This window comes from Lichenostomus cassidix, chromosome Z (assembly GCF_008360975.1).
Source record: "Lichenostomus cassidix isolate B80296 chromosome Z, HeHo_3.0, whole genome shotgun sequence".
Classification (NCBI taxonomy): Eukaryota; Metazoa; Chordata; class Aves; order Passeriformes; family Meliphagidae; genus Lichenostomus; species Lichenostomus cassidix.
The window spans coordinates 39943950-40016038 of NC_139511.1; positions in this window are offsets into that span (position 1 = coordinate 39943950).

Below are 72089 nucleotides of genomic sequence, written 5' to 3' on the forward strand. Positions count from 1 at the left end.
TTAGCTAGCAAGATTTAACAAGATTACAGCCCAAGGAAGTGTGGCTATGGGCTGTTGTCACATTCACTCTAACTCATATTCATAATGTCTTCTGATCTATCTCTAGACTCATGATATGCAAAGGGAAAAAACCCCACCATATGGATTTTACTTTTCTGCCAGCTTTATAGCTAAAGAAGAAGAAACAGGATCTTAGGAATTTATGCCACTGCTTCAGCAGTCTGGGGAGGGAAAAGGGGGAGAAAGAAGCTATGTGTAATCCATATCATATATAGGTTGTATGAATCAGGTGCTTATCTTAAGAGGAATTTGAGCATCTTCAGCAAACCATCCCAGTCCCATTCTCTAGGGTAGCAATGTGTTATCAATGAGCAGACTTCTAAGTAAGCTAACTACGAGCATGAGCATGGCTTCCTTCTGTCAAGTCCTTTTACTTTTACTTCTCTTTGAAAGAGGCACATGAAATTGGAACAAGCTGGTTGAATGATGCTGTTTAAACACACATTTTCTCAGAGGGAAGTCACAAACAATTTCATAATATGGTCATATAATATTTCCCACATCTGAAAACATGTTAACTGGAATTATTAAAATAGGTAAGCCACAATCTGAAGAACTGAAACCTCACAAGTTTTGGAGACAAGGGTCAGTCAAAACAGCAGTAGTTTACAGGAAGCTACTTGTATTATCCATTTCTCTCTGAACTTTAATTGTCACCAAAGTATGTGCAGCTATATGCATATTTATATATTTGTGTGATATTCTGTATTCAAATACAGGAACGAGGGAGGAAGGGAGAGAGCACAGGGTTGTTATGCTTAAATTTTTTCCTGATGGTCCTCAGCTAAATCACCTGTGAAGCAATAAATACAGGGAGATAGACTGACAAGATGACAAATACACTCATTGTCTATATTTCAGAGTACTTAAATTTTATCTACATGAGTTTCTAACCTCATAAAGGAGAGTAAACCCAGAATGCTTTGTTATTGCTGCCTACTGTGAAGTTACACACAGGCATGAAGTTTCAAATCTTCAGAAATAAGTTGGACTTGGAAATTCTAGGTGAGACAGTTCCATTGATAAAACTGAAATTACTTACTACTCACTTACTTAGTCACCTGAGCCCTATGTGATTACTCAGGAATCTAACAGATTTTGAAAGCTGTAGCCCACATGTATGATTTGACTGCAGGATATGTTTCCTCTTAGGAAGGTAAAAAGAGCAGGCACACACGGTAGGATGTATAAATATCTCTTAAACCAACACACACTCCAGGTCATTATTTCTGTGACCCCAGAGAGCCACACAAAACCTCTGCTGGGAAAGTGAAGAGTGGCCATTACAACCATAGAAATTGGCTGAAGCAGAAAGGAAACAGATTTAAGTATTGATTCAGAAACTTTACTTGGCAGCATCTGATGGCAGGCATTCCTGTGAAACCCAAATAGATTCTGAAAGCATCCACAGTTGAATGTTGATGTTTCCTCCAGTGTGGCAACTCTTGTCAACGCAAAAAGGTGCCAACTTGACCTTTTTTTTTTAAGGAAAAAAAAATTGCATTTGGTGTGCAAATCTCCATGACTCTGGTGCAAAGGGTAACATTGAGGCCACACCTGGAAACACTCTTCATATGTCTGATTTCAAGACCAGACAGCATTTTCCCTAATTTTTGGAAGATATCTATCTGTCCTAGACACAGGTGAAATTACCAGTCAAAAGAATATGCCCTTTCAGTGAATTAGAGGGAAAAAAATCCCAATGTAATTATTTTCCCAGTTACCTGAGGAAAAGTGGCACATATTGTTCTATATTTGGCCTGCCTTTGGGCTTGTCTTTCCTTGAATAAGCTTTTAAAAGTACTAAGCAGTTCTTCAGAAGAGGTTTTCCATCTGAGACAAAATATCACATATTGATATGCCCTGAGAGCTCGGAAAGTGAATGTCTGTTACATAAAGTACTGCATAGATGAAGAAAATTATTTTCTACAAATTTATTAGGTGTATGAGTGGCTCAGTGTGGAAGTTTTGTGGTCAAGCCTTGAGTAATTTAGGTTCTCTTCTTTCATGCAATGCAATACTCTTGATTCCTTTCAAGATTTAGATTGCTACTGAGGGCAAAATGTGATAGTGATAGGGAAAGAGGGCTTTGCTGCTGCATGTGGGAGGAGGATTCCTGCCTTTGTCAAGCTGGCAGCCTTACCTTTCAGTACACGCTCTGCACCACTGACATTCAGCGGCTGCAGGAAGAGATAGATCATCTGAAGAAGCTGAGACAAATATTTGATTTGGATGATTATCCTGCAGGTGTCTCATCATCACCATGATGCTTGGAATTACTAATTATTTTCCTTCCATTTATGTGTATCTTGCTGTGAATACATATATTATGTCATAGGTAATTCAGTTTATTCTCCTCAATGTGACTCCTTGACCACTCTTTCAAGGAGAACCCACTAATGGGGAGTACCCTGTGCTGGAGGAGAGAAGGAATGCCAGGGGTGATCCTAACAGAAGGATTAGCTCATCTCCTCTCCTATCGGTCCTTTCCCTCTAATGGAATACTGCTTCAGTAATCATATCTCAGGTTTCCTCAGCCCATTTCAGTGAGCCTCACACCCACATATGTCTAGCCTTATCAGCTCCTGAAGCTGTGCACAAACAAGCATAAATAAATCAGATGCTAGCACAGGTATTATTTTTTTTTTAAAGCTGTTAATAATATGAAGTATTGTTTAATTGTCTGTATTCCTTGCCTGGACTGGATAGTACCATTCAGATCTAGCCTGACTCTTCATAAAGGTCAAAGAGCATGCAATTTTGTGTACAAATAATGAAGATAGTTTTTCCTCACTATAATCCCCACCAGAACCTGCATTTCTTCTAGGTGACACTTGGAGGAGGGATAGGTACCTTAAAAAAATAATACTTTAATGGTATTCAAACAGCTTACCATGTATGATTTATTGGACTGGTTTCTGCAAAAATAAGAAGTGAGTTTTGTTTATTTATGGAATGTCTGAGTGCAAATGGAGATAGAAAACTGTTAACATCTCAGCTCATTGCAAAATCAAGTTAAATTTCAAATGACAGAAACAAATTGTGCCGAATCAGTCTTTTTTCCAGTAGAAAACATACACTATTCGATTGAACAGTAATGAAAGAGACAAGGTTTCACACTGATGGAAATTAAAATATCTTCTTACAATAATTCTTGGTATTTCCTAGGTAATATTCTGTTCTAGAAAGATTCTTTCTCTTCTGCTTCTCAGCTCAGAACAAAATCAGTTTCAAGACCAGGATAGTTCCCACAGGAAGGAAGCTGTGTTTTTTCAGTCACTTCTGAAAATTATGTTTGTGGGAATGCAATACTGTTCATATTTCTGTGGGTGTCTCTGCACAAGTTTCACAGGCAGAAATTTTTTAACAGAGTAGTGACACATTATGTGATTGTGCCTATGTGTATAATTAAGTGGTTACAGTATAGACATATTACTGGTTTTCTGATGTCAGCAGCAGAAGCTTCTTTGCCAGGAATTGAAAGTGCTTCACTTTAGCAATTAGAAAAAGTGCCATACCTGACTCTGTGTTCCAACTTTCTATGTGCTCCAACCAGGTTATTTGAGAGACATGAGAGTTGCAAGATAAGCTGTGGCTTCCCAGCAGCCTATATAATATCCAAAATTATATGCTTAGATAGTCAGCACACAAGTTTGTGTTCAATATGTCATGAATATGGGCATGATACAGGCACGAACATACATCCTTTGTAGGCCCCAGCAGAGGGAAAGCAGGCAACTTCTTTTTTCTGAGCAGGCACCAAACATGAAGCAAGAGGCAAGGGCGCTTGGGGCATGCCCTCCCCTGTTTACAGGCTGCACTTGGTGTTCCCAGCTGTTGCTCCCAGTGCTGTGGACCTGCGGCACTTCACTTTCTGTCACTGTCACCCTGTCAGAGTGACCCCTGAAACACTGCCTCTTCTGCTACCCTTGTGTAGTGATCTTGCCAGCACATGGCCAGTGAAGGAGGCAGAGCAGCAGCAAGTCTGAACTGAAGAGTTGGGACTGTGTATGTGTTAGAAAAGGGATATTTCTTTCTGCAACAGAGGACAAGGAAAAGACTAGTTAGCTACCCAAAACTTCCTGAGGAAGCAGGACCAAGAACACATGTTATCATACCTCCCTGGGACTCAGCCTACAGCCTCCATTTCTCAGGCTGGATCTTTGATCAAAGATACAGGGGCCTGCAGGGAAGTGGCAACATCATAGCTGCGAAATACAGTCTAAATGAGATAACTTGAAGGCACTCAACTGTACCAAAAAAAAAAAAAGAGAAAGAGAAATCGAGCAGTGGTTTACCTTTCCATCTAAACTAGAGTAGGATGTGTAGCTGCTTCTGAAGCCTTGCAAATTTTGCAGCAGCTGCTGGAAACAGTTCAATTTGATGCTGAACAGGAATAATAAAGCTAGCATAGTTAAAAGGCAATTAATTCCTCCCTTAAGGTTATATTTAGATGTAACTTAGACCCTCCAAATCTGGCATGAAGGGACACCCAGGATTAAAGCATATTTGTTGACTAAGTCATGAAAGGCAATCAATAATAGAAGTCAGTAGTAAGAAAGAAATAGCATATTGCCATTTGGAATGATTTAAGGTGGACATGGATCAGACTGAATTCCATCATTTTAGGCATGGAAATGTCCATTTGGCTGGGGAACTCCTCCTCATAGACAACAAAGTAGTAGACACTAGAATGCAGATGTGTCCTGGATCAGTAGTGCAAAGTGACCACTGTTAATTAATCAATTATATTGTATTTGATAGGTTTTAAACTGCCCAAATACTTATGTCCCAATACTCAGAAATATCTTCTTGCACACTGTTTAAGCAGCAGAAAGATCAGGAGCACAGTAGGGGGTAGACATACAAGTCCTCACTATTAGCAGGAGTAGGTTTCGGGCAGCTTGACCCCTTTCCTATCCCCTGCCAGGTCCTGGACAGGCAGGGCTAAGTAATGCTGCAAACAGCAAAAATACCGGAGGCACAGTCACTCCTGAGCGGCCGGAACTTCCCTACCAAGAAAGGCAAACCAGCATTTATCATCTATTGAGGGGAATAAATAACCTACAGCTTCTTCTGTCTGCCTCTGCCTCAGCCACAGCTGCTTATTTTCCTTGGACATACACCTGGGTGGCCCCAGCTGTCTGGGTGTTGTCCAGACACAGCAAGCAGATCTTGCCCAAATGGGAATCTCCATAAGGATCAGCTCATGTATAAAGAGGATGAGGGGAAGGAATTCCAGACCATGGCTAGTGAGTGTTTAGAGCAATTTCAGTACCCTTCGATGCTGTCATTCTAGGAAGGTTGCTTTCTTTTCTCCAGTACATCCTAAGGGATTTTCCTTCTGCTTAACTTTCTTCAGCCTAGCCACAAAATCTCTTGGAACCTCTTTTTTTGAAGCCTCCAACTAAAAAGGTGGTCATATGTTTATGTGTAACTTCCCCACCCTATTTTCTATGTATGTATTACATGTATTCCCCACAGCAACAAGTGAAATATTGGTAGAAAGATATTGAAGTTACTGGTGCTCTAGTGTGGCTGTTTAAAGACAGCTGTTGGATGCACACCAGTCCAGTTATAAGAGCTGTAATTCTTCACTCTCTAAGAAGTGCAAGAAAACCTGTATGTTATGTATAAAATAATTAATTTTCTTTCTAGTTCAGAGTCCCCAGCTTGAAATGTCATTTTACTCCATATAAAACTCAACATGAACTGGACTTAAGAAAGAAGGGCGAGATATACTAAAATTAGACAAGTGGAGCTAAAACAACAACATTGGCATCACCCCAAATAAATAATTTAGAATTCATAGCTTTTCACAAACCTAATGACTATGCACACAGAGATAGAAGTAGTTAAAAATTAGGGCTTGTTGAAAGGTGACAATTAATTTGAGAAAGAGGAAAAAAAAAAGAAATTTCAAGTGGTTTTAATTTTCGTTTCTCAATACATGATTATTTTTACTAAATTACATGTTAAGAATTTTATGGAAGTTTAGAAGTATAGAAGTTTTGCTAGTGGAAGATTTTTATAAGTAATTTGTTAGTACAATGTTTATAAAGAAGGAGAACTCATATTTGATAATAATTTCAAAATTTCATGCAATAACAGAAACTGATTCAAAAGCATTTTCAGAGTCTGCAAATTTGGCCTAACACATTTGCTTGTGAGAGAAGTAAATTTAAAATAGAAGAGACCAAAGAACCAAATAAAATCAGGGAGAGACCTGATATGTATATATAAAGGCAGAATGAGATTATTTAATTAATGGAGGATGAAGTCAGAGGCACATAGAACAATTTAGAGAAAGTAAATTTAAGATTTATTCTTTCAAATAGCATGAGAGCAGGAGAAAACAGCAACCAAATTTCAGAAAGGCCTTTGGTCTATAATAAATTTGTGGAATACGTCACAACCATAGATCATCAAGGTCTGAAGTGTGGCTACTTAAAGGGTTAATAAGCCAGAAGTTGTATGGAGTATAACCATTTTCTCACAAAGACATAAATTTTGTGTCAGCTACATATTTTTCACTTTTTATGGGTTATTGCCGAAGAGTATACAGGTTTTCTTGCAAATAGGGGAAATAACAATGTACTGAACTTCAATGAAAATGCTTTTTTTTTCCTTTTATATATTTGGTTTGTTGAGATCTAAATAAAATTATCTTCTGACCTGAAGCAAGACATTTCACATGCTTTTTTCATCTATTTTTAATAAAGCAATGCAATGTAAATGAAAAGAAAGAGACAGTCACTGTTTCAGTGAAACTGTGAAGAGAAAATGATAATTGTAGCAGGTTTTGATGTAGAAGTTATGCTGGCTGCCATCGAAGGAGAAAGAAGGTGAGAAGGACCCACCAGTTAAGCTCCATGGGGTAATTCGGTCTGCCTGCATCCCACAACATACTGCCCTCCCAGTGGGGATGTAATTAAGAGCTACCGGTGCCTCCAACCTCCTGCAAATTTGGTATTTTTGGACCTGCATGCATCCCTCATATCCAAGTCCCAATTAATTTTACTGTTACAGCCTCATCTCTTCCCATACAGCCAAATGGCAGTTTAGTCAAAAGTCATGCCGGGACTAAAAGGGCCAGCACCCCCATGGATAATGGGGACAGGCAGAGTTATCAGTTGCCCTTCCTTCCCTGTATTAGGGTCTAGGGTCAATGTGTGGTCTCAAACCCTCAGCACAGGACTTGTGAGTGGCCAAAGTTGGTAGGAGAGGGTGAACATCCTTACCCAGAAGACTTGGAAAGAAGAAATTTACCTTCAAGGTTTTCCAGTTTCTTTAGTGTGAATTTGAGAACCCCAAACATTTGAGGTTTAATTTTTCAATTTCATCCTCAAAATGAGACTGGCAGGTCTGTCCAGCTTTGTCTCTCTTTTCTGGGAGCATTTGGAGAGACAGCAGACATATCCAGAGTGTCACCACCTGTCACAGCTAGGAATTGCTTGGCTGGCAGAAGGCAACTCACCATCTCCAGCCCAGGTCTTTCCCCTCTGTGCCACACGTGCTGGATGCAACAGTGCTGTGGTGGCAAGGAACAGCTACCAGTGAGATTTCAGAATCCATGGTGGTCACCTTCCCCCCCAGCTGCTAGACAGTGCTTTGTTTGACCTCCAGATGCCAAGAAAAGGTTTGTGCTTGCAGAGCAGATGTAATCCTGGATGGAAGAATAGGGTGGCCGCAATGAGCATACCAACGGGGAGAGTCTAGCACTGCCCAAAATGAAGCCCAGGAGCACACTGCTGGAGGGAAGTGCCCTGTCTCAGCATCCAGAACCCATGGCAAAACAGACACCTGGGGTCCAGGTTTCCTTTCCTCAGAGCTGCAGCCAAAGGAGGGGGAGAGAGAAGGGCAATCGAGGTCCCTGTGAAACAGCAGTGGGCAGACAGAGCCACCTGGAAGCGTGTCCAATAGCATGCCGTTGTGGAAGCAGGCCAGCTGCCAGTGCAGCACTTACCCAAGAGCTGAAATCAAAGGAAAAAGAGCCCACACAAACACACAAGCAGAGGACCTAATTATAGTTTTCTAATATAAAAGCAGCAGTAAGGGTCAGGTCACACAGAGCTTGGAGACCCATTGCTCATGTGCTCAGTGGCAGGCACCCCTGTTTTCCTGTGTGCTCTCTATGCCTATTGTTTTAACAGCAGATGGCAAAGGCAGTGCAAGAAAGTCGATCTTCTCTCCCTCTCATCACCTCCATTACTCTCTGTCTGATGTAAGGGAAACAGCAAGAGTTAACGAAGCGTGGGGAGGGAGGGGGGAGTGTAGGGAGGGTGGAATTTAAATGAAATGTGAAAATAGAGGGGGACTGGCATAGCACACAATTCAAAAGCAACTTGTTTCACCAGAGGACTGTTTGCAAGGTCCAGCCATGCTAACAATACCCTTCCTTCAAGTTCACCTTTTAGTGGGGAGAAAAGCGGCCACCTGCTGCCCTCAGGGAGGGTGGGTGATGGAGGGATAAGAGATGACGATGGGGGCTGAGTAAAGAGAAGCAGAGAGGCAGGCAAGGGAAGGAGGGAGAGAGGAGGCAGGCGAGGGAAGGAGGGAGAGCAAAGGGGGAGGAAAAAAGAGAGTGCAAATCCAAATGTCGATTTGTAGACACAGTAAGGAGAGCCTGCTGGCTGACAGGCTGATTTATTGGATTCTTCCAGTTAATCACTGCCGGCCTGTGGCCAAACGGATCTCCAGCAAAGCTGAAAGGCAGCTGAGGGAAACAGGCTTATAAGCATAAAGCCGCATAATGGTGTTCAATGAAGTGTGAGACTTTTAGTTCAGTCTCAGTGAGCCGGCCGCATTGCCGGAATGTCAAAGAGGGATTGTGGGTGGAAAAATTATGGATTTAAACTGCTAGCTGTAAATGAGGTCAATATGTCTGGTTCATAAACAGTCCGAGGCTATTCCAAGAATGCAGTGAGGGGGAAAATTAGCGTGAAGCCAACACTGTAGACAAACCTCATTGAGATATAATTGCAGCTATAAATACAAGTGAAAAGCTTACTGAGTGCAATAAAATATAGACACGGTTTTTTATCTCACTCCCCCCCCATATTTCCTTCTTTCAATCTATGCATTTGTTAAGTGTTGTGCATCTATAATATACCCCCTCCTCCCTCTCCCTTTCCCTCTGACACCCAGTGTTGAAATTAATTGAGTGTTCTTGATCTCCCATTCCATTTTATTCAGGCAAGATTGGAAAAAATCAAAAGAGCACATCTAAAGCATTTTCTTCCCTTTTGCTTTTCTATTTGAATCAGGTTGAAATGTGTTAAAAAAAAAAGACATTGCAACTTTTTCATATCTTAAAAAAATGCAGTAAAATGTCTTTTTAAACTAATACATCTGTTAGATCATTTGAATCTCAATTTAATGAGGTGACATCAAAGGCAAGTATTGGATCCTATGGAGAGTCTCTTTCATGAGATACCTGGTCTTTGCTCATGAAACATTGACTTTAAATTAATGTGATGTTTCAGATTTTCTTTTTTTTTTTTTGCCCTGTAGGTCTTTTATTACTCTGTGGTGGGGGAGGAAGCAGCACCAAAGGACAGGAGGACAGACACTGAGCAATATGCCTTACCCAGTTTAAAACTGATACAGTAATAAATTGAAGGCTAATGGCTATGGTCAGGCTGTTTTTTCCCCTAAGCCAATTGATTTAAATGGCAGTAATTTGGCTAGCAAGGCTAGTCCTGTTTAAATTAAACCCATTAATATAATAGCACCAGTCTTGAATTAAATCCATCTGTAGCAGAGCCTCCACCGGTCAGTGGTTTAATAACTGTCCAGGGATGTCCTGAAAACACCCACATTCATACAAACATGAATAAGAGATTAAAAGCAGGATCCAGAAAACCTCCTGTTCCACTAGGATGTAAGAAGCAGACATGTGTCATAGTAAGGGAGAGGAAAACAACAAACCTTTACTCTTCTTCTAGAAGCACAATCTGCAACCTTTTTATTTATGGTTTCATGAACTGCCCCTCCACTCCTTTTCCTCACCTTGGCAATTACATTTAAATTTGTTTGCCGGACGATCTCTACACACATTGAACAATGTAAAAAGTTTCAAAAAACACTATGTGGAGCAACAAGCTCTAAAAGGACATTGAAATGTATCTAAGGATTAGCATCTGATATATAAAGCTTATTCTTGGCAGAGGCCTTCACAATGTGATTAGGATTGATCTTTTGACTTCCTCCCCTATTGTTCTTGATTCCCATTGTGGCAGGCTGCTATGTATTATGAGACGATTTCTTTCCTTACTTGAAGGACTATGCAGGATTTTCTTTGCACGTACTTAATGTCAGGCCTTGCCTGTGGGAACTAAAGGATGCAAGTCTTCCATTTTAAAGAAAGCATCTTTGTGCTTCAGTCTCACCTTTGTGAGATCAATAGCACCTTCAAAGTAGTTCTTCTTTTGAAAACCACCTTATAGTTTCCTTCTTTAATGGGCAACTCCACTGGATGAGAAAGACCAAGTGTGTTCTATATTTTGCTTGGTTGTGTCACACTGACTTACTTATGGCTGTTTTAAGTCATGATTCATCATGTTAGACATCTGTCAGCTTTAGGTGAAGTTGTTTGCTTCACTGGCCAGGAGATTAGTGTTGAGACTTGCATGTAATAAATATTATGTTTTTGTATGGGTTTAGGTTTGCACGTTGCGGTGGAGGGAATTAATGCTGTTTAGGATTAAATGGCATTAGATATATTCTGTATCCTTTTGTGTCTATAGCTGAAGAATCCAGATCTTGTAAGGCACATCGAGTTTTTAATAATTTTTCACAATTCCCTGCCTCAGCATCTCTGTACAGATAGCAAAAAAAGAAGACTGTTTCATGATGGTCTGTGCCAAAAGATCATCCAGTAGTTCTGCCCCATAACCACATGCTTCTCTGAACTAAAAAGAATGAACAGCACATCCTCAGCTTTTTCCTGGACAGTACTCATAAAGTTGCCTCAATATGAGGTTGCCTGACATTTTCCATTACAAGTCCCTGCTTTCAGTTGCTTGCTTTATTTAACTGAACAGAATATTTCTGTGTGTCTATGGACACTTTTGGACAGTAAAAGATGGTGAGACCTAGAGGTTTTGTCATTCAGACTTTGCTGTATTTTTTGGGAGCATAAAGCCTTTTATTCTGTCCAAGCTACAAAAAGCTATGGGAATATCACTAGTCATATGCTTAGGTCAGACAAGTTTTGCATATGTAAAGTGTTCAAAGATATAGCACATAAAAAACATGGTGAGGGAGAGGGACAAATTTTTAAATGTTTAACAAGCTTGGTCTGTCCTTGCTCTCCTCGACCATAGCAATGTGAATGCAAAGCCTGATAGTACTTCCACATTGCAAACAGCCCAGTTTAATATGCACAAATCAGAGCAGAATTTATTAGCTTGAGTTCAGTCTTGAGCTAACCCATGCACAAAATTTCCAGTCAATTCAGAGTTTGTGCAGAGCAAACCTATATCTTTGAGAAACAGACCATGAGGACATAGCCTTAGACTGTTACCTTAAATAAGAAAAGACAATTAAATAAATTGAGCAAAAAATAATTGAATTTAACATATCATCTTTTCCCAGAATGATCACAGAAATAAATGCTTCCATGGAACTTTATGACTCATCCATCAGTCTACAATGCAGGAATCTCCAGTCAGCTCAGAAGTCTTTCTATGTCACAGCAAAGCAGTTCTTAAAGAAATTACCTTGGTCAACATCTGGGCATATATTTCCAGACCCATTTCCTTTGGAAAAGTGACTTTTCAAGTCCTTAGAAAAAGGAATTGTATATAAGTGTGAATTTAGAATCAAGAGCAGCCACAACTGGCCGTAGCTCATATGCTTTTGCTGATACCTTTTATGTCATCTTCTCTTAAGCTTCAGTAGCTAAAGCAAGACTAAGAAACTGAGGGTTTAATAAACCCTTTGAACACTGTCAGCAAGTCATATACACATATATGTACATATACACCACAGGTATGTATCCCAGTAATAATTTAGGACAAAAAAGGCAGACGGCTTCTAGATGGAGCCAGGAAATACATCTGGCCCATGCCCATATGTTCTTGCTATGCTCCTCAGTTTCATTTAATTTAACGTAGAAATGCTGAAAATTATCAAATGATGACATTTTGCAGGAATTGATGATCATTCCACGATCTGTCATTACCAAAGACAGATATCAGAGCATGTAAAATTCATTGGAATTTGTGACTTGTTTCTGTTAAAACTATGTAATCTTGCATTATAAAGAAAAATGTGTGATTTTACTACTTACTGAGCTATAATTTGTCTCTTGTTTTAAAGCCTTCTGGATGTTACACTTTTGGAGAATAAATAATACAATATTAGCTGTAGGACATGTGAATTATCCTACAGCAGCATAAGGCAAGACATTTTGTGGTAGATCTTTTCTGTAAAATTTGATTTTTAGTTTTTGAGTCTGTTTTGAAAGTGAGGGAGGAGCAGTGATTTTCAGTGTTAGTAACCCCTTGAATAAAAAGAAAACAAAAATTTCATCCAGTCAATTTTCTTTTTACAGACATATTGAAAATTTTCTTTTTTTCCCTCAACTTTAGTGGATTTTGGGTTGAAAGCCTGATGATGGAGACCATGGTGGTTTGAGAGAGCTGTTATAAAAACACAAATACATGCAATTCAAAAAGATTTCAACCAAGCCAATGAAAAAGGGGAAATTACTAAGCACTACACAAAACCATCCAGGGCAAGAAGATATAAATCAAACTCTTTTATTTGAGCCCTTTCCTCTTCTTGACTTTCCCAAATCTGAGACCAAAGAGAATAATTACACTGCTTAGAGAAATCTTTTGTAAACAAAGGTACAGTAATATTTCTGTGGTTGAAAAAGTCACCCTTTCTTTGCTATTTGCCTGAAATCTGAAGTCCCAGTGCCTGCACCCTGTTATCATTGTAAGCCGAGCAGTCAACACAACATTCCCACTTTCCATCCCATTTTACAAGACATCAGTGAATGCTAATCAAAATGCTGTAAGTGACCCCAGTGATGTATTTTTGGGCCCACTTACTACCTACATAGCCTATCACAAGCTTCCCAAGCACAAGACCTCATAATATGCTCAGCTTTTCACTGTTGGTTTAAAATGTCATTGAAAACGAATACCTTTCTTTCTTTCAAGTGCAAGTGGTGGTGAATTTGCTAAGAGTATTCACTCTTTCATTTTTTGCTACTGCAATCTTCCTTAGCTGATGCATGGTTTTGTAGTTTATGGCAGCCCATGAAAAGCTTTAGAATAAAATTTTGACCAAAAATATCCAGGACTTGCTAAACTATATGTAGAACACTGACACATTTACAGAAAACTATATTACAGCATTTGGAAGACTATCCTATCAAATATCTGTTGTATTCATGTGTCAATGAGCTCAATATTTTATAGAGAAATTAAAAACAAGACAGCAACCCACCTCAAGAATTCATTTGTAATTCCCATGGACATTTCTCTTTAAAGTGATTTTAGTGCACAAGAAATTGACAGGATTGACAGGAAATGAGAACAGAGAGCAGCTTTATTTCTATGAAATGAGTATGGTTTTGGCATTAGAAAGTCCCCTGTCACAGAATTTTAACTCACAAGAAATAACCAAATGAGGAAATGATGAATTCTTTCTAATGCTAGCCAGGATTCTAGTTACCAAAAAAAAAATTAGAAACAGGAAAAAAAGAGAGATTCACGATGCTATTGTCATTTTACTTTCAATTTATCAGTGATTGTGTCATGAAATGATGCAATATAAATGATAATAATGTGTTGTTATGACTCTGCATGTCATTTGCATTATGTGACATTTCCAAATTTTTCAATTTGAGTGTTTAGAACAGAAATTGTTGCCTCTGTTCATGTATTGACAAGTACCTGCTGGCTGAGTTCTCTGTAAAAACACATCTTCTGGCCTATCTTCAGTTGAAATTATTAATTCATTTCCCATAAATGGTGCCCTCAAACCTATATAATTATGGGTATATATCCACACATTAAAATCTATACATAAACATATTGTGTTGTCCATGTATACTTGAAGGTCCACAGATGAGCTAGTACTATACACATTAATATATTCTGCATTGTATGTGTTCATAAATAGGGGGTTTCTGATGGCAGAAAGGACAGCATACTTCATTTTCATGAGTTAGGAATGACTGCATAACTCAGAGGTGGCAGAGCAAAGCAAAGCCACTAATGGATTCTGTATAGTCATCCCTACTGGATGAAAATAAAATTCCATTACACTGTCCACCATCACATATTATATTTATACCATATCAGAGACTTATGTCTACAGAGTTACTAAACTTTTTGTTACCCTTTGCTGAAGAAATTAATATCATTGAAGAAATATAAAGACATATTGCTGAGTTTTATTTCCCTCTGGCAGCATCTAAATATGTATTTCCTACAAGTAAACATACACATACAACCCCATTAATAATGTGGTGTTTTTCCTAGTCCGTTTCTGAGAGCTACTGCAATGAGTTCATCTGTCCCCTGGATATGATGGAGTTTCTGCTCCTTAGATTTATATATCTGGGGTTTTACATCTTTTCAGTCTCTGAATGTGATTCTGGATTTGCTGTGGTGTAAGAATAATTCCCTAAAAAACAACACATGCAATCAGCTGACAGTGAAACAGAATTAGGCCTTTGTCCCTGATTTAGCTGTGGAGGCATAGTTACCACCTTTCCTGCTAAAGGACAGCAATAGGTAACAGCAACAATTAAGCCAAGTCTGAGACACCTACATCATCTGGGAATAGGTCTGTGTGTTATTACTGGATATAAATGAATTTGTCATGAATACAGCTACAATCAAAGCAAATAAAAAAAACCATCTCTAGGTGATGTTCTTGAACAACTGTATGCAATAAATTTCATATAGGAAATAGTCACATATACAAGAAAAAATTGAACTTCATCATGATAAAGCTCTACCCTCAGTGCTCTTCTGCTGTTGTCCTTCCAAACTGACTGTGCTACTACCCACATCAGCAACAAAGCAAAAGCAGAACCTCTGTTTCCATTTCCAAACCTACATGCCTATCTCACTTTATTCTGACAACCTAAATTTTCTTCCTGTAAAAAAAATGCTTAGCTTCCTTTAGACACTAGTAAGCCTTCCAAAAGTGTCATTAGCCTGGCTAAGTAGATTTTAGAGAATCTGGTTAGTTTCTTTTCTGACTTTTTACATTAGAAAAGGAACTTAATGGTAGTTAACAAGTGGGACAAAAGCTCCTGTTCTGTTCAAAGAAGTCAAACAGCAGTTTTTACAAGGTAATTTTTTCTTTTTCTTTTTTTTTTTTTTTTAAACATGAGCAGAAAAGTAAAGAAGCCAGCTTTCTGAAACATCATTTTCCATACTGTCTTAAAAAATTTTTTTCAAGTTAATGGTTTATATTAAATTTGGAGCTCTAAGTGTTTATAGCCAAAAAGAGCATACACAGTCTTAAAAGTCACAGGACTGGACAGCATTGTATAGTAGGGTGCATACCAGGCTTTTAAACCCTTACTAGGAAAGGGCATCTCACAGTAACTAACATGTTGTCACTTTCAAATCAGATGATTACTCTGATGAAACAACTATTAAATTGCTGCCTGTTTTTATTGAAAGGATGTTCTCCAGCTGTCTGAAACACTGCCTAGACAGCTCTTTTACTTGGTCACTGTATTTATCTTCTGCTCATACATTAAGGTGCCCACAACTATATTGACCTCTGTGGGTTGCTCAGTGTTTATTTACATCAACATATAAGAGAACAAAACATGTTCTTCTCTACAAATAATTTTTGGACAATATGGAGAAGAACATTTTGGCTTGCACAGGGGAACTAGACAGCATTTAACCTGGATAATAATTGGCTCACCAGCATGGGAAGTAGAATACTACTGTGAATATTTCTCCTTTTTTGGATCAATGAGTCAATATAAATAAATCTATATTCCCTCAGGAAAGAATTGTTCTTTGCAATCTGTCACCTCTTTTGTACTAAAAAACCCCAATCAAACAAACAAAAGCATGCTGCACAGAGTTTGTATGAGATATTATCTCCTGCTGAACAATCCTCTAAGATCCGATGCACATTTATGTCAAGATCTTCTGAGGCAATATTGAAATAATGTTGGAACTACAGAAGTTATAGTAGCAACATTTGCCTCTATCCTGCAGAGGTTCAGTGACGACATAGACAGGTTGGTTTTCTGGGTTCTTGTCTAAAAGAGATGAAAAGTAACTTTCAGGATTCCAGAATATTCATGTGGGGGAATGAGGTTTGGCGTAAAAAATTTATCCTTTATCCCTCTCCTACTTGACCTTACTTTTTTCTCTGTTTTTTCGCAAAGAAATGATTTGGTTTGCAGAAATATACTGGTTTAATAAAATTGGTCTTCTTCCTTCTACTAAAAGTTTACCTGCGAGAGCCCCGAACATAATAAAATCAGATTATGAAGGCAATCATATTTACTTGTAATAAATCAAATCTTGCAGACATCAGTTAAGTCTCCCTTACTGCCCTGGGACAATATCGTGCATGCATACATCAATACCTGAGGTGTCAGAGATATATTTCATAAGTTCAGAAAAATTGCATACACACTTGCAGTGCCATTATAAGCAGTGAATTTGTAATGTGAACATTATGATATATAAAGTAGCTTTGTTCCTACCATTTAATAAGCACCACATGTCAAGCCCATAAACATAATGGAATTTGCTGGTGATTTACCATTAGATGAAGTATATTGTTTTCAGGAAGAGAAGTTTTCCAGGCTTTATCAGCAGTATCCAATTTTAAGAAGCCATCTTCTTTCTCTCCTCTGAATGCAGAAGATTCTTTAGTTTAGTGAAATAAAACAAAATTCTAGCCAGTGGTATACTCTGTTAAGTTGAATAAAGTCATGGTAAAACATTTCCAGTTGTAGACAAAATATTTCCTTCAGACTATCCCTGCAGAATCCATATCTTTATTATTCTTATTTTGGTATAGGTTAGGATGCTGGAGAAGGTCTTACCTAAGGTATGCTCTGCCAGCCCACAATAAGAGCTGTGGTATGAAACTAATGCTGAGGTACTTTCAGGTGTTTTCTGACCTCACAAAGTTCATTGACACATCACAGATACTTTCAGTCTAAATAATAGAGAAGCAGAGCACTTTTTTCCCTTTTTTATCTTTTAGAAATTGATAAAATGAAAATAATTGGACCCTAAGATTCTGTTGATGTATATTTAGAGAAGGAGTATCTTCTTACTGTGCACTTCAGTACTGCCCATTACAAAAATTTTACTAGGTGTCCTGGTTATGGCTAGGACAGGGACAGAGTTAATTTTTGCAGTAGCCAGGAGCAGCCATGGCTAGGACCTGCAGCTTATTCTATACCATCTTACGTCATTTTCCAGGAATGTGGCAAGGTGTCTCTTCCAGCTGAGTAAGTGCTGCAGAGGGAGCAGTCAGATAGCACCGATTCCCTCCATTATTGATATTATAATTTTTACTGTTAATTTTCTTATTCCTTTGCTGTTTTCCAGTAATTTCCTCTAATCTCAGCTTTTGATCTTTACCCTTTGTGCCTCCTATTCTCCTCTCCATCCTGCCACAGGGGTATGTAGATGGGGGAGTGAGTGAACGGATCACGATATGGACTATTTCAGTGGGAACAATAAAATGGGGCATATCATTCCTAAACCATGACAGAAGGCAAATTGCAATATTTGAATATCTAGCTGATATCTTGAATATCAAACCTTGGAAACAACTTCCCTTGAACTGTGAGGTAAAAGGTCTTTAACACATAAACATAAAAAAAATCTCTGTAGACCTTAATCCTACCAGATGACCCCAGCCTTAATATTTACTAAGACAAAAGGAGACTGGAAACAGTTGAAACCTAAAGTTTTGCTGGGTTTATAATGGGAATAAAGAAGTAGTGTGCTATTTTCCTCCTTGGAAGTGCTGTTTTGCCTTTTTTTAAATAAGACCATTCATAGTTTTGTAAACTTTATTCAGTGTTGTGACTTAAGCAAGTTTACTCTGTAGTGTTTGTGTGTTTCCCAGCAGAGCTCATAAGATCAAATTTAATCAGTGGAGGTTCATATTGCCAATGACTTCTCATTGTGGTTTTTTTCCCTTCTCCATATGAAACTGCCTGAGGGTACTTACAGCTCTGTTCTCTAACTTTATATATAGATATATGTATATTTTTTTTCACTGCACAACATTAAAGCAATCCATTATTTAAAATAATTGCTAAACTTTGTTCCTAGAAAGACACTATCTCTAAACCTCACTTGCTCTAGTTTAAGCCAAGTCTAGATTTCACAAGTATTTGTTTACGGCAACATTTGGCAATCTACATCCCTTGTCCACTGCTCAACTGCTTTTCAAAGCCACCATTCCTTCTCCAGTACCCCCTCATTTCTCTTCTCCCCTCAGTGGCCCCAACAGTCTGGTATAAGGGAAGAAAACATGATTTCAGATGATCTTAAGAAATTTATGGTATTTTGCTGATCATTTTCTCAGCTAGATGCACCATTCTGGCACAAATGAGACAGGGAGGAGAAGGGGAGCTACCTGAGTTGTATTTGTCACTGACAGGAGTTCCCAGTAAACCTCTCACCACATATAAACTTCACTACATGAAGCAGGCAAATGTGAAAGAGCATGCAACTGTGGCACCTACCTGTGGTTCTCATTTATATGGTTCAGCTACAATGGGTACTATCCAAGAAGAGACAAAACACATGAAAATATCTCAGCTTCTCTTTAGAGGCACACAGCAAATCACATCCTTAGCACTTAAAAAAAAAAAAAGTAGGAACAATGAAAATTAAATAGAGCCTTGAATACTTTTTCAGGTCTTGTTTTCTTGGTTCATAAGCACTGATAAAGTTCACAGCAGTCCAGTGAAAAATTATATAGAACTACAAATAATATTTTTGGCAAAATTTTGGGGTTTTGGTAAAATTTCAGATTTCAAAAGAGAAATTTAAAAATTAACTCCATTAGTTCTTAAAAACCTAGCATTTTTATTTTGCCCTTACTAGGAATAATATAAGCAACATTTTTAAAAAACTTTCAACTTCTAATTAATTTTTTTAGTATTTAATCCAATTACAGTGTATATTTAAATCTTCAAAATCTAGATGAAACATCTAAAGAAGCATATCAAGATCTTTTTAATCTACATTTTAAACTCTTTAGCTTGTTGAAAATATGGTATAATTGCAGATCATGGAATATTCTGAGCTGAAAAGGACCCAAAGGGTCACCAAGTCCAAATCATGTGTGAATGGCCCATAAGGGGATTGAATCCATGACCTGGGTATTATTAGCCACATGCTCTAACCAGCTGAGCTAAAGTACTAAAGATGTTGTTATTATTACCATATGGATTTTACAAATGAAAAACCAATATTTATGGAGAACAGAGCCAAAATTATTGAAGTGTCCATCAATATGGTGTAAGCAACTTTAAAGAGAGTGACTTCATTTTTCACAGTGCAGAGTTTTTCAAAATAATAGTTCCATCAATTTCAGTTACAGATGTGAGTGATCAGCTTTTCTAGGAATCAAGATCTAGAAATTTTAAATTAATATCAGAGAAGGAGGAATAAATACTCAATTAAAACCTTGGAGAAGCTGTGATTCAAAAGTCTTGCTCAAGATCAAATACAAACCTAGAGAAATGTAGAATAAGATGTCCCTTCCCTTCCCTTCCCTTCCCTTCCCTTCCCTTCCCTTCCCTTCCCTTCCCTTCCCTTCCCTTCCCTTCCCTTCCCTTCCCTTCCCTTCCTTCCTTCCTTCCTTCCCCTTCCCTTCCTTCCCTTCCCTTCCCTTCCCTTCCCTTCCCTTCCTTCCTTCCCTTCCCTTCCCTTCCCTTCCCTTCCCTTCCCTTCCCTTCTCTCTCATTCATCCTCTATATTAACTCACCTCTCATAGGAATTTTGGTTTATACTCAGAAGCACTAGGGAATAATGAATATGTCCTTTCAGAGAAAAAAATGTATTAGAGCTGTTGCAGGCATACAGGACATGAAGAAAACGAACTGACAAGAAAGATGAACTTAGTAGTTTCATTTTAGTAATCCAAATGGTGTCCAGAGGAAAGGAGTATACAAGAACAGCTAAGGCATGAAAAAAGTTTGCTTGAAAGTCCTCTGAATATTAAGACATTTAGTCTTATAGTAAAATGGGTGCACCGTATTTTTTTCATTATGAAGATTCCCTGCTTTCAGCACTTGCCTGGAAAAAGTTATTTTTCGTCTTAAAAGATCCAAAGCCTCCCACTCCTTCTGAGTCAGGATATTACTCTCTAGACTGGTTGAATTTAGTAAAGAAGTTAGGGAAACACTATCATTATATGTTGTGTGACAGATAGTAAGAGAGTTGCTTGTCTACCTCAATTTCCTTGAAGCTGCATTTCCACTTGAACTAGTTTTTGAAGCTTGATAGTGGATGCTGGTGGAATGGTGTTCCTCTAGCCTACTTTTGGGACCCAAGTAGTTTGTATAGTCATGTCACATTCAGGTCATATATGAAATTCCATTCTCAATGCCTCTGTTATGGAAAGGTGCAATTTTGCCCAATTTCACATATGTGTAATATAAATATTTTAAAGTCATCCAAAGAGTTCTGCCAATTTTTCTGCCAATGTATATGTGTGTTGGTGGCTGTTTTCTGTGTAGGCTAATGATTCAAAGGGGATGCCAAAATAATAATGTTATATGTTTACAAAGCCTTGTCTCCATGGGCAGATAGTTTGTCACTTTTAGCAGCAGTTCATCATTCTTTCCTATTGAATGTCATGTATACCTAACAAGAAAAAGGCAAAAACATTTTCCAAAATGTCTCACTGTTCTTTCTGGAAGCAAAGTCCCTTTTTGAAACTACATTCATCATGATCTCCAAGAATGCAAATACTTGCCACCTATCCAAAATCAATTCAAACAAACAAAATGAAAATTTGGCATATTATAAAATGGAAGGAAAGGCCTGAAAGTATTTCCTATCAGCATTGTTGTAGTTTAACCCCAGCCAGCAGCCAAACCCCACACAGCTGCTCTCTCACTCCTTCATCAACAGGATGGAGGAGAAAATTGGAAGGGTAAAACTTGAAAACTCCTGGGTTGGAATAAAGACAGTTTATTAGGGAAACCAAAAGTCCCACATACAAGCAATGTAAAACAAGCAATTCATTCACTGCTTCCCATGGCAGGCAGGTGTTTGGCCATCCCCAGGAGAGCAGAGCCCCATCACACGTTACAGTGACTTGGGAAGATAAATGTCATCACTGCAAAAGTCTCCCCTTTCCTCCTTCATTCCCCACCTTTCTCTGCTGATCATGATGTCTTATATGCAATATCTCCTTTGGTCTGTTGGGCTGATCCATCTCAGCTGTGTTTACTGCCAGCCTCCCACACCCCCCAACTTCCTCAGCGTGGAGTACAAAAAGTAGAAAAGGCCTTTTCACTGTGTAAGTGCTGCTCAGCAATAACAAACACCTCTCTATATTATCAGCCCTGTATAAAGCACAAAACCAAAACACAGACCTGTTCCAGCTACTGTGAAGAAAATTAACTCTACCTCATCCAAAATTGGCACATGCAGTCTAAAAAGTCTTCAGAATTAGTTGCTAAAAAAGTCAGAAAAGCTGACTGAGCAGAAGACTCCCTAGGTATACCAAAATACTAGTAGACACTGGAAAAAAAACTGATTTGGATGACCTGAAGTTGCAAAATATTACCTACGGGGTCAAAAGCACTGCTTGAAAATTATAAATCTGTTTAGCATATCTACGTAGAGATAGTTTCTGTGATTAGCAGATAAAAAAGTATTTTTGCGGGATTCTTTTACACTGAGAGGTCTTACACTTGGGTTAGACGTATCAGTATCCTAACTTTGAGATTATTTTGTCTAAGGTGCAGTCTAGTGTATCTACCTCCACTGCTGTCTCATAGAGCAACCTGAATGTTCTCATGAGCTGACTTGCTCTAGCTCTTTACCTCCATAATAGCAAAACTAATCCAATTTAGCTGAACAATTTAAGAAGATATTTTGTACATTTCTCTCAACATTCTGCTAATATTTAGCCAAGCCATCGCAACAGATTACTTCTTCAGACCAGTTAAATAATGAATTGAGTATAATAAGCACTCATGTCAACACAGTAACATTTCTTCTTGCTTGGCATCCAGCATGCTTCTTAGTTAGGTCTGCAGTGTTGGCTTAAGAGCACACTAAACTCTGTGCCATAATGCCTTCACAATTCATGGCCACCTTCTGATTCACAATGTACTAATGAGCCACATGGGTACTTTCTGCCCATGCACCCATTTTTCCCAAAGAATGGACTTGTCAGCACAGAATGTTGTGCTCACCACAGCACATTATCTTCCTTGTTCCTCTGAAAGCAGAAAGCAGATAGTGCAATGGAAAGTGGGCATTACCGTCTAACTTCAACCACTTCCGAAATTCTCTCCGGTCAAAATTGTTTGCATTTTCATGAAATGGTAAGGCATTTTATCCTGTTTACAGTAAAATGAGATGCAGAGAGAATAAGAAAGGAGACCCAGGCAGCAAGGCAGAAAACAAAAGTAGGAAATTATCTCATTGGGACATTATACTACACAAGAAGACCAAAGCTGTGGATTATTTTTCTGAAAGAAGCCTAGTGCTCTACCAAATGTCATTTCAATATATTTAATTCCTTTAAAAATTAAGGACCAACTGAATTCACGGAGAAACTTCCATGCCTAATGAACAGTGTTGTTTGTCAAAAACACTTGATCCTGTTCTAACCACAGCCAAAGTGATTCAACAAGTATGGACAAGTGTGGATCAAGTATGTGACAAGACTACTTTCACTGACACTAGCACTAGCAGATTAGAAAACACTTTATGAGGAGCAGAAGAAGCTTTAAGAATTTGCCGACATACTCATCTGGAGAAAAATTACATGTGACCCTAGCTGGATGTGCTACTGAATCTTGTAGTCACTACTGAGCCAATCTGGAATGTCAAGCTTGAAGCAGTCCAAGCTGCAGTGACCATGCACCGGGAGAGTTCACGGTTCTGAGGGATAAGGACCCTAAACTTCAAAAAAACAAACTTCCATCTTTTCAATGAGTTAATCAGTAGGACTCCCTGGGAAATATCCCTCAGGGACAAGAGAATGGAACAGATCTTTGAGGATGCCTTCCACAGAGTGCAAGAGAATGTGATCCCCTTACAGGCAATGTGAAACAGGCAGATAATCTGGGAAGAGTAGAGAGACACAATCCAGTTGTGTGGGCATGTGGTGAGGAAGGCCAAAGTATGGAGATGAATTTGGCTAGAGAAACAAAGAATAATAAGAAAGGCTTCTGAAGGTTTTTAAGCTATGATAAGAATGTCAAACAAGGCATAACCACACTGATGAACATGAGTGAAAAACTGGTAACTATAGACAAGGAAAAGGCCGAAGTACTCAACAAGGTTCACCAAGGGCAAGTCCTGCCTGACCAGCCTAATGGTCTTCTGTGATGGGGTGACTTCATCAGTGGACAAGGGAAGGGCTATGGATGTCTGGATTATCTGGATTTCTGTAAGAAGTTTGACATGTTCCCCCACAACATCCTTCTCTTTAAATTGGAAAGAGATAACTTTGGTGTGTGAACTGTTCAGCACATACGGAATGGTCATATCATGAGAGTAATGGTCAAAAGCTCACTGTCTGGACAGAAATCAGTGACAATCGGCATCCCTCAGCAGTCCATATATTGGAATATGTCTTCATCAATGACATAGACAGAGGGATTGAGTGCACCCTCAGCAAGTTTGCAGATGAAACCAAACTGAATGATGCAGTTGACACTCCTGAATATCATGAAATTTGACAAGTCCAAATGCAAGGTGCTGTACCTGTGTCAAGGCAATCTTGCACACAGACACAGGCTTGGCAGCAAATGGATTGAGAGCAGCCCTGGGGAGAAGGACTTGGGGCTGCTGGTGGGTGAGAGGCTGGACATGACCCAGCAATGAGCACTCACAGCCCAGAAAGCCAAAGTTTTCCTGGGCTTTATCCAAAGCAGTGTGGGCAGCAGGGCCAGGGACGGGATTCTGCCCCTCTGCTCTGCTCTGCTGAGACCCATCTGGAACACTGCATCCAGCTCTGGGGTCCCAGCACAGGAGGGACAGGGACCTGTTGGAGCAAGTCCAGAGGAGGACACCAAACTGATTAGAGAAATTAAGTACCTCTCCTATGAGGAAAGGCTGAGAGAATTGTGACTGTTCAGCCTGGAGAAGTCTTTGGGGTGACTCAATTGTGGCTTTCAAGTGCCTGAAAGAAAGATGGAGAGAAACTCTTTACAAGAGCATGTCTTTACAAGACAAGTGGAAATGGCTTCAGACTGAAATAGAGTAGGTTTAAATTGGATATTGGGAAGAAATACTTTCCTGTGATGGTGATGAGGTACTGGAACATCTATGGCTGTCCCCATCCCCAGTTCAAGAACTGGTTGGATGGGGCTCTAAGCAACCTGGTTTAGTGAAAGGTGTCCCTGCCCATGGCAGGGGAGTTGGAAACTGAGGATCTTTAAGTTCCCTTCCAACCCAAATCATTCTGTGATTGTATGGTTCTATGACACCACCTCATGCTGGAGAAAGGAGGAGTAGGTTTCTGTTTCTACTCTGAATCTTTGGCACCCAGGAGAATCCAACGACCTTGTAATTGTGCCAATAGGAACAATCAAGGCTTCACCTGTTCTCTGGGCAATAATCAAAAGAGGTGAAGTTTCATGTGGGCAGACAAAGAAGGAAGGAGAGATTTCATTTCCCATTTTGTTCATTGACATTAGGTACATTGAAAATCAATGTAATTTCCTTTCAGCAGTGAAAGAAGCCCGATGTGAAAAGGGGTGCTTGTGTAGCATAACATACTGGAAAAGACACGTGGCCAACACTATGGCAAGAACAGAGAAAATATCAAAAACCACATAGAGATTGACTTATTTAGAATTTCTCATAGTCTAACATACTTTGCCTCTTTTTTTCCCCTCAAAAGGACAAATGCATACCTAGGAAATTCTGAATAATTTCAGTTAATCTTGCATTAATAAATAAATTGATTCATTAGTATTTCATTATATATCATCTGATAATGATCAGAATCAATAGAATTAGAGTTCTCTATTCAAAATTTTTTTCAATTGTTTGTTTCTGTTTTACATTCTTATCAATAGAAAACAATATCAAAGTTCTGGCTGAAAGCAGCTGCTCATAGTTTCACTGTAGAAACACCAGGGGGACATTACAGACTCATCACTTTAAAATTCTTCCTGTCCTGCAGGATAAACTCTTCTGCTTAATGTCATTTTCCTATAAAATAAATTATATATTTCCTTCCTTTAGGCATAGTTGAATGTTAGAGTGAAAATTATAAGCTAACAGAACCAAGTTTTTATTTAACAGAATTCATGCCTTCTTTCCATTAAAATAAATTAAGATGATACAGAGATGGAATACATAAAGTTGTATGAACCAGTGGTCTGTGTCATTAAGACAATAAGGATAAAAATATTGCAAGGAAAGAGATCTGCTTTGTGGACTTACAGTTTAAGTATGTGCAAGTGGCTGTCTCTGAAGTGCAGTTGGGAAGGGCTGCTGCAAGTGTTGAATAAGAATGCTGAAACTAAATGGCATTATTGGTCTGAGCAGGGGGAATTTCAGGACAAATGCACAGGCATTTTCGTATGGCAGCAATATGTCAACGAGCTGAAATTTAAGGCTTACTACTCTAAGCATCCACACAGCAAATGCTCTTGAAACAAAAATGATAACTGGGAACTTGAGCACAGGGTAATTACAGTCACCAATGAAGTAAATCAGCACAGCACTCAGACCTCAAGACTTAAATCAGCTTTCTTGGGAATGGCCCAAACCTTTTACCCAGAAGACTTGCATATGAAAACAATTTGGGAAGCTGATCCTTGCATCCTCACAGCTGTTACCTAGTAACTAACTGTGTGAGTGCTTCCAGTCCATTTTACAGCAGAGCAGCACAGGTTAGCTTAAATGGCTCTGCCAGACAGCCAGAAAGCCCAGACAACTCAATGTCATCAGCATGTTACCAAGGCATTTGGTGGGTGCTCAGGAAGGAGCATGTATGCAGAAAATACTGAATTACAGGAAACTCCAGGGAGATGTATTTGATTCTTGGTATCAGGAATAAATTTCTATTGGTGGAATCAGTGTTGCCTTGTTCAAGGCAGTGACTAATTACTACTTGGAGCAAGCTGTCACTGCCTATCAGCCACAGGGATGTAGGGGCTCTTCCCACGTTCTGACCAGTGGTCGTCTTCATCAGTAGTGATTGCTTATTCATGGAGAAAATCTGCCATTGCTGACCAGCTGCTTCACGCTATGGCTACTCCTGAGAATAAGCAATCACCATGGAGCAATATATTACTACTGAAACTGCAAATGCACAGGCATTTACAGCACTGAATTTATCAGATAACAGTACCTAACTATGATGAGATGGTACACCTACCACATCCATATTCCTTTCTGAATTTGTCCTCCTGTCCTTTATCTGCCTCTCTACCTCTTGTTCCAGCATCCTCTACCTGTCTTACTCATGCTTTTCAGACACACTCCTTCCCATATTTGTGCTGCCATCCCCCTAAACTGTGCCCAGCATGCAAAGAGGCAGGACCCTAAGCAAGCTGCTGTCAACAGACAGCCCTCACTGGAGCCCTGTGCAGGCTACTGTGTACTGGGGGAGCAGAAATGCCAAAGAACCTGCATGAGTGCAGTACTCTGACCAGGTCCCATGTGTCATGGCATTCACTGAGCAGGTGCTGAAACAACACCCTGGAAAAATGGTGTAGTTACAGCTGCCAGACTTCTTGTGGCAGTTGCCTATGCAGCTGGCCACACAGAGTTCAGAAGCCCAGAGGTGTCAACCAGCTTGAACATGCTTGCCTATGATGGTTCACTTCTTTCTTTTGTTGTACTTCTAGACAAATCCTATCAAATATTTACTATTTGATCCTAACATTCAATTCATTCACAACCTGAGCAGAGCACTTCTTGACTGTGTTCTGGTTTATAATTAAAACTCTCCTATATGTAGAACTGACACTTCTAGGAAATGAACAGAAGAGTAAAACTTTGTTCCCAAAACTAGTAAAAAATTTAGAGTTAGAATAATAATTTACACAAAATCCTATTAAAACATTACTGGTGTGCTCATGACCATTATTTTCTCAGTTTGTTATTGCTGTATTATCATTCCCAGCAACCTGTACTTTAAACAAAGGAGTAAGTTTTGTCTCCCAAAACCTTAAATATAATTGCCTTGGTCATGTTGATGAATTCTGCCTAAGCAGTCCTCACATGGGTCTCAGAGCTCTTTTTGTAGACCTGAGCACTCCAAAACTAAACAAGAAAATGAGCTTTTGACACTGTGGGAACATAGATTGCTGTTCCCGTCAAGGTTGTTTGATGCTTTGCCATTGATTGTATTCTGTGTGGTACAAACCTGTTGTCTTCTATTTGTCTGAGAGGCGTCATCAACTACTATACTTAATAGATAATTAATAATATATCACATAATCCAGCTCATTTTCTACAAGTTGCCCTCTAGCCTCTTGCATCTTTTTATTTTGGCACTTTCTGTCTTTACATCTTACTTTTTTCTCAAGAATTCAGATGTCTCTACAGATTCATTACAGATTTTGTTTCCTATTGCCCATATTTTGGATTAACTTTCTTATTCATTACAGTTCTGGCAGTAAGCTGTGTTTCCCTGTTTCTCTTTTATCTTCTTTTCTGAACTTTTTTACAATGATTCAAAGGGTGACAGAGGGAGTTTAATATGATTCTGACAGTTTTCTTAGTCAGGAGGTAACAAAAACCAAGCTTCTGGATTTGATTTTGCTCCTCCACATATACACAGTATAACATCTACATTTTTGTTTCAAACAGGAGTGTTGAAAAGCAAGTGACCTTATAGTCAAGTTTATAATGCTTTCTATATATTCATACTGAATTAATAAAATAGAAAGTATGGGCCAACTGTGGCAGAGGATGTAGTGAAAAAGTAAATAAATGACTGAGAAAAGGTTATGTATTGCGTTTCACACGCTCTCCAAGAGCAGGTCAAACACATACCACACAGGAGAAGGATCACTGACCTATTCTAAACTGCTGCAGTGGAGAGATGTCAAACATTTTGTTGCTCGTTTGCTAATGAAACCCATACTCTTCAGGGTTTGAGAGAAAGTGAACCCACATATCAACACATAGTTCACTGCTGAGGCTTGGATCCCAGGCTCTGCTTTGCCTCTGACCATCAAAGGTCTTCAACATCAGCTACTGCCCTGCAGCTGCGCGATCTGGACATGAATCTCTTGATGCTATGGACAAGGCATGAAAGAGAAAAGAGAGTCCTCAGTCTTCTCTATTAAAACCATTTTGATTTGTGTAAATTAATGACCACAGAATCCAAACCACTGTGGACAGGAAGAGGCATGGTGGGATAGGACATGACAGCAGGGGTGATTGAATGTAAAACCTGCTAGTGGACTAATGGCAGAAGAAACAAATCCCTTCTTTCAGTCTTTAGTCTGTTAAGCAAATAGAACAGTTGCATTATACATACCTGAGAGAAACATACCTCAGAAGAAGAGATGTCTTAAATTACCTGTCTAGGATGGGGGACTGGTACCAGAATTTGTCTTGTTTTAGATAATGCCATTACTAGACATGCTGTGATATGCTTTTGAAGTATTATCCTGCCAAAGTCTATTTTTTATGTTTCAGACAGAGTTCGGTTAAAAATGCATGAAAAATGATGAATCTTTTGTCTGATAATTTTTTTCAATTAAAAAAATATTTCATCGCTGAGCAGCTTTATTTGTTATGAGCAGATCAGACTAGACAGTGTCACTGCCAATCTCCTCGGTGCTCTATCTTGTGTTCAAATTATTCTAAAAGGGATATATGCCCTTGTACTCTGTGAAATGCCTGAAATGCATCTAGTAGCTCTATCAAAAGAATATGAGTTGCTGGCAGACGATGAATATTTTTGTTTCAATATGATTTTTAGCCAAGTAAAGGAGTAAAAGAATTGCAGCTGGAATTGGACCCTGAGATCTTTTTCTACCTGATAATATTCCTTCTGTGATAAAACTCCGTCACTTTCAAATACCTCTCCAAAAGAATTCATGACCCTTCTAAAATTATTGATCACCATCCCTTTCCTTTTTTCATATGGTCATCCACTGCTTTCAAAAATCGTGAACACTTAATCAATTTGGTTTTTTATACATGAAAATATTTAGAAGCCAAGATGACTTGTAGAATGCAAAATTCCATACTGAGAATTAAATCATTGTTTAAAAAAATTAGAGATGAGAAAATTCATGATTTTCTATAGTTAAAGGAGAAATTTCTGGTCATTAAATCCCATTTTCATAACTTTTGCAATAATGTCTAAAAATACAGATATATTTGTATTGTTTTGGTTGCTTTTACTGTGAGTGTTTCTGGTTTTTTTATAACCATTGAAAATTCATACAAATCACCTTACATTAAATTCTGATGACACTATCTTAACCAAATATGGAGACACTGAAAATTATTCACATACATAGATTTTGGAGGAAGATGGATCCCTTGAATAAAAGAATTCCAGTTGCAAAAAAAATGAGTGACCTAGATTAATAAGATTTTTTTACATTAAATATTACAATTTTGACAAATTACTTCTTTATGAATGAGTGTCTTTAAAGAACCTTTTTTTTGGAATTAATTTTTCAGTGTTGTTTTTTAAAGACTCTGTTCTTAAGATTTCACAAAAATTAAAGAAGTGAGATTTTGTACTCTTCCTCATTAAAGTGGCAGAGGACAATCTTGTTCTCATTAGAGACAAGGGGGAAATAGTGATCTTTGAGGATCTATCTATTATTTTGCCTTTCCCTTTTCCTTTCCCTTTCCTTTTTCTCACTTTTGTTCCCATTTTCCCTTTCTTTTTCTTCCTGCTCTCTCTCATGCTTTCTCCTCTCCCACTTCCTCCTTTTTCCTTTCCCTCTCCCCTCTTCTTTTCATTCCACTTTTATGCCTTTCCTCTAACCTTCTTTGCATCCTCCCCTTCCCCCTGCCTCAAGCTCTGGAGAAGTTTTGACCAAGTCTGGACATTACTGTGATCATCTAAGCAGAACTGAAAACAGATTTGCTAAACCATTTATCCCTCATCTTTGGGAGGTCTTTGAATTCCATCCAAAACTGTATGTGGACAATCCTATACAGCATTATAGACACTTAGATTGGCAGTGGCTCAGGGTGTGCCTTCCTCCCATGGGAGGGAGCCAATTCATTTCCAGCAGTAACTGCAGCATACATGAAGTTCCCAGCCTTTTAGTGAGTGAGCAATTTCTGAATGTCTGTTTGCTGTGCAGTCTGAACAAACAGAACTGAAACTATGGGGTGCCTGCATGCTGCTTAATTTGTGCATTAGTGCCACTGGGTATATCCCTAAAGTTAAAAGTATTTTTCTCTTCCCTGGCCAAGTGATACACATTTTATGTATAATAAATAGCAAATCGCAGACCTTGTGCACGTGTGAATGGCTGAATAGTTACAAGCAGCTGCCATTCTCCAAATATCTGTGAGAATAAAGTATTCATTCACCTAGCAAGGAACAATAATAATGATCTTTTGATGCTTTCTGAGTTCAACCTGAGAAGGCAAAGTGAATTCACGCAGTGAGTAAAACAGGTCCACGGAGACCATCTTGTCAGTCTTGTCAAATACCAAGTTGATGCTTGCTCAGCTGCCTGTAAGATTTTTCTGCCCATCACAGTCAAGGCTAATAGAAAAAAAAAGGTAGTTTGAACAGTTTTTGCAGGATCCTTCTGACCCCTGTACTGAAATCATAAAGGGTCACATTGGAAGCTGCTGGACAGATTTCTTGTATAAAAGGATTTTTCCAGAAATTATTCTTTCATGATACCTGTGTGGGGTGAAGTGGTATAAAGAGATTGTGGGGGTGGAATTTTTATCTTTTAACTTACTAATTTTGCAAAGTGCCTTCTGATTTCCACAGTCTGAAGATATCCTTAAGCAGTAGTAATTTGTAGGCTCTTATCCTTATTTTAGATGAATCTCCTTTCACAACTATTCACATAATTCTGCTTAAAGTAATGAATTAAAAAGGAAGAAAGTATTAGCAATTAAAATCACATGCACCATCAAGCTTCTAGTAAAGCAACTAGGAGAAGTAAATTAGACAACCTCTATTTTAATTTGATAATAGGTACATGAGGCATGGGGGGGCATTCTGCTTAAAATTCAAAATCAGAATGATAAAAAGAGAAAGAATAGGCATTATGTGTTATGGTTTTTAGAAGATTGATAAATAATTTTTTTTACAAAATTTAATGATGCTGCAACTCCTATATTGTGATTTTCAAAAGAGCACATTATCAAATATGTTTGGAAACATGGCAACCTACCTCAATGCATAAATGCATAAAAGCAGGCAAGAAGGTCCTTGTTTTCCCAGCTCCCTGAGAATCCCACTCATTAGGCTGCCTCCACTGACTTCAAATGACTGCAGCTAAAAAGTACTGGAAATTCTAAATTAATTTTTCTTACCTTCCCTTCTCTGATTTTTCAGTCTCCCTTTGGCAACAACCAGAGATGCATGATGTTTGGTCTCCCAAGCCACATCTCCTTCAAGCAGTGAGTCTCATCACCCTTATTCCTTCCAAAATCTGAAACTGAATTACCTTCTCAGCACTGGATAGGACACAGCCAGACTCTCCAAATGACTCTCTGATCCATCAGTTTTATTGTCACATCTGCTTCTCTGTATGTCCCTTCACTCTTTCCTTCACAGTTTCCCAGCTACCAAGTTGAAAGGCAATATTTCCTGTTCCTCTCTCTCAGCTCAGCTCCAATTGCAGGGCCAATTACCTCTGCACAATTGTTATTTCAGCTTTCCGCCAGTTACCCGGTCCAGCAATTTCTTGAGCCACATTAGTGATTCCTTTCGAGTCCAGGCTGCGCTCCATATATTGTGTTTTCTCACACTGAACTCAGTTGCTCTGTATAAGCCTGAGATGCTCAAAAATACAGCAAGTGCCTTAGCAGTTGTCCCCTGCTCTGTGTGAGGACCCCAAGCACACTCTCAGAGTGATAAGAAACCCTATCAGCCCAATTAGTAAGTCTGATTTTGAATGCTGTCTACAGATTACTTAGTGCCTGTTTAAAGACTGATGCAATAAAAAACAGTCACTTCAGGGAGACAAAGCCCTGCATATTGAAATAACAATACATCTGTGTTGTTTCAGAGGTGGAAGTGTGTGTCTTTCAAAAAAACTGGACAAAGACATGAAAACATCCAAGTAGAATTTCTACTGGGAAAAGATAGGTTAAGATGACTCCATGGAAGTTAATTGCTCTCCTCTCTGCCAAAGTAATTTTTTCTCTTACTCTTTGGCGAAATTTTGATGACATGCTGAGCCCCCTCTTTGTAGCACCCCTCTTTGTGGGACTTTGTCAGCAGATTTTTCTAGCAATTAACGCCCTGTTAATAGAGGCTATTAGCTCTTCCCTCCGTATACACCTACTTGCCTTCTGTTATTTGAATATTGTTTCCAAAAAGACTGGTATGACAGGTGGGTAAAAATCCTCCCCTCTGCTTTCCACTTTCCTGCATTGAGCTGTGTGGGGACTGGATGATTCTGCTTTCTCGTTTCACACAGCTACTGAGGACTCTCAAATTTCATGGTTTCTCTTGTGGAAAATCTTCTTTAGATGACATGAAACAGAGGTCTGTCTCTTTCAGCAAATGGATGAGAATGTACTTCCTTAAGAATAACTGCAAAACAGAGTGTAGCCACTCAAGGTAGCTGCAAACCCGTCACTGTACACACCCCTTCCTTGCTCTGTAATGGCCATTTTTTATTTCTGTTCTCAAACGGCCTTTGAAATTGAAGTTAAACTTGTGTATTAGAAGAGTATTAATACTATCAGTTGCTGTACAAGCACCATATGATGCAATATATTGCATTTTAACAATATATTAGGTTATATACATTTATAAAGGTTATATACATTTTTAAATCTTTTAATTTGTTTTCTGCCAAGTTTCTTGGCACCATGATATGCTAGGAAATAAGTTTAAAATATTTAACTCCAGAAAAACCTTCCTCTCTGAAATCTCTTTTAGGAAGAAGCTCCAGTGACAAAACAGAACAGCTTTATATATAGAAAGAGAGATCTAGCCCTTGCAGAAAACAGGACTCAGAAGAGAGCAGAACAGAACTTTAGGAAATTAAAAAATTCTTAAAAGTGGGTATTTTAAGAAATTTGCACATCTACATATTGCAGTGTAACACTGACAGTGCCATTGGATGCAATGAATTATTTGAACTGAGTATTAATATTAAAAATAGAGATTGTAAAATGGAATTTAACTGACTTCACTTGTAAGAAACCCTAAAGCTGTCCTTTCTCTAATCAAAATATCACCTGAATGAAGTCATCATGTTTGGCCTGATTGCATTTTTTCTCCATATATGTGCAGCTGCATTTGCCTCTCCATAAATGTCATTTGATTATGAGAAAATAAACAGGGAAGGACTCACAGGGAGTCGGTACAGGGCCTGCTTGTTTACCTGCCGCAGCTTTCCGGGCTGAAGAACAAATGTCATGCAAATGGTGCACCAGCAATGAGCTGCCAATCATCCCGCCTTGGCATTCATGGTGATTTGCTAAATCATTTAAAGAGACATGCTTTACTAAATGAAAAAATATCAGCGGCAAGGGCCTGTGTTTAAACATGGGGCTGAGTTATTATCCCAGTAGGCTGGAATGAAATGAAGACATCTTCCAATTAAAGCTTGCAGATGAACCCAGACAAACCCCCCTTTTTTCATAAAGACGGGCAGATTATGATTGGGAGAGAACAGCGACAGAGGCTTTCATTACAAGCTGATTATGGTGATATAATTCCCAGTGCTGTGCGTCTGCAGGCCCAACTTCACATTTGAAGGTTTTTAATATAATTTCCTTAGGGTGAAATGCTGAAGATTTATTAAACTTTATGAAGGGCTTACAGATCCAATTTAAGAGGACATATCATAGGGCAAAACTGACAGACGATAAAATACATTCCAAGAATAAAGAAAAGAAAGAAAAAGAAAAGAAAAAAGGAAAACAGGGATGAAGAAAGGAAAGAAGGAATGAGAAAATAGGAGGGGAAGAATGAAAGAGAAGGAAGAAAGAGAGAAAAGCAGAGAGACAAAGAGAAGGAAGTGATTTTAAGTTTTGAAACCATCCAAAGAGAAATATTTGTTTATTTCCTATATATCTATAAAAGGAACTATTCATTTTATAAGTAACGGCTGTAATTTCCTAAGGTTTGTCAGAATTCAATTAATCTCAGGTTTGTTTCATGCTTAATGAAATCTAAGTGTTCAGATACTTAATGCTTGGATAACTGAAAATTTTATTGTCTAGAGCAAAAACAGGCTGAAAAAATAGTTCAGGGAGATAACTGATTTTTTTTTCCAGGTAAAGACTAGCTGTATTTCTGAATTTATGTGCTTCTTGACACTCCTTCTCATTCAGGGATACCTCTGATTTTATGTAGGCGCATATTCAATTACCCATACATTCATTTCAGTGAAAGTAAAAATAAGTGAGTAAGAATAAGTTAATATACAATAATAACAATAAACTTCTAAAAAATTCTGAAAACACTTAACTACATACATGTACATATATACACAAGCATACACATGTATATCACATTTGGCAATGAGATTTTTCCTTTAATGCATGTGAAGCTGAATTCTTTGATGTTTGAAAGAGTATCAGAGTGTAGTTATAATGTATATTTAAGAAAACATGAAAACAAGTCGGCTCATTGGATTGTTAGAAAATGAGAAACAAGGCATGTAGCGGCAAAATAATTTTTTTCTATGTCAGTGCCTGGTTATTTGTTTATCTTTCAAAAACAAATAAACAAAAAAACCAAAAAAAACTGAAGAGGGAAATAAAATAATTCAAATGGAATGATGAATGTTAGCAGCCCTTCAGATAAATTAAAAAAAAACGAGGTCCATGTGTCAAGCACAGGCAGATAGAGTTAGGAGGAAAAAGTATGACTTTGGGAGTTTCAGTCAGTTTTCATACCTACAAAGAAGATGTAAAATTCACAAAAGAGAACAACTATGACCACACCACTACTGAACTAAAGGTAGAAGAAGCAGCCAGCTATTTGTGTCATTCCCCTTGCTGTTTCATCTGCAGAAATTAAGATTTGCCAGCACAAAAATTTCAGGTCTAACCTCTTCTTACAGTCATACATCATGTAATCATTTGCTATGATGAACAAGGAGTGAATCCTAGATGAGGATACGATATATATGTATGTCATACATATATATACACACACCTTTGATTAGGCAGCTAAATTGTACTTCCACCATCTGAAGGAGATCCAAAATTCACAGAAAATAATCAGTGTCTTGAATAATTAGGATGTATACATGAAATTTTGTGCAGTCCTTAATTTTGTTGCCTTAATCTGAAATGGGGACATTAGGTCATAATCTAAACCTTGCCACCAAGCTCACTTTCATTTGGTAAAAGTCAATGACTGATACCAAATTTCCAGGGACAACCAAGAAATATGCTATTATTAGTTCTAATCTGGTAACAGTATTTCACTTTTTCTTCAAAATAAAAACTGTCTTCGAAAAGATTACTACAAAAAACTGTAAAGTAAATGTTAACAGAGACATTCTAGTTTAATGATATGCATTTAAGCTCTTGGTTTGTCTCTTCCCCCTGGAAAGGCCACAAGAAGAAAATCAGGCTTTTTGTCACTCAACCTTCTTCTGGCATCACCTCAAGGTGCGTTTTGATTGATTGCATTTTAAGAGACACTCACATAGCTTATTCTCATTTAAAATTGTGTTGTCTCAAAAGATAGTTATGTTTCTGTACACAAGAAAGGAAAGGTATAGTCTAGCTTCTTGACTTGGGGAAGACACAACTATACTCTATTTTGTTTTATAAATATAGAATCATAGAATTGTTTAGACTGGAAAAGACCCAGATCTTTAGGAGACCAGACCTTGCTTCTCTGCTCTTGAACAGCACACAGAAAAGTGGGCAAGGCTTGGCAAGGACAGTCTAAGGATACAACAGGAACAGTAAGAAAAATGTAGACCCCCAGATGGTATGTTACTAGCTTAAGTTTGTCTTTTACAAAGAAATAAAAAAATTACACACCTACTGCTGCACAAGGCATTATAAATAGTAGCAAGGTTGCATGCAGCTGTGCTCCATTACTATGCAACTGAGATAATAAAATACAACTAAATTTACGAGCTTTTTTGAGATCAATAAGCAATGATTTAATAAAAAAACTAGAAATAAAGAAAAGTTGCTACCAGGATAACTTTTATCAAAAAAATATCTCTGTGGGACAGGATGTATTTGTTTGAGTAATTTTTGATTGCCATACTATACACCTCCATGCTTGAATAAGTAGGAACAGCATAAGGCAGCACTTCACATCCCTGATTATGATGTTGTGCTGGCAAATCTTCAAGGATCCTAACACTGAACTTGTCTCGTGTCAGATAAGATTAACCCTGAACCACACCACCTACAGATAATTCACAAGCAATTTTATTTATTGGGAAATCCATGCTCTCAGCAAAGCAGTATGTGCATATTTCTGGGGTATCTATTACGTCGCCTTATATATTACTTAACCCACTAATCAGTTTGAATTATGTACCCTGTTCCACAGCCATCACATCTGAAACCTGCAGAACCTGGCTAGCTTAAGTAGCGGATGTTTACTGGTTTTGTTCCTTAGATCCACTGTTAAGTGCAGGCCACATCCTGTGACATTTCTTTGACTTTCTCATGGAAGTCATAGAAGAATGGAGAAGGAGGAGAAGGAGAAGGAGAAAGAGAAGGAGAAGGAGAAGGAGAAAGAGAAGGAGAAGGAGAAGGAGAAGGAGAAGGAGAAGGAGAAGAAGAAGGAGAAGGAGAAGGAGAAGGAGAAGGAGATTGGATGACTGCAGTCCTGTACATTCAGTCTTCCTTTGCCTCTCAGCCTGACCTGATTGGGAAGGTAGGCTTATTGGTTTGTTAGTTTTCTTCTTTCCAAATAAAAGCTTTAATTAATTATGGTGTCCACTGAAGCACAATCTAGACCTGTGCTACCAACCAAAATCCTGTGCAAGACTTAGCTAATAAATGGTTTCTTGATTTGAAAACAAAATCTTTTCTTTCATCACTTTGTTACATAAAATTTTAGAAAGTCAAACTTCTTGTGGTCAAAAAGACATCATCATGTCCCAAGCATGCTTTTTGCCAGACTGTAAGCATAAGTATACTGAAAACAACAGAAACCAGTCACCAAAAGTCAAGCAAAAAAAAAAAGCAAGAATCCAGGCTTCTTTAACCCCAGGTATTCGAGCTGTCTCAGTCATATGCACAGCTAAAATCAGTATCTGCCTATACTCTCAGTCTTCCATCAGACACTTTATGAATGCTGTCCTATCTACTAAGAAGCTTACATTATTTGCTTCTGTTCATACATGTTGTTTCACACCTACACAAACAGAGAAAGATGTCTTGAATAAAATAACCTGTCTCTTTGTATTTCTCCTTTGCTTCAGCTACATTTGCACTAGACTTCCCACTATTATGCTTATAAACATTCACCTTAGTTTGCAAGGTGACAAGCCAAACAGGAGTTTAATTTTTAAACAGCTTTTCTTAATTCATTGGGTTTTGATTTTTTGAGCTTGCAGTGATATTAAAACACATGGTTTATCCTAAGATTTGTAAGTATGCAGTGGAAGGATTAAACAGGATTGATTTCTGCAGGATGTGAATACATGAAGTTTGCTGTTCACCAAAGATTCAGGCTCTAGCAAATATCATGATTGTAATCTTGCTACAGTTCATCTACAAGGCATGTCAAGATAAAGAACAAATCAGAGACAACACCCCTAATCCTCCAGGAATTTGCCATCAAACTGACTACTTATTCTTTAATAAGATTTTTCCCACTTTTAGATCTGACATATTATTGACCTGTAGAACTCATTCACTTGTTAACACTTGCAAAGTGATGCATTACTAATAATTAAAATTATTAATTTTTATCAATCCGATGAGATTAAGTGAACACTTCAGGATATTTTTAAAAATATTTCACAGAACACATGATGAGAGCAATGTCTGCATGAACATGTGGTAAGAAAAAAAGAAGATTCTTCAGGCTTCTCAGCATAAACAGATCAATCACTTCCTGAGATAGGGTGAAACATATATCACTCAATTGAGAGATGTGTCATTCAGCTGAAAAAGTTGCACATTTTTAGACCTGTGGTTTTTATGCATTTCCCAAGTGACTCCAGTCTTGATTATGGTTAGACATTTATGCTAGAAAAGATTGGATTATCTGCTAAAAAATATTTCCGGCCAAGCAGTTGTTGAGGAGTAACCGTTTCTGATGAAACTATGAAACTGACTCCTAGACCCCATATCAGGGACATACACAAAAATGCTATAGGATGGTTGCATAAAATGCATGACAGTAATTGCTATGTATCTAAGAATGACTGTTAAAAAGTACTTTGAAGTAATTTTCTTGCAGCATTATAAAGACAGCAGCAGAGAATCTGAAATCACAAAAACTATTCTCAAGCTTTTTCAGCTCTGTGAAGTACAGCAACTAAGTTGTATTTCCCCCTAATCTTCAGAAAAGTTAGGAAATATAAACCTTAATAGTTTGACATTTAGCACAAAAAATATATACGATGTGCTTTTATAAGTACAGTCTGCTTCCAAAGTCATGAATTTAAAAGCTATAATACTAAGTTCAGTCCATGAATAGCTATGGTTTAAGACTAAGCCCAGGATATGATGATTCTGAGTCATCTGTAAGACTAAATTATTAAGGACTTGCTTTGTGCTCTGGGCACAGATATAAGAACTGAATAAAACATTTGTGTTTCCACACTAAAAAGAATTGCAAGGTTCATGTTGTGTAGAAAGGTCTATTTGCCAGTTGAAAAACAGGAAGAAGGAGAAGTGTGGGTGTCAGCAATAAATAAGACTAGAGACTTGTTTAATAATTCTACAGGTGAGTGAGGGGTGATTTTTCTGCCAGGTCTTGCTATTAGAAAGTGTTTCTCCTGTAGGGATTATGTTCACAACATATAAATCCAGAATAAATCCCATCATCTAAGGAGGACCATTATAGGAGGCTGTACAGGACTGTGTTACCAGATGTAGTGCCTGATCCCTTTAATCTTGATGTTCATGGCCATCTTCAGCAGGTTGCAGAGTATTATGTAATCCACACTTTTTTTCCCTATATTTTGCATGTTCTGTGGGGTTTTTTTTCTTGACCTATCAATATGAAGACAACTGAACTGTAGTAAACAAGGGCTTTGGTGTCAAAAGGATTCAAGCACATGTAAATGTTTTAAGAAACAAAATTTTCAGTGTTAGCTGTACCCTGAAACTGAAAATAATCCCTACCATGTTCTTAAAGAAAAATGTATTAGGGGAGGGATTGGCTGTCAGAAATGGAGCCCAAATTAACTTTTATTTTTCCTCCGATCTGATTCCTGTCTTCAAACATACTGTGAAAATCTGAAAATATACATACTTAAGCACCTTATGTGCAAATGCACAATGAGTCTGAAGCACACTTCAGTCTGTTTCATTTCCATATGTCATTCCTTAGTACAAAAAAACACTGCACTGATAATTTAGAGAATTTACCACTTCTGAAATATCTTTTTACCATCATCTCAGGAACAGACATAACATGGCATAACTAACTACTCTGTATTTCTGGAAATTGGTAGAAAACACAGACTTGTGGCTGAGATATTCTTTTGATAGGTAAACTGCATAGAATCTGACCCCAGAGGAACATGGAATATATGTTTATCATGTGAAGAAAAAGACAGTAATCCCATTCAAATGAGTAGGAATTTCCCCAGTGACTGTTGTGAATTTTAAAGGTAGAAAGTTGAAATTGTTCCATGTCTGTACTGAAAGAAGAGATCAGTGAGCAGTTCAGCCTTCATAATAGCCATGCTGTAGAAAAACATTACCTGGTCAGCCAAAAGTGAGGAAATCTAGGGGAAGGAGGAGTGGAAATAGTTTAGTGAATCACTGAACAATCCATAGAAATTAATGTATATTACAGACAGGTTTGCCATCTCTATCTCCAAATATCATCAGGAGAGGTACAGCCTATTGACATGGGGATATTATGAGCCTATGGAAATATGTTGATCTTTGCCATTTTTGAAAACATTGGTGAAGAGCAGGAATAATGCAATTGGAATCTCTGTAAATGTTTTCCCATCTCTAAGCTTAAAAGGACCGTATACACTTGCAAAATGTTTTTCTGCTGCACCCACTGTAACAAGGACTAGTAAATGTGCATGTGAGAGAACCACAGAGAAAAGTGAAAAACTGCAACATGAAAATAAACTAGACTAATTTGAACAATAATAATAAAAATTTATGTAAAAGTCTTTCTGGCATAATTTTTCCTTCTTCCCCCTCCCCCCACAAAAGCATTACACTGTGGCAGGTGCCAGATGTTTCAATACAGGTAGGTTTGGCTTCTCAAAAATCAAGACTTGTTCATTAATTTTGTTCACAGGAAAATATTATAATGCCTTCATGAACGAATACTGTCATCACAGCAGAAAAGTGAAATTTAACCCATAATTGATCTTCTTCCTTCTCCTAAGTCTCCATACAAGGGGCAAGAAAGGAGAGAGACAGCCATCACCAAGTGGACCTGTTTCTCTAACTAAATTCCACCAGTCTTTCTACCCTAAACCAAATCAACTCACACACCAGAGTTTAATCCAGTAAAGTAGCTCACTTCATAATAAATTTAGTGATTAGCTGGTGGATTAGATTCATATATAAAATTGTATGAAAAGCTTTTGCTAAAATCCAGATAAAATATGTCCACAGCTTTTCCTCTGAAAAGCCTTTTGGATACTTACTCAAACAGTTCTTCAGATACGTTAAGCATGACCACATTGTGTGAGCTCAAGATGATTTATGTTTAATTAAGTCAAATGTATCATGTAGAGCCCTCTGTGTTGCCTTCCTCATTCCATTTTTTCTCCCTCTCTCTTCGTTTTTTTTGATGACTTACATAAAAGTTACTTAAGGTTTCAAAGAATTAAAATATAAAGCAAAACAAAAAAAAATATCTTAGGCAAGGGTGATTTATATTGAGACTCAGAAAGATCACAGCTCATCAAATTCAGCAAATGTGAACACATTTATTCTCTGGTATTGTAGGGTCACACTGTGCATGTATTATCAATCCTTTCTAATCACATACTCCGTTGAAAGGTGCATTCACAGTGCTGTATGCAGTGGTGGAATGAAGCACATAGCTAAATATTCCTCCTGGGCCCTCAACTGATTAAATTACTGCAGATGTTGCAGGGAGCCACAGCAGCTGAAAAATTTGGCCTCTGCTGTACTCATTGATAAAGCTATTGAAATGAAATTAAGAGATACCTGAAGTAGCTGTACATTTCAAGTTTAGTTCTAGTTTTTATAATTGTCAGCCGTAGCTTCTCTGTTGAAAAGAAAAGCAACAAGTCATTATTTAATCTTTAAAACTTTCAAATCTTGGACCTTTTGGTTTTTGTCTGTATATTCTTTCTTTGGAATGTACACAGAGAAATTCAGGAGGTGAGGAGGGATTGTCTCCAAATCTAATGACAAACTTTAACAGCTTGTGGTTGTTTTGCAGAGATCCTGCCTCTGCATCTACTGTCACATATCCATGCATTACTCATAGCTATGGGAAGATTCAGATCTATTTTACTAGCCAGATGCTGTTTTTCTCTCTCCTGCACCCATTGCTCATTGAATGAATAAGTAGGGAAAGGTGTGGCCCTAATCTTACCTTTCTTTAGAACATAAAAGATCAAATCACTTTAACATCTGTAAAACTGCTTGATTCATATCCATCACTCAGTATGACCCAGTTTATAACCGCAGTCATTCATTGTTAGGAGACTATGCCTTTTACAACCCTTTCGAATTTCTTCTGCCATCTCATCATGTTCCCTTTTCTGAACAAGTTATCTCTGCCTAACTAACTCCTTTACTATATTCAATTTCAGGCAATAATGATTATTCCCTTATGCTAGTTCTATTGTTCTGGAAATATTCCAGTTTCAGTAATTGCATTCTGTTGACATAAAATCCCTTCTGCAGCTTCAGTTGGATACCATATTCCCCTTTACTTCCTGTCCTAAAGTGCCATGTCTTGTTGCTGTGCAGTTCTAAACAGCTGCTCTGTTCTGCTCCAATGCTTTCTGCATTTAAGCGATTTGTGCAGTCACACGTTCATATGCACGTACACAGGCACACTGATTTGGAAAAGGAAATCAAGAATACTTTAGCTGCAATTGCAATGCAGGTTCCTGTATAAACAGAAGGTTGGAGTTATTTGACACTTCCCTGTTTCTGTCCCCGTGGAACTTTGCCCGATATATTTCGAATAGTTTTCTGCATTCTTCGGATAAGTTATGCTAGCAAAAGTTATTTTCTTTCCCATGCTTCTCAAATCCAAATATAGATACTGGACCCCTTTTCTTTATCTGACATTCCTTACACAATGTTTAAACTATATTGCTTTTTCACTTAATATGGCTTCTTTCTCACTCAGTAAGGTAATCTGTGATTTAATTGCTGGGTAGCTTTTTTGGGGGTTTTCTTCTGATCATTTCCCTTACCGTATTGTGCCTTCTGATGTTCCTCTCTGCTGATGTCATCACACAGATTTCTCTTTATGTCTTTTGCTACTTTTATGGAGCTCTATACTACTGGTTTAGAGTGGCTTACCTTGCTTCAGTGTTGCTTGCTTTTTCCAGTGAACCCTGATATACAAATCAATTCTGTCTGGGCAGAACTTAGCACACTCTCATATGTTTCAGGGTGACATCTAACTTATTTGACTGTGTCAAGAGCCCTCCAACATGAGCTGATTTTTTGCAATTTTCCGTTCAGGTTGCAGATTTAGTTTTTCTTCACTGCTGGTTTGCATTATCATTTCACATCTGACTTTGGTTTTCCTATGATTAAAATAGAAAAGCAAGAAGTGTTGTCATAATTTGATGTTCACACACCCTTCTCCATCTGATTTGGTCTGAATATTATCCACCTTTGTCAGTCATCTCAGAGAAACATGCACTGGAATATTTTCATCAGTGAAATATATAGAACAATGATTTTGTGTAGTATTTGTATTTTACATTAACACTTATCTCACTGTAACCTGCCAGGTGTCTTTCAGTATTGAGGTCATGAAATGAAATGGCCCAAGTTTTCTGTAATGTTTGTGTGGTTCTTGCAAAACCTTATTACTTGAAGTAATGATCACTCATGATTATACTGAGGTAAAAAAAGAGTGGTTTAGGGAATTAGTGCATATTGCTGGAACAGCTCACTCTAAATTTTTATCTGTTATCCTTCTAATGCTTAAGTTTGAGACTGAAATTTCAAATGAGAGGAAGAACAAAGGTAAGCAAGTAAGAAGCAAATAAGAAAGGTAAAAGCAGAACTCATTGATCTATTTTATAGGAATTTTTGTATTTTAAAAAAGACCCAGTTAATTAATGACTTGCAATCAGATCCTTGTTTTGCCTGCTGTAATAGGTATTTATATATCTACATGGTTAACATGAATAATTTCCAGTTTGTTAAGTGAGTCAAAGAAACACTCTGACTAATTCTTAGTTGTGATTTTTCTAGTTGTTTAAAGATGATAATATTTTTTATACTGCCTCAATAAACAGTAAAACAGCGAACAACAAATAAGTGTCATTTTCATTCATGCACGCATATTTTCTCATTCAGATGATTAACTGTCATTCCCAAAACATTTGTTCAATGCATCTGCCTAACTTGAAGGAGACACTTTAAGTTTTCTACCTTCTTTTTAGATTAGACATATGTGTTTAGACAATAAAATGGCAGGTACAGAAATTCACAAGGCAGCACTCAGTGAAAAGAAAGAAATCCTGAGCCAATAAACATCAAGCAGTTTTTAACTGAACATAGACCATTAGAAAAACATTTTAAAAGTGTCAACAAACTTTTTGGCTGCATTGAGAAAGGGGTAAGAAAAAAAGGCAAAATATTATGATGTGATTATACTAAATGATAAGACAGTATTCTGTCTGTTTGCCTTTCTTCCAATAGGAAGTAGCAGAAAGAGGAAAAATATGAAGTACTACAAATTTTACTAAAGCAAAAAGAACAGTTTTAATAGGTAACCTAATGGACTATAGCATTGGGACTGCATTCAAGCCCCCAAATGGCTGCACTTTAGAGAAGTGATGCTGTTCCTATATAAAGTGCATAAACTGAAAGATAGTAGACTAGGTGTGGGCTACTACATTCTTTATTAAACAAAATTATTGGATTTCCATACTCAGCATCTCTTCTGTTTTTTCACAGTGAGCAAGTTAGTAATACATTGCTCTTTTAATGACAAGGATGCTCTCTGTTTGGCATGAGGGACGAGGTAATTATTTGGATCTTTGTTTAAAGTGAACTCAATCATATATAATACTGGGTAGTGCAGACATCAGGCTAACATTCCTTCACAGTTTGGAAATTGGATTTTGGACCTGACTTCTAATGTATCACTATTATCCAACCTGGCATTCTGCTGAGGTGAGACTTCTAATTATGTCAATTTCTGCCATGTAACACTAGTTTTTTTGATGGGCTAGGAAAAAGCCCACTAGGTGTTAGACCACGGTGATTTCTCAAAGATGCCTACCTATCTTACTTCTCAGGCTTTTCACTTCTAATAAAGAGAAAGTGATTAGTTTTATCTAATAAAGAGAGTGGCATGGTGATATTATCACACAGCAGACATCCCAAGTTGCAGCATCGATCCGGTTAGGTTTCTGCACTTAGCTAATGTACGTACAGCTACGTATTTTTTGTTAATTATTTTCCTCAGAGATATCCAATTTTCAAAGTGCACTTTTAGCTCATTAGAGATCCAATCAGCATTCAAATTAAGTACTGAGTCAGCAGATTTTTAGGTAACTGAAATAATTATTTTAATCTTTCAGAAACAAGAACCTACTCACAGTCTGGAGAGGGGGTGATAGTGTTATTATATATCAAGGGAACTATGTTCTGTTTCAAATATTGTTTAGCAATGCAGATGAGACTGCAAAATGATACATCTTCAGCAGGCTATAGTTATGGATGCAGAACAATGCTAGACAAAATTTTAATTATTTTTGTCTCAAAAAAGAAGTTGAAAAAGGGGAATTTTTTTTAGCCTCTAGATAAAAAGCAGTCATAGCTTCATATTCAACTGATGGCAGTAGAATTTTTTCTCCCATGCACCACTTCTTATGTAAAAAATGGACATAAAAATCAAGACATAATTGATGTAATAAAAAATGAAACTTGTGAAAGTTTGGATAAATCATAAATGCAGTATATTTGTGCATTTTAAAGGGTTTTTTTTTCTATGGACACAAATACAAGCACACACATGCTGTGCAACTACAACAGACACTAATAGAACTTTGCATTTTGGAAAGGTAGCGCGTGGAGGCTTCTATCCTAATACATAGGATAAGCTCACCTTTTACTTTTGAAACAAAGCACACATCAAAAAGAGAAGGTATACTGTTTTATCTGACTCTGCTTTTAAATACACACATACATCAATTTTTTTTCAGAAGTACTGCAAAATTTCAAAGACTCTGAGGTTTCCCTACTGTTAATAAGGTGTTCAATGAGAATTCACTCACCTGAAAAGCAATATAATTGACAAAAACATGTTTAAAAAATACCCTCTAATACCCACCTAATACATCCTTCTACTTATTTCCATTCAGTTATACGTTAGTGATATAATATCATCTTCCTAGCTGGCTGTCATTCTACTCTATTTTTATGACCAAAAAAAATACGTTTGTTGTGCTTCTTATGTCATGTTCCTTTAGTTTTTCCAGCTGCCAAAGCAACCGTTTTCCTTGGAGGGGAAAAGAGATTGCAAAATGATAAATCAGCCTATTCTACATTAGAAGGAGAGGTAAAGGATGTGGAAGAGAACCATTGCATAGCAAGCATCTTTACCTGACCCCGACTAGTTCATTGTGGAACAGCAGGAGCAAAGCTGGGGATCTGTGATCTTCCAACATAAGGAAACCAGCAGAAAATAGTTTTCCTTCCTGAGTGCAACCTTGAACTCCAGAAAAACTGGGAAGAAAAAAAAATATGTAGTCTTTCAAAAAAGTTACATTTGGACAGGACAGAGTTTTGTATTTTTTGAGATGGTCAACATTACCACAGTTCAGAGACAATAAACAATAATACAGATCTAGCAGACTTTTTATGTTAAAACTCAAATGTAATTCTTGATCTAACTAGTAAAAATAATTCAAACATCCTGTCTCTTATTTTTGAGGAAACAAAGGTTACTTTGCATAACTATACACAGAGTTCTGTGATGTTAGGAACTAACAAAGTATGTATTCAAATCATTTTTTGGTTCTGCTTTAGCAGGCTCTCTACAGAACCACAGATTGGTTTGGGTTAGAAGGGATCTTTAAAGGTCATCTGGTCCAACCCCCCTTGGGAACAGCAGGGACATCTTCAACTAGGTCAAGTTTGCTCAGAGTCCATACAGCCTGACCACAAAACTTTCCAGGGATGGGACATCCACCACCTCTCTGGACAACCTGTTTCACTGTTTCACCACTCTCATCGTAAAAAAATGTTTCCTTATGTCTAGTCTCAAGCTACCCTCTTTCAGTTTAAACCCATTACCTTTGTCGTATTTGCTACAGATCCTGCTGAAAGGAGGATGGATGTCCCCATCTCTTACAAGCTCTTGAAGTACTGAAAGGCTACAATATTGTCTTCTTAAAGCCTTCAGTTCTACAGTCATAACAACCCCAACTCTTTAAGTTGTTCTATCGCTTTGATCTTTTCTGTGGCCCTCCTCTGGACCACCTCCAACTGTTCCATGTTTTTATTGTGTTGAGGATTTCAGAGCAAGATAGAGCACTGCTTGAAGTCCTTGTACCAAAAGTACATGTGTATCACATGGTTTGAACTTATAGTGGAAAAAATGTGCTTTGAGCAAAAGAGCACCCTGTTCATCAATGAAATAAATGTATGTCACCATTGTCCATTTATTTTCTTTATTTTTTGTCGCTGTTGAGCAGCTAGCAGAGTAATGAAGGCATCAGTTCTCAGTGGCAAGAAGGAATCACCTTTATTGTTTTGATTTCATCACATATATAGAGTTCTCAAAAGTCACTCAGATTGGTCAGTCAGAAGCCTTCCCCCAGGCCTGATTGGCCAGGCCTGCACTGCCCAAGTTCTGGGACACTGTTCCAACAACATCCAAACTTTATCTTTATTTACAAAACACAAGAAAATTTCTCATGGGAAAAAGCTGTGCTAGCCACAATTTTTAATTTAGACCCTAATGGAAGGGTCTAAGTGGCATCGATTTGAGGCTATGACTCAAATGTAGAAATATACAAAAAGGCATGGATACAACTAGAGGGAGGACCCATGACTGCAAAAAAAAAAAGTGCTGACAGAATTGCTTTACATGTATTGACTCTATTGTGCTATGATTTGAATGCATTGTACAGAGCAATACCCTGATACAATAAGATATTTTCATTTCCTAGCAAGTACTAGTGAAATTAGGCTTTCTGTAAAATAAACCTTAAATTTTATGGAATGTAAAGCAGTAATTTTTTTCCTGTATTAGCCAATGACACCAGGTATATTAAGACTCCACTGAAGTTTTTAAAATCCATTTTCCATTACTTGAAACCTACATTAATATGCTGCAAGAACAAAGTTTAGGGTTTATTTATTTTTTTACGAAAATAATTGGTTTGGCTAAATTGGTATGTCAGTTCTCAGGCATAAGTATTCCTCTCTTTTTAGGCAAGTTTTAACATATTCTTGCTCAAATAAAAGAATGGCATAAACTTACTATTTTAAATTCTCATTCACAATCTGCCGCTTGTGCTGATTGAAAGAAAGGACAAGTAAACAAGTAATAAGTCTTTTAAAACTGCTTTAAACAAGCATTGGAGAAGTATTAGCTAATGCTGCAAACTACTATGCAATTTGGTTGCTAATATTGTAGACAAAGCTTTCCTTGTGGAAACAATCCAATGCCAGATACTTGACTTGACATCCTGCTGAGAGATTTCAAGAGGACTTTGCAAAATATAAATTAATATAGAACACCAGAAAGTAGTCTAAAGGCTACTGTGCAGGCAGAAACAAAGCATCCTTGGGACTAGTTCTTTTATTCATTTAAATAGTTTTAAATGCAAGGTTTGTACAGGGAATTCAAAGCCCAGCAATTACATTAGGCGTATCAACCCCATGACAGTGCATAATAATTATCATAAATATTTTAACTTTTTGTCATGTGCGTTGCTTCATTCTAGATTCATTTGTCAATTTGAGTGATAAATAATCCATTGTGTATTTAAAAAGAGAGGAAAAACCTTGAGCTGAAATTTTTATTAGAGTCAGACTAACAAATTCTATCAATCTCTTCGCTGAGGTATGTCCGCAGAGGGTGTAGACACCCTCTGCTTGTGACTAGCTCTGGTGCCTTTTGTGACATTGTCTTCCATGTTAGTGGAAAGCGCATTTACCCCATCTCTCAATTCAGTGTGGTATTGCTGCTTATTGAATTGCAAAAAACTATTTTAGATTTCTTTCTTCTCACCTCTTCCTCAGGAACTGTACCTTACCTAATAGGAGGGCTTGAATACTCCAGAAAATCTCAGCATTGTAGTGCTACAAAAGACTGATGACCTGAAATACTAGAAATGTCAAGAAAGTGCAAATGAAATTAAATACTGCCTCTTCCTATCGTCTAAAAAACCCCTGAAGATAAATTAGATGGGGTTATTAGTACCATTAAAACAGGGACTCTTTCCCTAATTAAAGTATCTAGGACAGCATCTAGGATAGAGCCAAGAGATTTTAGGCTCCTTTGTTATATATGATACACTAGTAGATCAGTGGAAGCTTTAATTGACCTGAAGCTTTGTTGTTTCCTATCTTTTTCTACATTTAGGCCATTAGCATATCAAGGGAGATCATGCTAGGGAGGGCTGATGGCTAAAATAGATAGGGAGTGGGCTATTAGTCTACTGCCAGAACATCAGAGGTTTTCTGGTGTTTGTTTTCTCTTTTAGGGACTCATTTAATAAAACTGTATTGACAGTGGACTGTCCAATATACTTCAGTATCTTTTCAATATGCTGCATTTTATGGGGTGAAAGGGAGACATAATGAATGCAACTAATTTACATTTCCTTTGGGGTGAGTCACAATGGGTTTTGTCATGTGAGTAAAGTTACAGCATTTCTCCATTTAGTGATGTCTTGTTCACCCAAAATCCCACTTTACTCCAAGATATCTTGAATTGTTAGACATGCATCACTGCTTCTCTACTTAGAAGAGGGTTGTTCAGTTACAGGAGGTTCTGCCAGGACTGGGAGATGTTAGCAAAACAGCCTCTGCTGAATCTTGTGCTCAACCTAATTTCAGGTGGTGGTGTACGGCACTAATTTAATCCAGATAAGGGTGCAAAGCAAACAAGGTGAATCGTTTAGGGCAATAATATCTGAATGGTAGAATTTCCATAAGTTTTATCTCAATACTGTCTAACTGGGATGTGTTTTCAAGCAACTGTTAGCAGCCGTTGTAAGGTTAAAATAGTTCATAATTTTATCAGGATTATTGAGGATATGACTGGAGACTTAATAGTGTGGTAGTGCTTTCTATCACAGTTTAATGGTATATTGATCTGGGAGTGACCAATCATGACCTTCAACTGCTTACTGATGTTTTCAAGGGGAAAAGGCTTAAGGAGGTTATTTTTGAGGAACAGGTTATGGTGAGCCAGAAGTTATCTGGGTGTGTTCCTCCTAAGTAGCATGACAACTGGGGAAATGCTTGCCTATGTAATGACACAAAAAGAGAGAGATCACTGAAGATTCATGCCCAGCCACTACTGTCACAGGCAATCAATAAAGCCATCATCAGTATCATTAGCAGTTAGCAGATTCAAGTCTTAGGCTGGTTAGGATCTATGTTTACAGGTCTTTGCTCCCAGTACAGCAAGTGTGCAGGCCAAGTTATGGAGTAATTTTTCAGTGACATCACTAAAGACCACAATTTGGAAGGAAGTGGCTGTGGTTCAGAAAAACACCAAGCTCGTTTAAGATCTATGCTACCAATGCACTCTCTCATTCTAACTTCAATAGATTGCTTATTTCTGATTTTGTTTCTTTTCCCCAGCTATTTGGCACAGAAACTGAAAATAACAGTAGCCAGAATGATCAGATAAATGTTCAAAAGTTCAGAAACATCTTGAAAAATCTTGAAATCCTGACATGGAAATATTGGCCTTTCCTTTGACATGCTCTATCTTTACATAAAGAGATTAAGAATGAGGATCTTGATGCAATGGCAAAGACACATATTAAAAAAAAATTGTATCACCTACCTACTGAAACAGATTGATAGATAGATAGATAGATACATACATACATACATACAAACATATGTACATACATACATACGTGCATACATAAAGTGAAGAAAAGTGTACATCCAGGAAAGATCTCTGACTCTAGTTTCACAATAGTGGATTTTGAATTTTGCACATTATGGGTGTGAAACCTGTATTTACTGTTGTGCAATAGTTTAATGTATCTTTGGTTGAAAAGAGATTTCTGCCAAAGGAGAACACTCCACTCATTTGTTTCTCTGTAAAGCTTTGTAAATGCCTCTGATGTAATTTTTTATATTGCCTAACATTGCAGCATCAAGCAAAAACTCCTACTGGAAAAGTACTCTCCTTTCTGTTTTGACAAAGGCACATGCTAGTAGGCATTTTGAGTCTCTCAAAAAAAGTTGGATATCTAATTGTTCATATACTTAGACTTTATAATCCTACATCCTAGATCTAATAGAGTTGATGTGATTTTTAGCATAAGTCTTGCCTTAAGTGAAAATTATCTTGAGTGAGCAAGGAGCTCTAATAACCTTTAAAATACCCATATATACTTTATTGACTAAAATGCACAGAAAACAAGGCAGTGCACTAAACCATATTGAATATGCGTTACATGTCAGTAGTGAAGGGGGGGAACAATTTGTCTGAAATCAAGTAAATAGCCAATAAAAATTCACCTTGTCTCTATATTGTCCTAGGAGAGGCAAACACATTTACATTTATTAGAAGTAATGATGTAGTGTCCTGCAGATAATTAACACAATAAAATGCTGTTAATTTCACAGTGTCATTAAAAAATTTGCCAGTTTAAATTAGAAAGTGATTAACCCTCTGAGCAAGGCAATGACATTTCCATTCCCAGTCTGCGAATTAAATTTGCAAGATTTTTTTCACTTTGAATATGAAATACTTCACTGATGTTGTCCTTTACTTTTCCATCCTCCTACTCTGTCCAGTGAGGCAATTCACGGGCTGCACTGTCTGAATCCATTACTGTTTCACACAGCTCAGCCAAGCTCATACCACAGGCATGGATATTTTAGTTACTAGAGGATAAAGTCTCTCTAAAAGAAAAAAAAGAACTAATAATCCCTGATAAGCAGAAGTTCACTGAGTAATGAACTTCTTGTTGGTGCATGTAAGAGAGAAAGGTTTTTCCATTAACGAGGTGTCTCCAGAAAGATTTTCATTCTGTATAATGACAGCAAATCCTTAACCTTTTGCCTGGACACTACTTTATCCATTTACTGTATCTACTTCTTCCACAACCTGCTTTAATTAATACCTTAAAACAGGAATAAACTCATTAAAAGAATAGATTTATTGCACAGTAACTTAAATACTCTAACTAAAGTGAAATCCTCTTAAAGAATGTTTAATGAGGGGACAAAACTAAAAACAAATGAAAACTCAGGTCAATGATGGGATGGCCCAACACATTAAAATAACCTTAATTGAATAAATTTAATGCATGAATTTACATTGCTGCTAAAAATATGGTCGGTTAGGCACACCCCCTAAAAAAAATCCAAGATATATGAATAAATTAGCAATGTACAAAGATTATACTTTAATGGAGGAAATGTTTCCAAGGTACATAAGTTTAATTGACAAATCCTGTTAACCAATAATGAGATTTAGGCTCAAACACTGCTAAAATTTAATTTGAAATAAAATCCTAAATAACCTGTAGATTTGCCATATGTTCCCTGTGTTCAGAGCTGTTCTTATTATAAAGAAATACCTCCACTGGAAAACTTGTTCCAGCAGACAAATGTCGTGGTCCACTTATAAGCAGATGCGTGATGGTTCATTTCAGCTATGATCTCAGAGTGCAAAAAGAAATTAAGGCAAATAATTCAACAAGTCAAGGGAGTTAAATTTCAATGCCAGCAGGAACTTTATTAATTGTGCCCATAATTGTGCTGCTGCTTGTGATAGAAAGAGACAGAGACAGAATAAAGGAAAAGATAGAGAGAAAAGGGAAGAAAAAGGGGTTTATAGCTACCCCCACAGGTCCACAGATGTCCAGGGTCTCTGGGGGTCCCAGTCCAGAAGGCACTCCTCTGTCTCTGCCTTCAATCCATGTGATTTCATGGTGGGGAAGATCTTCAGAATTCAGTTATTCCAGAACTGTCTTTTATGCTAGTCAATACACCTGGTCCCGCCTTTGCTCCCCCTTAGTTGTTGTGGAGATATGCCAAACTCCACCTGGCAGACCACACATGCCAAGAAAGGCATGTCTGAGGCATGGTTGGTTTTGGAGGTGGGTGCCCTCTTCTTGGCATGCTTTGTTGGGGTATGGGTCTGTGATAAGTCCCATCATTTTTGCTCCACAGATCTTTCACAATAGTGGGTAGCAGGGAGTCTATGGGTCTGTAGTCCCACCTTGCTTCATGGCTCTTCCACAATATCAGGGATTTGGAGACAGGTGCAAAACCTTCGTGCTGTACCAGCTTTGAAAGGCACAGATCATTCATTCCATACCAGCTTTAGCAGGTACAAAGCATTCTTTGTGTACCAGCTGAAGTCCTGCATCTGTGGTTTCTGATGAGAAATGTTGAGACAGAACTCAATTCTTTGATTGAGCCTTACAACAGGGGGAAAAATGATTAATGTACATTCTCCATACCAACCTGGCCTTTCAGTTACACCATTTACCAAATGACACCCGTGCTCAGACTGCAGTAACCATCCAAAGACTTTGACAAAGCCACTGATTGCTGGATCTTTGGTAGGTACCAAATCACAGATGAGCTTGATGCTTTCATAGTATCTCACTGAATCCTGTTCTAGGTGAAGTCTGAGCCACTGTCAACACTTGGGGTGCAGAAACTCAGCTTGAGTCATCTAAATCAACATGGAGCAGCCTCTGAGAGTATATTGATAGACACCCACATTCAAGTGCAGAATTTAGACCAGACTCAGCAGCAGAACAAGACTTCATCTTTGTTTTTCCTGCAGAGAGACGGGATGACATTCAAAGTAAAGAGGAAAATAATTTTTATTACTATCTGGATTTGTCTCTTTAAAAAAAATTTTAAAAGAAAATTTCTGATGATGCGCTTGCTTGATGCAACTATTTTATAAGTTATTGTACCAATATATAGAAGACATATAAGCTTGTACTCTCAAATATGTTTTATGTAAGTCAAATAATTGCCTTGCAATTATTTAAAGTACTGAAAGAAAATAGTAGTAGTCCTCCTTCTTTATCTACCAATACCCACTTCAGACCTTGTGATGTCCTGTTCTCCAAATTCACCAATGGAGGTAGTAGCAGCTGCAGTAGCAGCAAGAGAAAAGGCCTGAAGCCAGAGAAGAGTTCAGCTTTAGCCAGTCAGAGGAAAATTTGAACACTACACACAAAGAGGAGGAGTGATTGATTTTGGTTTTTTGTCATAAACATGCTAGTGTCAAAATCCCTTTTTAAGGAAACATCTTGAACACTCTGCTCATTTCTGCAGAGTAGCCTCTCTACAGAAGTCTCCTCATCAGCTTGCATTTAGGGGAAATGCAGACATATTCAGAGAAGGCACTAGGCTACCTGCTACTAAGCAGGTAAAAGTTCCTCGTCTCTTTCAGATGTGTATTTTGAGAGCCAAAGAACCAAAGATCTGACCTTCTTCCACACAAAGCCCTCCCTGGGTTTCTGATTGCTAACACCTGCTCAATATTTACTCACAGACCAGGTACTGCTGCTCCCCTGGCCCCCACTGGCAGTCGTATCCTGGTAGAAGAGACGTAGTCCCACCTCTGCACTGGCCCAAGACTGCCTCTGTAGGGAAAGAATTCTCCTAGAGCAAATCTTCAGCACAACCAATTCACTACTGCTCATATAAAGATAGATTTATAGAAAAAACATCACTTTTATACCTCTCCAAATTTTTTAAGAAAAATCAGAAAAAATCTGGTTTTTTAGGCTTATTAAATTACCTTTTTTATGTTGGGGAATTTAAAAAAAAAAAAAAAAAGGAAATGTTTGGAAACCACCCCATACAAAATAAGAAAAGAGTAAAGGGTGGAGAAGAAAGGTAGCAAAACCAAACCTTACACACAACCATCAAGTTGACAGATGTTAAAACAGAGAACTGACAGTAGTTGCTCACGTAAACTTGAATGAGTACTCAACAGCACTACAAATCTGAGTAATACAGAAATTTTCTTTATAAATATTGTTAACATTAATCTTTAAAAAAAAAACTCTAATGACATGCTTTTCTCCTTCATGTAAAAATGGTTTTATATTATAGCAGAAATGTTATGGGTAGTACCTGCTACAAATAACATTGCAAAATAGTTTATATTATACTTATTTGTCTTTGCAGATTCATGATTTCCTGGACCATTCATTTTTGAAGACAGCAGTTTTTTGCAGTTTTTAGCTCTGCCTGAAAGTAAGTACCTTTTAGAGTCCCCTGCAGTTATTTCTTTTAGTTGAATGTGGTTGAAAAATAATAATTCACATTCTCATTTAAAATCATGACTGTTCTCTCTTTTAATAAGCCAAAATACAGAGTTTAGATCTCTGAAGTATGAAACCTGACTTTTGCCAAGAGTTTGAAACTGTATAGCTAGAAACTTTTCTAGCTGTGATGAGCAAAAATTGTGAAGCATCTGGCCTGAGAGCAGTTAATATCACTGAGAGAAGTGTATTTGGATACAGAGTTCTTTCACTGAAGCAGAAAAACAGTCAAATCCCTATTGTAGCTCTACATCAGTTCAGAGTGAGCTGTGGCTATCCCAAAATTTGCTGAGGCCATTATTTGACAAATAAGACAAATTGTCACTATTGCTGAAAGTTGACCAAAACACTTTCTTTTCTTGGCTGCTCATCTCCATCTTCCTAGGTAGAAATTCAGATCACTGGTTGAAAAGTAGGGATTTGTTTTTACAAATATCTGCTTACATTCAAGTGAGTAAGAAGTTGAGGTGAGGAGGAATATGTGATTTCAGAGGTAGCATGAGCTTAGCTTGATCAATGCATCTGTGAAGTTATAACTTGATTTCAGTAGACCACTTATCCATGAAATGCAGATTGAAGAACCTGGGTTTGATATTTTTAAATTATTTAAAGCAGTCTAAACTCTGTGATTTCAGGTAAGGCTATCCTGCATGCAGCTGTAACATTGACTGACACCTTTTAACTTGTATTCTTTCAGGCATGCCATGGCTTTTAAGCTTCTCTTTCTCACAAAAAATCTTTTTCTTCTTGATTTTAGCGAGACCATTGTTCTGAATTTTACAATGAAGTCTTGAAAATGGCTAAATATAATGAATCTTTAATGGTATACCATTTTAAAAGCCTACCCGAAGTGTTAAAAACTGGATACCAGAGAGCAAGGCTCCAAAACATTAGTTTGAACATCTCAGTAGTTACTTTGATATTCAAAAGTGCTACTCAACAGGTCCTAGAGAAATTACTGAGAAAATGGATGGTGCAGAACTATTTCTGGATGCAGATTATTTATTGACTTTGTCATATGAAGGTTTCATGGATGCAGTGTACTGTGTATGGAGATTTCATGAGGTATACTTTCACTCTTCTATGAAAGGATCTAAAAGCTAAGAAAATGAAATTTTCTATTTTACAATGAAACTGTAAAATACAAAAAGTGGTTTTGATAAAAATGGTGTAAAACTTGTATTTTTGAAGCAATTTATAAAGCATTAGATTTTCAGCCTCACTTCAGTTGATGCATCTCTATAGCTTGCTTATATGGTCAGGGTATCTTTCCAACTTTAAATTTTCATCTTCTTTTTACATATGTTAAAATTAACTAAAATTGCTGTGCTAACACCTCAGACAAAACACCATGGATTTTCTGCATAGAACTATCACTGGATAATAGAGTGTGGCTCTTATAACTTAGAAATTATCATCCCAACCAAAATTAAACTAAATATTGGCTATTTGTTCTCAGGAAGGAGTGGGCATGAGGTAAGTCATACCCCCAGATTTCAAATTAGTGTGGCCCAAGGCAAAACTTGGCAAAGATTGCCAAACTGAGTTTCATCTCAGCGTGAGCCTGCTCTAACACTGGGGCTATCCCACCCTATTCTAAAACACAAGCTTTAACTATATGTGCATCCTATTGCTTACTTCCTTGCCCTGTGGGCATTTCATAAATACATCTTGTAAGTTGTATAAAAAGGTCATATTTCACATACTGCCAGCTTTTGTCTTAAAATTGTTGTCCACAGTAATTTTTTTCTACTGTCAATGGCAAAGTTGAGGATTAAGCTGCTGGTGTCCTCTGCCCTGTAGATGTGTGATCCTCATGGTGACAACCACCATGGAAACACTAGAATTGATATCTACCCTCCTTGTTCCCTAAGACCCTGAAAGGAGAGATGGTCTTTGCTCTTCTCCTTCCGTTGTGTCTATTTTCTGTAGGTCACTACTGAAGCAGAGACCAATATTGCCATTCTGTTACTCTGTTCTGTTGGAATAAAGGACTATGCAGTCCTCTACAGTCAGGGCTGACCATTGAAGGATGTGCAGCATGGAGTGACAGAGTCTGCTCAAGGACCTTTGCCACAAGCCAGTCACCATCTGCACAACGTGTCACCTCCTTGCAGTGTCATCTTCAGGTTAGATAACAAGGATCTGACTGTGTGCATTTCTTCTCTGGAGCTCCTCTGAATGTGAAGATATCGTCCCACAGCATCCTGGTCTCTAGAGAGGGAAGGATTTGAGGGGTGGACTGTTAGGTGGATAAGGAATGGATTGGACAGTTGAACCCAGAGGATAGTGGTCAGTGGCTCAGAGTCCTGATGGACACCAGTGACAAGTGGTGTCCCTCAGGGGTCCAAACTGGGACCAGTGTTATTTAATGTCTTCTTCAATGACAGTGACAAAGGAAAAAAGTGCATCTTCAGCACATTTGCAGGTGACACCAAGCTGAGTGGTGCAGTTGACACATATGAAGGATAGGATGCCATCCCTTAGGATAGCTGGGTAAGCTATCCTGGACAAGCTCAAGAAGTGAACCACGGGAATCTCATTAAATTTAACATGGCCAAGATTCTGCACCTGGGTCAGAGAAACCCCTGGTGTCAACACAGGCCACAGCCTGTGATGATGAATAGATTGAGAGCAGCCCTACCGAGAGGGACTTGGGGGTGCTAGTGGAGGAGAGGCTGGATATGACCCAGCCATGAGCACTGGCAGCCCAGAAAGCCTGGGGTGAGACCCCACCTGCAGTGCTGCATCCAGTCCTGGGGTCCCCAGCACAGAAAGGACGTGGACTTGTTGGAGTGAATCCAAAGGAGGCCACAAAGATTATTAGGGATGGAGTACCTCTCCTATGAGGACAGACTAAGAGACTTGGGGCTGGAGAAGGCAAGGTTTTGGGATGATCTAATTGTGGCCCTCCAGTCTCTGAAAGAAGCCTACAAGAAAAATGGAGAGACTTCTTAGAAGAGCATGTAGTGACAGGATGAGGGGGAATGGTTTCAAACAGAAACAGAATATGTGTAGATTGGATATTAGGAAGAGATACAGACGCACTGGAACAGGTTGCCAGGGAGGTTGCCAGTGCCCCATCTTTGGAAGCATTCAAGACCAGGCTGGATGGGGCTCTGAGCAACCTGATCTAGTGAAAGGTGTCCCTGGCCATGACAGAAGATCTTTAAGGCCCTTTCCAACCCAAGCCTTTCTGATTCTATGATTCCATGATTCACTAATACGGAACATACTCATATTTAGGATGAGGCTAACTTCAGTCAGATTAGCTGTTTTCTCAAACCATTCCTCATTTTGAAGATATTCAAATATCTCCAGTGTTGAGAAGGTTGCAACAACTATTGTTTGCCCTTTGCATGCATTTTGTTGTAGACATTACAGCATTTTGGGTAAGCAGAAAAAGACTTTGTTTTGGCAAAAGAGAGGAATCCTAGCTCCCCAACTTGGAATTGGGATACTTTTTGCTTACAGAAAATCTGCATAAATAGCTCAAGACTACTGCATATCATTGTATTGTGAACTCAACCCTTAATCATTTAATTGTGATTTGTTTCCAGACAAGATAGCGCATAATTTCTTTACATCTGTTAAATGAACATAGAAAGAACAAATGCTTTTACGCAGATAGCTCTTAAAAACAGTTTGTGACGATTTGGCACATTTCCTGCTTTCAGGAATAGTTCATTGAACCTTCAAAGGTCATTGAGGCTGGTCTTACTGATACTCATTTTGTAATAAACATGATAATACTTGGCAAACATTCATAGGAAGTGTTGGGGTAATTTTCCTAATACATTATTCCTTATCACTAAAGAAAATATCATTCATCTGTGTGAGCTGTACATTAAATTAGCTAAGAAGATCTTGGCAGCGTATTCTGAAATGGATGAACCAATAGAAGAAATACTTTGGCTTGATAATTGCTTCTCCTTCTCCATTATGGGGGAAAAATTCAATGCTTTTACTTAAGTCAGTAAATACTGCACGCTAATACCTTTGTTAGTGGTTTCAGAAGGCTTTGTTCACTCTTTCATTCCTCTCTTCTGACATTTACTAACAAAGGTGTAAAATGTATACTCTGAAATACCATAGGTCTTATTTTGCTGCCATTGGCAATGAGATTTTCATGTTAAAATTCTAGAGACTGGTAAATGTGGATCTAATACTGGAAGAAAATGAATCCAGTTAAGCAGCTGAGACAAGCGGGGGGTGTTCAAAAATACTTTAAAAGCTAGACTGTACTCTCAGAATTTGGTCATTAATGTTGACTTTCCTAAGGAAAACTTATCAAGTTACTGCAAAATATTATTCTCATATCCTAGTAAACTCCATTCCTCCATAAGCATGATGTTTCATTTTATTGTGGCATATGTTGCTTCACCATCTGAGATATTTAGGAAGTAAATGATCTCAAGGTTTATGTATAATTTCACACTTTATCATTCAGTTTATTTTCTTCTAATCTAACTAAACACCATGCTTGTGAACAGAGTCAGCGACTAACAGGTATTTGCTATTACCTCATGGATCAGCTGGCATGAATTGACAGTCTGTGATGTTTTGCCAGTATTTACTTTTTTGTCAGCACCAGAAGACATGGACTGCTCGTGTTTTGTTCTATATTTTTACTATGTAGTCCATGCTTTGAATATCTAAGTTCATATTTTAATCACTCTTATATGAAAATTAAACTTGGCTTTAAGTTCCGTTACAAGAGAGTTAACATTTGTAACAATAGATTTCTTGCAGGATGCCTAAAACACTGTAGTTTGTTTAAAAATCAACAGGCTTCTACAGTGGCTAAAATAATTCAGCTAAATAGGAACTTATGTGTTAGATATCACAGTGATATTTACAAGGAGCTTAGTACTTTATTTAAATTTCTCTTAATATACTTGACTTATTGATTTCATATCAATATATTGAGCACCTAATTTCTTCAGGAAGATAAGAATTTTTTTCAAAGGACTTCTCACAGGAATAAAGAAAATATTGGTGATGGATGATATACAGCAAAAAAGTTGTGACTGGCCTGTGAAGTCAATTACCTACTTCTAGCTCATCAGCACCTAGACATTTTCTTGGTAATATTGTATGGTTTTGTGCTTCAGTAAGTATATAAGGTATGAGGGTATAAGGTGGTGGTATTATTATTGTTGTTTTTGTTATTATTATTATCATCATCATTATGATCACTGTCATTATCATTACAATTATCATTATTATCATTGTTATAATCATTATTTTGAAATGAAGAAATTTAAAATAGGCTGGAAGAAGAGGTGACTTAAGGTACACAAACCTATGAAACTCTCAAGCAAGAATTTAACTTTAGCGGTCACTGTTTTTTTAGTAAATAGGACCACTCACAGGTCTGTTTTCTGTGCTTTGCTCAATCAGTATTCAATTCTGTTAAATTATTAATTAAATTCTGCTAGTTATAATCAGTATTATGTTAATTAGTGTTTGACATCATGTTGTAGAAAAAAAGGCATAGATTTGTATTCTTATGAAATTTTATATTAGCCTCCTAAATGGATTTGAAAAACTAAAAATATAGAACTTTATACTATTAAGTAACAGTACAAAATAAAACTGCAATGTATGTGAAATGCACAGCAAAATTAAAGCACAAACATCTGAATGTAGCACCCCCTGTGAATAACAGTAGCCCAGGCATTAGTTTTACAGCCCACAAAGCTAAGAGGCTACAGCCTGTGGGCACTTGAATGCTACTCCTCCATTTCATATTTGCTCATCTTGTCAATTCTGAATTACTTAACTCCTTGACAGAACCTACCCAGCAACACAGTCATTATTAATGGCCTGATTTTGCTCAGAAGTCAATATATTTTTTGCTCTTACTTCTCTCCTTGCTTGAGACCTAAAGCAGTAGCAAATTTGAATAATCTGCTACATGTGGAAGTATATTTATTAAAGAACAAGAAATAAAGTTTTAAGGTTTAACAACATTGAGACACTGCATACTGTGGGGGCCATGAACCTTGAGCTAATTATGGTTTTGAATAGCTAGGGTTGTCCACCTCTGAAGGCAAGAAGGTGTACAACATGATCAGCAGACCAAAGGCAAATATGGGAAAATCAAAGCCTAGGCTACTGTCTGCCTTTCACATTTATTGGGGAGATGAAAATCATCTTCTTTGGGAAGGAAATGATAAAAAAACCACCAATATCCCTAGAGAAAATGCAGAACCACAGGTTTGGGCTGAGAAAAACACACATATAAAGAAGAAAGTCACTGAAGACCATTCCACTCCCATAAAAAGAAACATTTTCGCATGTGACCAATCATCATTTAGCAGCCAAGTGTCCAAAATCAGTAAAAAATTATAATAAGGAAAAAAAGAAGATAAAAGAAGCATGCTAAACCAGAAAAGTCAGTCCGTGAACATGACTATTAGACAGCATTTTACAAATGAGTTAGGCAAAAGAACTGTTTGCCTCCAGCTTCAGGTAAAAAAAAAAAAAGGAGTGAATGGAATCTACGAGTTCAGAAGCCTATGACAGGTCATGGATTTCCATTTTGGCAGCTGGCTCAAGATCTAGAGAAAGATTAGTGTTTGGTACTCAGCAAAAGTGATTTGTGAATTTCTCTCATTGAAGATGGATGAGGTCATGAGTGCTTTGCCTTCCTGAGTCAAATTTCATACTGTTCAAACTTTTTCAAGACATACCAGCTTGTGTTGTGTAACCCATTACCAGTGGTAGGCTCTCCGTTACCACTCTAGCAGCAGCAAACACTTGTGCCTTAAATCAGAAGCAACAAAGAAGAGTTCCATTAATTCCTTTAATATTCCTTCTACACAAAAATGCATTTCCTTAATATATATTTCAAAAAATGGATTTGACAAGACAGCATTTGCTGCAAAGCTCAAATTGTCATGAAATTTACATTATAAAGGTTGACAATATGATCATTATATTTAAAACCTCTTGAACAAGATCCTTTCCACACTGATGTCAAATTACTCAAATTCAAGCAGTGTTATGGCCCATCCTGGTGTTCTGTAGGGATATTTCCAAAGAAAATCAGTCTATTCTGATGTGATTTATTCTCTTGTGGCACTCTCAAAATTCATATTTCAGGAGTTAAGCATAGAACTTCTTTTGAATTTACCACATTTTATAAACACTGGAAAGATTGAAACAATGTTCATAACAGCTGGAAGAATTTATTTGTAAATACACGATAGAGATGGTGTTAACCTTGACGTCTTCAGACATCAGTATGGACCTGTCTATGTGAATAAGAGAAGTATTTTGTGTGTCTATGATTTAGCAGCTGTGCAGAAATGAACGAACTTATACATGATGATAGAGCATGGAAATTTCACTCATTTTACATTTCCACAATGTTTCCTTTTTTTGTAATTTTAGCAGCCATCTTGTAACATTTGGTGGTTTTCGTATCATTTCATGTCTGAAATCATGAGTTTATCAGAGGCTCCAAATTGCATTCTAGTCTCTATTTTAGGGAAAAAAAACGAAACAAAAAGGACACAGGATGCTAGCTCTCACAGAAGGTGGCTGTCATGGTTCTGGGCAGGACCTGGTTAATTTTTGCAGTAGCCAGGAGTGGGCATGGATAGGACACAGAGGTTATTCTATACCACCTCATGTCGTTGCCAGGGGGCACGGAGAAGGGAGTCTTTTCTGGGGAGAAGGGGTCCTTTCCAACTGAGAAAACATGGTGGAAGGAGCCGTTATCCATTATCGAGGGTTTTTTCTGCATGAAGCATTCCTCTTACATTCTTACACCTTTTGATATTAATATCATTGCTGTTACTGTTCATTTTCCTATCTCATTGCTGTGTCCAGTAAATTATTCTAATCTCAGCCTGTGATCTTTGTCCTTTGTGGCTCCAGCAGGTTGCAGGGGAGGGAGAGCACTGTGTGTTTTTGTTGTGGGAGTACTAAATTGGAAACTACAATTCCTAACCACAACAGTGGCTCTTTTCAACTGCATGAGGTATCATTTTCTGAAGAGTAAAAACACAAATGTAAATACCTCTCATTTTTTCTTTTTGTCTACAAGTAAAACATACAACACTTCATGATATATCCCAATATTTGTCCCATCAATTAACACATAATTGCTTGTAGCACTGGGATTTCCATCCTATGGTAGACCTGTATTTTCTTGAGCTAAATAGATCTTTCTGTAACAAATAGCAAACTATGAACATGTCTGTAGGAGATGTTGACCCAAGCAAAAGCTGAAGACCATAAAAAAGGTAAGGGGAACATAATCCATCAGTTGCTATGACTATAAAAAGAAGGAACAACTGTTTTTCAAATCATTAGAAACTTAGTAAGAGTTTTTACTGGATTCTAATAGAGAAAACACAGTCCTTAATAATTCAGATGTCCAAGAAAGATGAAGCCTTCAAACATGAAAAGAAAATACACATTAAAAAATTATAACCCTAAGCAAAGGACCATCATAGAATCAATGAGGTTGGAAAAGACCGTTGAGGTCCAACCTATGACTCAAAACCACCTTGTCAACCAGACCATGGTGCTGAGTGCCACATCCAGTCTTTCCTTAAATACCTCTGGGGATGGTGACTCCACCACCTCCCTGGACAGCCCATTCCCATGCCCAGTCAGATGAGCATGAACATAGATGAATATTATAAAATCATCAATATATACTAATGTATGGAATTATTTCAGTTAATGATATTAGGAGAAAAAAACATCCAAACCAGAAGGAAAAAACTTCACTCACCTTTACCTCCATCAACCATTGAATGAAATTATCTGTTAATTGCAAAAAGGAGAACAATACCTGTATACATATACAGTCATTAGGATGTGATAACATACAACACAATCAGGAAATATTTGAGTTGATGAGAGGATTACACATGAAGACTGGGGGATTACAAAACAAGACATTTCTGAATCTAGTGAACAGAAACCATGGCATGTCAGCTGGGGAAGGTATGGTATGAGAAATACAGTTGTGATAAACTAATCACCATGAGAACAGTGACATAAAAATCTTCTACTATCTTGCACTTATGTTTCAGCCCTTGTTGAGGAAAAGGATTATGTTCTCTTGCTTTTGAGATGTGCAATTCCAGATGTCTCTAATCTAAACTTTTCTGCAATGATTAATTTATTGCCACTGCAAGTAAAGTTTATTTAAATCAGGACATTAGAAGAGCTGCTATACAGCTGCACCTCTTTTTGTTGATTTTACCCCAGATTTGTTAATCTATTAGATCTCATTTTGCTCTGATACACCACTTCTTGCAAGGATTTTGCAAATAAGAGCTTTATAGCTCATCATGGTGTGCCTAGTGACTTGTGCTGCCATCACTGCAGCAAAAAAAGAGGTGGGCTGGTTGCCATTGAATTTCTCACACTTCCTCGTCAATTCCTTGATTTCCAAAGAAAAAGACCCACCATACTATTTCTCATCAAAATATTTGTTTATGCTTTTGCTTTAATTCTGGTTTTACCTGAAAACTCACATGTACATACAGCAATCATTGTGTTATTCTTTAGGATTCCACATTTTTCAGTTGTAGTCTTTCTCCTGCTGTCTAGTTGCCCTTTCCTAACCATTTTTATACCCTTCTGTCAAATATAATTGAAACTGATCAACAGAATTGAGTCTGAAGCCACTTAGGCTCCTACAGGTGTCATGAAAGTTGGCATCTGGACAGAGAAGGACCTTATCATCTCCTGAGGCAAAGGATGAAGCACAGATAAAATTTTTCTTCCATTTTTTAAGCCAGCTGGTGCACAAACAGCCTAAACAGTCGCAGTAACTACTGCCTTTGCCAAGTATTGTGTTTGACCTCATTGCAGAAGCTGGGTAGAAATCTAACTAACCTTACCTGCAATATCGGTAACCACCTTCTACCTCTCCATTTCCCTGACTTCTGTGGAGCTGGTTCCCTCAGAGACATAGGTGCAAGATGTTGCCAATGTGCTGACGAAAAGACCCATTGCTCTCTGAAACACAGAAAAGGCAGGCATACATGTTCTCTGGCAAATCACCCCACCAAAGAAAGAGGTGAGAATATGGCTTGACTCATGTGAGCATATCCCCTGTTTAAACCTATTAAGAGCCCTGGACTTGATGCAATTTTCAAAAGCAGAAACTGCTGATCATTTGTTCTGGGGTTTCTTGTCTTCATTTTATGTGTGTTCTCTAGTTCTTACCAGAAAAAAAGCCCTGTTGTCTTATCACATTTCAAACTTGAAAATCACTTTTAACCATAATTAAACTGAGTTATACCACACATGATTTTCCTTCCAGTTAGAATGCTAATTTACTAGAGTTTGACCTGTGTTAACATGCTGTGTTTATTTTAAAATTATTCTAATGACCAGCCTGGGTCTTTCTCCCTCCTTCCCAATACACCTAAAAAATTATACGCTGAAAGTTCTCTAAACACCTGACTTATTTCAGCATGTCTTTCAGCACACTTCATTTTTAATATACTGCCATTCTAAGTGTCTTTTTCCTACCCTGTTCTGTACACAATGAGGTCAGGTCAATGAACAGCTGAAGCCTCTTTTTTGTTTTCCCCCTGAGTCAGTAATAATGAATGTATTGTTTGTGAAAGGTTTAGAGCTGATAGCAAAAATAGAGGTAGCACTAATCTGGCCTTTGGCTGTCAGAGCAACTTGATTCTGAATTCATTGCGAGGGGTTGAGAACCACCATCTCCTGGGTAATAATTCAATCCTATCTTTCTGTTCATTGAGCCCATAGACTTTCTTTGCCACATTAATTCCACTTGAACTATAATAACCTCCTGGCTGGCAACTGCTATTGATAAATCACAAGAGAAACTGGCAAACTGACACTGGAGGTGGACAAGCAATTGTTCACAATAGAAAAATTCAAAATGGAGTGTGATCAATAACTAGCATTGTCAGAAAAGAAAAAAAGTATTGCTTTTTTTCTAATTTTAGACAGATTAAGACATTCTACAAGCACTCAGAGTACTGGAGATGTTTACTACCCGGTACTATTTTACTTCAGGCAGAATTTTTCAATCAACTTTTAGTTAATTAAATATGAAACAATCCAAATTACATTAACCAATGCCTGCTTTCACTCCAGTTCACAGTATCATCATAGTACTTTGTTCTTCTGTCTCTTTATCTATTTTTGTAGTTTTGTGCTTCACTCACACAGGAGCTCTCAAGAACCTGCCCTGGAGGATGCCCACTGTATTCAGTGAGTCCCTGAATGATAACACTCAGACTGTCAGGAATGAAATCATCTATGGCTACTTATTTATTGGAGGAAAAATGAAACTTGCAACCTACTTGTCCATAACTAGAGAACATAACCATCTATTGTCATTACATGCAATCCTCACCTTCACCTCATTTTAAATTTCCTGTTGTACTTTATATGCTGCATCTGTTCCCCAGTGGCTCTGATCTTCAAAAACTCACAGGTCTGTATAACTTCATTTATGCAAGCAATCTAACTGAAATCAAAATTACTATATGCAGCTAATGAAAATACACATGGTTTATAAACCCATGAGAGACAAAGGACTTAATGATCTCTTCAAGAGTGGATTTCATCTTGTAAAATGCTCATGGCTCACACAGTTCCAGGATAACATGAACCTCAATGAGGAACTTGTTCATTATTGGTAAGGCTAATCAATATTTGGCAATTCCCTCTGAGAAGTGCATCTAGGTTCACATTCCAATTTATAAAGAAAACTACCAAAAAAATGAAAAAAACCCAACCTGCTTTAAAGAGGCAAGTACCTGGAATTTTTATTAAAAAAGAGGAAAACGGATTAGTTGGTTGATATTTCCAATTAAAATTTAAGATGGATATTTCCCCTAATAATACGGTACAAATATTCCATTTGAAAGAATATAATTTGATTTTCTGTTTTCATTTATTTCTTTAGTACAACTTGGAAAACAAATATTTTTTAAAATAACTTCATTTTGTTTCAAAACTTCCCTTGATAAAAAAGAATGTTTCCTACAACCTGTGCTGATTAACTTCCATTCTGCATATGCCATTTTATTTACAATTTCAAAATGTACTGAGTAGCCAAGTGAAGAACACATTTCACTTTGAATATGTTTTTTTTCAAGTCTCATTTTGCCACAACATATCTTGCTCCAATTACTCTGAAAGTTTTATATTTTGTGCCTGCTAGCCATCTGTATTTTTTTTTTCTTAAGTCTCCTCCGCCCTTCCTCCCATCTTTCTTTTCCAATTCTCAATAGATATCAGAATTTCACACCACAGTTAGGGTTGGAAGCAACCTTTGGACATCATCCAGTTCAACTCCCCCTGCTGAGAGCAGGTGACACAGGAATATTTCTGGGTGGACTTTGAACACTTCCAGAGAAAGAGACTACATGAGGAATCCTGGGGAGCCTGTCCCAGTGCTCTATCACCCTTAATGTAAAGAAATTCTTCCTCATGTTGAGGTGAACTTCTTGTACATTTATGGCTATTGTGCCTTGTCCTGTCACTGGGCACCACTGAAAAGAGTCTGGCCCCATCCTCCTGGCACCTGCCTTTAGGATATTTCTATGTATTGAGGAGATCCCCTCTCAGTCATCTCCTCTCCAGTCTAACCAGACCCAGCTCCCACAGCCTCTCCTCATGAGAGAGATGCTCCAGACCTCTGATCATCCTTGTGGTCCTCCACTGGACCCTCTCCAGCAGCTCCTGGTCTCTCTTGTGCTGAGGAGCCCAGAACTGGACACAGCACTCCAGATGTGCCTCACTAGGGCCAAGTAGAGGGGAGGATCACTCATCTTGACCTGCTGGTGACACTCTTCCCAATGCACCCCAGGACACCACTGGCCCTCCTGGCCTCAAGGGCACTGACAGCTCTTGGACAACTTGTGATCCACCAAGAGTCCCAGGTGCTTCTCCACAGAGCTGCTCTGTAGGAGGTCAGCCCCAGCCTGTGCTGGCATTGGGGCTGCTCCTCCCCAGCTGCAGACCCAACTCTTGCCCTTGTGGAACCCCCCACCCAACTCTCCAGCCTAACAAGGCCCTGTTGAGTGGCAGCACAACCTTCAGGTGTATTGGCCACCCCCTCAGCTCGGTAGGACTCACAGGAAAGAATTTCATTCAGGAACATGAGGTAGTATCACAGAGGCCACCCATGTACCTTAAAGAGTACCTCAGAGCTGCTGCATCTGTGATGTGAGGAAGGCTGTATTAGAGCAGTCATCCTGTGTACACTGATGGCCACATGGGACATGGCATGCAGAACTTCACACTGGGTAACTCATGGAGATTATAAAGATAAAGCAGGGTGTGCTGAGAGATCAGCTGTGCTGAATAAAGGCTAAAAAAAAAAAGAATAGGATGAACACTTTCACTCCACTGGGAAGATGAGAACTACTTAATATGTTGGTGGGCAGCCCTAGAATGGATTTTTAATCAACAATTCTCATTTACTGGAAGAGTGAGCCTATGAACAGACTAATACTACTGAGTGACATTATGGGCCATTCATCTGCTTAACTTGTCTGAAAATTTGAGCCACCAGTGAAGGATTATTATTGATTTTCAGGCTGTCTTTGTTAAATGCCTGATATACTGTACCACTCTCTTATTCCACTCTCCTTCCATTGTCACTGATATTAAAATGAAACCCACCTATTATCAAATCAATCACGCCTGATAAAACTACTCAGAGTAAGATGATGTGCATCATATTTACCCACTGAGACTAAAAGGTGGAACTTCAATCACTCAAGAAATGTGCATTTTATTTATTTATTTATTCCTTTTGATAAACTGGGAACTACTGCAGCAATTAATTACAGCTATTTAACAGACTCTATATGAGGCAGGAACTATTGCCTTGTGGTTCAGATGTTGAACTGAAGCTGAAGAGTTGTCATTTATGCTTCTGGCTTTGGCAAAGGCTTCTCTTGTAACTTTAGAAAAAGTGATAAATTTCTGTGGACCCCAGGTCTGGCAATAAAAAATTAGTTAGAAATTTTCTGTAACTAAAATACTAAGGAAAAAACACCACTTTTCATGTGTAGGTAACTATGCAGACAGATAAATGGGGTAGCTGAAAAAGCCACTGTTAAAGGAGGAGGTTCTGTCATAGAAAATAAAAAGAAAAATATTACTGTATCTGCATGTGTGCCTGGGGTTCACCAGTCAGGAACAATCCCCAGCAATGATCTTACCAGCTCAGGCACAGAGAGTGAGATGGAGATGTCCCATTGGAAGACTAACGAGCAAAGAATTTCCAGGCCGTCAGTACTCCATCATCTTTGGCATAGTAAAACCTCAGAAAAATAATAGACCCAAAAAGTATTGGGAGTTTGAAGAGATATAAAAAGGAAAGAAAACCTTCCTGGGTTTTCCAATTGGCAAAGACTTAATCTAGAGTATGAAATAGCTTATTGGCAGATGTAAGAAATAGAAGGGGAAAAAAGCATATTTAATTGAAGATCTAATTTTTCAGTCTATTTCACATGGTCTTAATGTTAAAATCTGAAGTTCAGAGTTTTCATATAGTTTGGGTAATCTGAGGACACATGTACCAAGAGAGGATTTTCTACACTGTCTGAAGAGCCAACGGAGAGAGATAACCCAGCAATAAACTCATGTCTCCTCTGCATGTCATGCTGCTAATAGGGACAGCTGATAGAAGTAAAGCAGCCAGTGATTGTTACTGATACCCTAAGAAGGTGTTGCTTTAAAAAAATTTGATTGTAAGTCTACCATTGCAAGCAATATAATTTTCTTTAGTAACCTTGTAAAATAATTTTGGCAGAACTGTTTGCTAAAATGTTTGTCGATTGTATCAGGAGATTTTCTCCTTAGGTTTAGACTTTTCCTAAGATGGCTTACATATATCTCGAAATGCTCCTATTAAAATCATCTTTTCAGTAGCCTTTTACATTGTCTACACTTGATTTGATTTATCCAGAATTCTGTGATTAAAAAATGGAAAATATTTTCTCGGCAATAGACTTTATGCATTTCTTTCTATAGCCTCTGCAGTGAACCAGTTCCCTCAGCTAGTTCACTCCCTTATCAAAGTTACTTGAAGTCTAATGGCATAAATAAGCAGTGCCTATATAAAAATACATAACCAAGTATATTTTTATGGCCTTTGTTTCTCTTACCCTGCAATATTGTCTGACATGTAGAAGGAGATATCCTCTCATATTAAATTATCTTTTTCCACTTCGATTCACCTATTTTTCTTCCCGTGTTTCTTACTGAAATGAAATGCACATGGATTTCTCCCAGTCCTTCTCCGCAGTGTAGTGATTTGCCCATAGCTCTTTGGAAGAGCGCGTTTCAATCTTTTATTGAATGGACCATTCCTGAGGTGTTATGGGGTCTTAAATAGTAGTTCACTTCAGTTTGCCTGAGAGGAACAAAGGAGGTTGATACTACAGCGCAGGTGAGGTGTATGAAGTTCAAACAGCAACTCCATCTGACTCAGCTCTTCCTAGGCTAAAACAGGGGAGGACCACCAGGATGCTGAGTGGAAGAACATGTTCCTGATGGTTTTTCAAGTTATTTCATAGCAGAATGTGACCAAAAGGCTGAGTAGAAGCAGTGGGTCTCTCTTGAATGATCTCTGAGACCAGAAGTCATGATATTTACGGAAATTAATACGTTGGAATTTATTAAAAAAGGAGTTTATGAAAAAAAAGGAGTTTATAAAAAAAATACAGATTACCTAGGAAAGCAACTGAGAGGTACTATTATGAGTATTTTCAATGCCCAGTCATCTATACCATTTTTTCCCTATAAAATTCATATTTTTGTTGTCCAAGAAAAGCAGCTTGTTTACAGATTTTACCTAGTTTAAATCTGTTTCTAAATGCCTACATGGCCGCATTTTAAGCAAATTATATCTTGGAAGTGTTGTAAGGCAAAATGAGAAACTGGTGGTGCACATGTATTTAAAGAGAACTTACGTGTTCACAGTGGATTTATGAATATATTCACTCAGCAAGGGGAAGAAAAGGTACGAATTTTTACTAGAGCTGGAATATATATGTATATATATATCAATAGGTTAAAATTAAAGTCTTAAAAAGTCTTAAAATTATTCTGACTGTATATACTGTCTAGTTATGGCCTCCAAGAGTAAAGAGCTATATATTTTACATGTTTGTGAGAACCAAGCTGATTGATAGAGACAAAACAAATTCAAAATCTGATTACTAAATACTCTCTTCGGTAATAACTCTGAGACACTAGCTGGTATCTGAAAGTTCACTGTGTTACATTGTAAGGTGCCTGATAACACCTTTTCATTTAGCGAAGGAGGTCTGTCCTATTATTATCAAAATGTCTGTAGGAGGGTTTCTTCTGGAGCTTTGAGACATTGTGTCTAACAGAAGCAGTAAGAAAAACAATTCAACAATGCTGTTCAATTACCTCTAAATAAAAAAACAAACAACCAAAAAAAACAACCAAAAGCAAACAAAAAAAACTAAAAACCCCACAAAAAAGCTCCCCAAGAAACAAAACAAACACATAACACAAAAAAAACCCCAAGAAAAACACACACACACACAAAAAAAACAAAAAAAAAAAAACAACAAAAGAAAAAAAAACAACCCCAACAAACATAACCAGAGAACCTGGAGATAATGACATTCATTGCTTATAGGAGCAAATATTTCAGTTCTTGGTAAAATTTTTTTTCTCTGTGAAACTAGACATGAAATGTAAGCAAGCATGTGAGCACTTTCTTCATGGCTTTGTACAATACCCCAACAGCTTCTATTGTGGAAGGTCTCAGTGGCAGCATCAGAAGGACCATGGCCACCAGGGAGTTGTATCATGGCAGGACTGGAGTCAAACTCAGGAAGAGATTGAAAATCAG